At 42.9% G+C, this 72,089-nt stretch overlaps 1 protein-coding gene across 1 annotated transcript; it reads right to left on the bottom strand.

Annotated features, from left to right (window-relative positions):
- Nucleotides 1-410: 410 nt before the first annotated feature.
- SMPDL3B (sphingomyelin phosphodiesterase acid like 3B) lies at nt 411-30,050 on the bottom strand. The gene is made up of 8 exons (XM_089686212.1): nt 29,932-30,050; nt 29,627-29,840; nt 26,491-26,588; nt 22,106-22,249; nt 21,850-22,022; nt 18,507-18,687; nt 16,207-16,340; nt 411-801 (listed from the first exon to the last, which is right to left on the bottom strand). The coding sequence occupies exons 1-8, from the start codon at nt 29,990-29,992 to the stop codon at nt 436-438; spliced, it is 1,371 nt and encodes a 456-aa protein (XP_089542338.1). The 5' UTR covers nt 29,993-30,050; the 3' UTR covers nt 411-435.
- Nucleotides 30,051-72,089: the final 42,039 nt, after the last annotated feature.

The following is a 72,089-nucleotide window of genomic DNA, read 5'->3' on the forward strand; positions in this document are numbered from 1 at the left end:
ATTTCCCTGTAAAAAACACAGCTGATATGCAAACCAATTACTCCCCCAAAATTTTCAAACTGTACCCTCCAATAAATACAACTACTTAATGCAGGATCAGCGCTCCAAATGTATAACAGGAGCTGAGCTGTGTTTTTCTGGTTTGCATATGCCCAGATAAGCATACTGCAAAGGAAAAATATTCACACAGATTTGGTAGTCAAAATTTGCACCCTAAGGCTAGGTTCACATCTCTGTTTGTTTGAGGTTAGGGCAACCCATTGAAATTAATATACTGCTAAACCTGCAACATGTATGTGAACCAGGCCTTATACCTGGCAAATTGTGGTCAGGAACAAAAACCATAATTATGGGTTTAAATTAATATGAAATAACATTTGGGTTATGTTTACAAATGGTTCTGAAAGGAATTGCTCAATGGTATATTTTATGCAACTATTTATAATTCAGAACATACATAAGCAACACAGCCAACATCACAGTCAGATGATAGGCAGGCTTAAAAGCTACATTTCCATTCTTTATACATGTAGCATATTTTGTAAAGTCCACTTCACTCATAGCACATACATGATCAATTTTACAGTAGTCATCACAATTTTCTAGATCATAGCTGACTGAATTATACTCATAGTACTTTTGTAGAAAGCAAGTATCAGTTGATATTTTCTTCAGTACATCATGCATAGACTGTGGAGATCCATCTGGTACCTGAAATGATTCTGTAAGGCGGTATTCCTTCTCCCACCTAGGTGACTCTTTATTTGCATACGTAAGGTTCAAGTAATAAGTGACCATATCCTGAAAAAGAAATGTGGTAATTATATGCATGGCAATAAACACTGACATGAAGAATAGAACTGTATTTGTCTTAGAAGAAATACTGTACATGCCCCTATTTAGTGTTCTTGTTGCATTTCCTATTGCAAATTAAAGATTACACAAAATATAACAGATATCACTGGTTTCATGTTGCACGGGGCTATAACATTGCATATACCACCAACAAGGCATAACCATTACAAAATGCTACCATAATCGACTAAGTAAGCAAAACACAGTCTCAAATGTAAACCAGATGTACAGTGCCTTGAAAAAGTATTCTCACCCCTTGAAAATTTCCACATTTTGTCATGTTACAACTAAAAATAAATATAGTTTATTGGGATTTTTTGTGATAGACCAACACGTAGTGGTACTCGATTTACTAATTAGGTGACTTCTGAAGGCAATTAGTTCCACTAGATTTTAGTTAGGCGTATCAGAGTACCAGAGGCTGAATACAAATACATGCCACACTTTTCAGATACATATTTGTTAAAGATTTTGAAAACTATTTATCGTTTTCCTTCCACATCACAATTCTGTGCCACTTTGTGTTGGTCTATCACATACAATCCATTTACCTTTTTGGTTGTAACATGACAAAATGTGGAAAATGTCAAGGGGTATGGATACTTTTTCAAGGCACTGTAGAGAGATCCAGAGTTGTTCAGAGTGGATAGACAGGGTAGGGGAGGAAACCAACTTGAGAAGGGTGCAGAGGGGGTGAGCGCATTGAAGCCTTGTTGGGGTGCCATGGGGCAGGCAGTAAGGACACATGCGAAAATCACAGGTCTATTAGGCGACTGTCAAAATGAATGAGGCACAGGTCTCTGGATCAAATTTAGACAAAAATATAATAAAAAATTGCATAGCCATTGATCTAGCCAGGGGTGTATTTAGTTCTTGTGCTGCCCTAGGCAACACTAAAATTGGGCACCCCCCACCACCACACCCTCCCCGCCACAAACCAGCACCCCTGGGGCCCCGCCGCTTTCCACCATCCATCCCAACCCCTCCAGGCCCCACAACCACCACTCTCCACCAACCACATCCCCCCGGTCCCACCCGAAGAGAGAGAGAGAGAAAGAGTTAGTCAAGCACTAACCTTAATCTCTCTGGAAAGCAGCCAGCCACCCCTGGAGCCAAGCACAGTGTTTGCCTTCCTTGTGCAAGAAGTTTACACCCTCCAGCATGCAGCCTCCTCGGATTCCATGGTGGAGCCTCACTAGGTCCCCATCCCTGCCACACGTGTACCTTCCTCTGAGGGGGAAGGTGTCACAGCCCCCCTGAAAATTGCCACCCTAGGCAAATGCCTTGTTTGCCTCACAGTAAATATGCTGCTGGGTCTAGCAAATTTGCATGTACATTCATTCTGTGTAAATTAGGGAAAACAATGTTTTTTAGGCCATGATGTGAATATTTAAGGTCTTCCCACATTTTTAGGTAATGGATAGTTATTGGATTCTGCAAAAATTATCTATTTTTTTTGAAGGCATCAAAGCATATTAACTATACCTAAGAGATCATAGTCATCTATGTCAACAGATATTCTTAAGAATGTTTCAGTGATAGTGCAGTATTTAGACAAGGTAACTAACTGGGCAACTTGGTAATATTTCTGTAAGTAGGAGGCTTCCAATTCATCATTGAGCCTAGGCTGAAATAGTTTATAGGAAGTTCAGTGATGTTTCCAGATGAATTGTAGAATTTGCCATTGAAGAATACAAAGGACACATGACGGTACCTAGAAAAGATGTAATCACTTTGGAAGATAGGGAATTCTAACTGCCGCTATGTGACCTAGCCAGGAAACAGGGTAGTTATTCCAGGTTGTAAGCAAAGTTTTACATTTATGAAAAAGAGGTGGGTAGTTCACTACATACAATGTGTTCTATGAATTAGTGAGGTAGATCCCCAAGTATTGAAAATTCCCAGAAGTCGTCTTGAAAGGTGTGGAGGAAGCGGTTGGGCAGTGAGATATTAAAAACCATTAAATTTGGTGTGAAGGACCAGAAGGCCTGATCGGAAGGCCTAATTGTCACATGGCAGCCCCTAATAGATTTTTTATATAACTGTTTATGGAAAGTATTTTTTTCTATTTTTCCCAGCGGTGTATAGAAAAAGAATGACATAGAAATCTATGTAAATAACATGCAAATCAGAATACGTAGGAGAAAAATAAGCATCACATTAAAAATTAATTATTCTGGTAGCATACAGTATCATGGACAAAATCCAAGTTTTCTATTGGTACAAAAGGAGGTAAGGTATATATAAGGAATGAAAAAGAACAGAAAATAAGTATAGACAAAGTAGAGTCCTAAGAGAAAAGAGAAATAACAGTGGTAGCATGTTTATTCAGGATGGTACTGAAAAATCTGTTTGAATAAGATTCCAGAGTTCCCAAATTACAACAGATTAGTTAAGGGTGTTGTGAAGTTTGGCCAATAGGAGCTCCATTATTATTATGATACAGGATTTATATATCGCCAAACAGTTTGTGCAGCGCTTTACAAAATGAATTCCATTGCTTGAATCTCCCCAATACAGATATAAAGGTCCTTTTGTGATGGCGGAGCAGTTCTTTTGCAGTGCAATGTTATCAGGCATTTTAACGCAGACCGGGTTTGAGCTATAAATTGGTTAATTTTAGGGGATACACCTCCTCAAGGTACTCCTAAAAGGCAATAGGGGGTCTGGAGATACCATAGAGGGTCTGGAAATACCAGTTTATCAGTGAGTTTTGCAATCCAAGCCGTCTGTGAAAATAGTTCAGTTCTGTGAAAGAACTAGAAGAGGTGATACAGTATAAAGTGCCCACTGACACTCCACACCTCCACTATTAATTGGAGGTGGAGGGATAGATTGAATAGAGATGTTTTGGATTATAGTATCAACCGGAGATAATTTGAAATGTGTTCTCTTGGTATAGTGAGCACATACAGCCCTTACTAGCCCTTCTGCATATGGTTTGCCATGTTGTATATGGTAGTTCCCAGGCTAAATCTGTTTCCCACTCAACCATGTATTTATGCTTTTGATATTAACCCTTTCCTGGATGATTCATCCAAACAGACCCGTTCAAAGGGTTTAGGCAGCAAAAACTGTTGGCTGGGAGAAAGTGTTTAAGTGTAATGGTGAATTTGCAAATATAAGTAAAAGGCTGTGGTAGTAATAGAATATTTCTCCTGTATTTCTGAGAAGGAGGGCAGTCTTTTAATCAGCCCATAGATTATGCTATTTTTTTTCCTTCCTCCACAGGTGGAAGGAAAGAAATTTGTTCGATTTCCCATCAACACAGTCAGTGTTGCTGGGAGAATCCCTCCGGCAGGGCTATTGTGTTTTACTGGTGGAGAACTTTCCCTGCCGGCAGAACACAATGATCACTGGTGACGGCTTTAGGTGCTGGCAGTGATCACATGAAAACAATCCAACAGGCTGGTTGTACTGAAGTTAATCAATGGATCAACTTCAGTACAACCAGTCTGCCTATAGATGGATCAAATCTCAGCTGGTCCCTGTTGAACTGGCCAAGCTGGAATTTTAAAATATATAACATTTTAACTTGTCTAAAAAAATTGTCAGTCTTTTGATGCACTTGTTTTAAAGGAATAGAAAAAAGAAAAGGGGGAATACCACTATTTTTTTTATCAGCAAGCCAGTACAGAGAAGTAAAAAATAAGTTGAGTGAGAAAGAAACTATGTCCAGTATATTCCTCTGGGACACAAGGTGAACATACTAATTTCAAAGGGTATAAAGTACAAAAAAGAACAAACTATTTTTTTAAGTTTACATATACACTCACCGGCCACTTTATTAGGTACACCTTGCTAGTGGCAAGAAAATATCCCCCACACCATTACACCACCACCACCACCAGCCTGAACTGTTGATACAAGGCAGGATGGATCCATGCTTTCATGTTGTTTAGGCCAAATTCTGACCTTACCATCTGAATATCGCAGCAACCACCTCTGCCCATTCTCCTCTGACCTCTTACATCAACAAGGCATTTTCATCCACACAACTGCCGCTCACTGGATATCTTCTTGCCGGTGCAATACAATGGCAACCACATTGTTACAAGCTGGATAGGGTGATTTTTGGCCAGGTTGTGATTCATCTGTGCTAACTAAGACCTCATTTACACATGCGGTTGGGGATGGGGGGTAAAAACCTGTGGTTGAGCAGTAATTTTGCTGTCCCCCCCAACCTAACACTTCACCTTAAAGTGAAACTAAACTCCCAGGAATAGTCACCTCTTCATTCCAGTGATGCATTGGTTAAATCCCTTGCTGGCTGCTCTCATCTTCTTCCTGGCTACTTTTGGGTGCTGGGTTTTCAGTCTCTTGACTGTCCAGAAGGGGAATGACATCATCCCGCATATGCGCATGGGAGTCCATCATTCCTGTATAGCAGAGTGTGCCAGGAGTGCACACTGAGATGTGCATGTGCAGCTTAGTGAGCATTCAGTAGAAGACTTTGAGCCGGCAGGTAAATTATTATTATTATACAGGATTTATATAGCACCAACAGTTTGCTCAGCGCTTTACAATATAAAGGGAGACAATACAGCAACAATACAGTTCAATACAAGAGGGTTAGGAGGGCCCTGCTCCTTGGAGCTTACAATCTTGGAGGTAAATGTTTGTTATTGCAGCTTGTGTCTTCTACGATAAAGAGCTTTCAGTGTACAGATTTATTAGCTATGTTTAGTTCAGTTTTAGGCTGCAAAAGGCAGCAGATGGGTGTACACATGCTTTGTGGCAAAAATTCCCCCCCCCCCCCAATCACATGCCAAATGGGATCCATTTAACTGAATTAGGGTTGCCACCTCATCCCTTTACAACTGAACACATAAATTACACAGGTTCTGGGGCTGATTAAGGTGGTAATTAAACTCACTTAGTGCCTTATCTGCATTAAATTAGTCTCAGAACCTGTGTAATTAATAAGTATTCGGTTTTAAAGGGGTGGGGTGGCAACACTAAACTAAATGCAGCTGCCCTGCAACTGCGTGCATTGCATGTGGTTTTTTAGGGATTAAAACAATCAAATCAATGAGGATGCGATATAACGCATCCTTGCCGTTAGTCAAAGGCCCTCTGAAAAAAGATTTGTCACAGATCGCATTTCAGAGGGCACTGCTGTAAACAAGCCATAAGAGGACGAATAAAATAAAGGTGACTAATCAAGATGCAGAAAAATCAGCAGGCTTTTCAGCAACTGCCTTATAGGTTGATATCAACACAAAACACAAGAAAATGTGAACTATTTCAAAAACAGACAAAACATAAGCAGCTCCACAATGTCTGGAATATGTTTCAAGTCTGCCTTCCACTTCCCTAAACATTGCACGTAAGCTACTAGAGATAGAGCATTATGGGAATGAAGATTTAAGACCCCAGAACAAGTTAAAGTAGAATTACAGGCAAAACTTTTTTTTTTACCCATTTAGGATAGATTAAGGGAGGGTCAGATTTTTTTGTGCCATCTGTGAGCCATTGTGGAGATTTCCCTTTACTTCCAGTCCCATAGCCAAACAGGAAGTGAGAGGAAATCCCTGCAAATTAAGGGAATTCCTTGGGGACCACCAGGTCACCAGAACTAGTATCCCCAAAAGAAGATTTCCCCTCTATTACTTTTCTGAGGATAACCCAATATTTGGGAGTTTCTTTTCATTTCACTTTCAATGATAATGGTAAACAGGGCTAATAGAAAAGTTGAATCTCCTTAACGGGGACACAAACAGCAATAAAGACTGACAGGTAAACCACCTCCATTCTATCCAAAACAAAAAATACAGTTTTGCCTTTAGTTATACTTTAACCACTTCCCTTTCACCCTATAGCAGAAGTACTGCTACAGGGCGGCACGGCTGCGCAAAATCATGTATATATGTGATTTGCATTTCCGGTTAGGGGGTGTGCACGCACTCTAATGGTTGCTCACCTGGAGCGGCATTGCTGTGTCAGGTTTGCATTAGACAAATGCAAAGTGTTCAGGGGCATATAATAATGTTAAAGTGGGCATTGCACTCTATGCAGGGTTTGCTTTTATAATTATTATACAGTATTTATAAAGCGCCAATAGTTTGCTCAGCGCTGTACATTACAAAGGGGGACAGAACATGTGACAGAACAATACCAATACAATGCAAAACATGAGGGGATTGAGGGCCCTGCTCTTTCGAGCTTACAATCTAGGCTACATCTTACGGCTTGGTTCACGCTAAAGCGACCTACAAGGCGACTTTGCTAGGCAACTTGATGCGCGACTCTCATGCCATGCGACTTTGCCTTGGCAATCTTTCTGTTTTGTCGGATCCAAATTACATCCATATAGAGAAGGATCCGACTTGGAGGCGACTTCCATTAAAGTTTATGGATAAAAGTCGGATAGAAGTTTCCTTTTCTCAGAAACCTGTAAATTCGGAGTGACCTCAGTAGTGCTAATTTGGACAGTTTTCATTGACTAACATGGGATTTCACATGTCATGTGACTTGGGGTCTCACAAATTGAATTCTCGGCAAGCCTGAACTGCTGGAAAGTTAGTAATTGAGCACTGGGAACAATAACATAATATAAAGCCGCTAGCATAAAGGCAACCTTTAAAACCCAGTATAAAAATATATAAAATAAGTATGCAGCGCTAATGTGAGTATAATCAAGTGAAGAAGCAAATAAATAAATAATGCACAATAACATATGTTAAATAACTCAGTCCTTATAGTAAAGTGATTATGTGCAGGTGTTCCAAAAGTCCATAATCAAGGATAAAACGTGACTCTTGTGTTGTTGTGAATGTACAAACAATGCACTAACCAGATAGCGCATTAATTGCGCATGGAGCAATTAAGACCTGCTCCTGGTGCTCGGGACTTGTGATACCAGGCAGATGTCATCAGCAAGTCAGCCACTAGATGTCATAAGTCTAGGTGTATTTTTAAGCATTCCACCAGGGCCATCATCAGCAGGAGGAAGGGGAAGTCATATATCATCCAAATCCTCAGGAACCTTCAAAAACGGGCTCACATGGAAATAATGAGCCCCAAGAAAGCTTCTAATAGTGTAGTAGGTCTTTAATGGTCAAAATTCCAGCATAAACAGATAAATAAAAAACTTACATCCGGATCTGATATGGCAACCAAACAGGATGGCCTTGCGGTATATGCACACAGGTCAGGGTCACCTCACTGACGCGTTTCGTGTAAAAACACTTCCTCAGAGGAAATAGGCAGACCCTGCAATTTTAGTGCAAGGTCCGCTTTCATTTTTCTGATGTTCGTAAAGCTGAACTTTAGGGGGAAAAATTAATTACATGTAGCCCTCTGCCCTAGTCAGGCTAAATAAAATTTTTTGTCTCTACTGTACTCAGTGGAGCAGCAATCTATTTTCTAGGTATGGCCAAGTTTCCCTAAGCTTGGTGGTTGATTGGTCCTGTCCACCTCTGGAAGAGGCTTCCAGAAAGAGAGTACAAGGATCAGCCACTAAGTTATCAATATTTATCTGACCTCAGCCAATCACTGGAAGGGGGCACCTAGAAGGTGACCATGTAGAAAATAAACCTTTGGGAAGTTTGTTCAGAAGGTTTCTCCTGGGGCTTCTGTCCCTGGGAGGCAACCTGTGTACTAAAGAGCTGTTGCTAGGACTCAGCATCTGCTTGGCTGAGGGCCTGGAAGAATTTGGATTGAAGGACATTTGCCAGAGGATACTACCTCTGGGAGCTGGCCCGTAGAAGAACCACTTTATCATTGCAGAGTGTTGCACAGGAGCTGGTTAAGGCCAATGGCTGCTGTGCGGACTTGGACTGCTTATACAGAGTTTCAGATTAGCTCACTATCCACTCTGCTTCCAGTAAAAGCTGGTGCTAAATGATTTATCTGTCCTCTTGTACTTGCTGGCATTCTTGGAGTATCATGCACCATCATCATTCTCTCTCCTGTTCTATTACTGTAATAAATCTACAAAAAGATATCCCGTAGACCCGGGGTTGGCAACCCATTGATCACAATCTACCTGTCAATCCCGGCCATCTGACAGGTAGATCATGATCCGACATGCCGCCAGCTCCTGAGCACGCCTGCCAATGGTGCCACCTGTCAGATCAGAGAAGCCGAGCAAATATTCCACTTTTGGAGATTCATGCTAGTGCACACAGATATCTGCCACTGCCCAGCACATATGCAGAGCTGCAGCAGGGGTTGGTGAGTGTGCTCTTGCACATGGCACTAGTGTAGAAGGAATACATTCTGTCAGGCAGAGTGACCTCCACCTGACAGATGATTTCTAGTCCCAGCCCCTGACTTGCTATCATTCAGGGGCCGGGAGAGGAAGACAGAGCGGTGCCTGCACCATGAGGGAGCATGAAAGCAAGTACTTTCAAGCATAATTACTGAAAGGGTTTATAATAACATTAGTAATGTGCAGCATTAAGGGGTTAATGTGCTGCCACTGGTCACTGATGCATTTCAGAGAGACAGAGTAAAAAAGGTATTATAGCTCACCCAATGTTAATGAGGAGGTGGAGACTTCAAGCAGAGATCGAAAGGGCTGCAAGGGCTGGTACAGTGATAATAATGGGGTAGTTTAACTACCGGGAAATTGACTGGAGTAATGGCACTGCAGGAACAGTTAAATGGCAAAAATGTATAAACCTACTACAGGACAATTCTATGGTACAATGCTTAGAGGCTCCAACTAGGAATCATGCTCTGCTGGACCTGGTAATCTCAAACCATGCAGAACTTATTACTAATGTCCATATAAAAGAACACATGGGTAGCAGTGACCATAACATAATTTCAATTATTGATAGCTGTAAACAAACACATACGGGAAAAATAAAAACGCTCAACTTTAAGAGAGCTAAATTTCCAAGGCTGAGAGCTGCTCTGCAAGACTTCGACTGGGAGGGAATATTGGCATTGATGAACACAACATGAAAATGGGAGTTCTTCAAAAAGACTGTATGTGAACACACTGCAAAATATATTCCCATGGGCAACAAGTTTAAAAGGCTTAACATCAAACCTATGTGGCTTAAGTTTAAAAAGCTATAAATAATAAAAGATCTTTTAATAAATATAAAAATGAAGGAGCGATATAATCGTTTAAAACATCAAAGAATATCACAGAATATGTAAAAAGGAAATCAAGACCGCAAAAAATGACAGATTGCAAAAAATAGCAGAACAAACCCCCAAAAATTCTTCAGATATATTCATAGTAAAAAGGTCAGGGCTGAGCATGTAGGCCCTTTATAAATTAATTTAGAGTGAGTGACTGGGGGGAAATGTATTAAATACCTTCTTCAGCTCTGTGTATACAAAGGAGCATGGGGGAGCTCTTGTCCATAATGGGCATGGTATTGACACAGCTCCAGATGATCCACATTAGCTCACAACTGATATGTTCCAGAAATATTTAGAATAAGGGTGAATAAAGCACCTGGACTGCATGGTATACACCCACGGGTCCTTGGGGAATTGCTCTCTATCGTTTCAAAGCCATTGTTTCTAATTTTTAGGGACTCTTTAATGACTGGCATAGTACCACTGGATTGGTGTAAGGCCAATGTGGTGCCTATATTTAAAAAGGAATCAAAATCTTTACCAAGTAATTATAGACCTGTTAGTTTAACCACTTGCCCTCCTGAGGATTTACCACCCTTCCTGACCAGGCCATTTTTTGCGTTACGGCGCTGCGTTACTTTAACTGACAATTGCATGGTCATGCAACACTGCACCCAAATTAAATTTCTGTATTTTTTTTTACCATGAATTTAGCTTTCTTTCAGTGCTATTTGATCACGTGTCTTTTTTATTTTTTGCAATATGAAAAAAAAAAAAAAAAGACCAACCAATTTTGAAAAAAAAACAAAAACAAAAAAACACAAGATTTTTGACTTTTTGCTACTAGACATGTCCAGTAAAAAAAATTGAAAAAATAAAAATTTCGTCATAAATTTAGGCCAAAATGTATTCTGCTACAAGTCTTTGCTAAAAAATAAAAAACCCAATACATGTAAATTAATTATAATAGGTGCAGCGCTCAATAAACGACAGTAAAGTGCACATTTAAAAGTTCATAATAAAATTCATAATAACATTCAAGAGGAAATGTGCCAAAAATAAGGTGCTAAAAAAATAAAGTGCTGATGAAGAGGTAATAACCAATATTAATGTAAACGGATGACAATATATATGTCCATAAAATGTGGCAATAGGTGAAGATCCTTATATGAATGATCATAAGTGATATTCCTCGTGCCAGATGTGATAAATTCGGTGATGTGCCAGGGATATAGTAAAATTACGCACTCACCAGATGCGCATTTGCAATACGCATGTATATAGTGTGGTCAGCTGGAGGTCCCCTTAAAAGGATGAATACAGCCTGGGCAGGAATCTCCCTCCTCTGGGTTACATGAAGTACCACAGCCGTCCTGCAAAATGGGCTCTGTGGATTTTTTAGCTCATAATAGAGACAAAGGAAAGGATGCCCATAGTGTAGTAATTTAAACTTAATTTATGAAATATTGCCATCCACGTGGGTATAAAGTAGATAAAACAAGTAATCAGTAGTAGTAACACACTGACCATCCAAGAACAAAGATGGCTGCCGGATCTGTTTGAGGCTCCGGCGGCGTGACGTCACAGTGTACAGCTCCTCTTTGACGCGTTTCGTGCCACGCACTTAATCATAAGGGGTGTGTCTGTACCGCCGGACGTCAATGATAACCTTATATAGTGTAAATGGCGCATGTGCATACCGTGCACGCCAGTTTGTTGGAGATGCGAGTGTGCACGCGCATTCGCGGGTGCCATCTTTCGATAGATCTTTTGTACAGGTGAAACTCGAAAAATTAGAATATCGTGTAAAAGTTCATTTATTTCAGTAATGCAACTTAAAAGGTGAAACTAATATATGAGATAGACTCATTACATGCAAATCAAGATAGTTCAAGCTGTGATTTCTCATAATTGTGATGATTATGGCTTACAGCTCATGAAAACCCCAAATCCACAATCTCAGAAAATTAAAATATTACATGCAATCAATAAAACAAGGATTGTACATAGAACAATATCGGACCTCTGAAAAGTATAAGCATGCATATGTACTCAGTACTTGGTTTGGGCCCCTTTTGCAGCAATTACTGCCTCAATGCGGCGTGGCATGGAAGCTATCAGTCTGTGACACTGCTGAGGTGTTATGGAAGACCAGGATGCTTCAATAGCGGCCTTCAGCTCTTCTGCATTGTTCGGTCTCATGTCTCTCATCTTTCTCTTGGCAATGCCCCATAGATTCTCTATGGGGTTCAGGTCAGGCAAGTTTGCTGGCCAATCAAGCACAGTAATCCCACGGTCATTGAACCAGGTTTTGGTGCTTTTGGCAGTGTGGGCAGGTGCCAAGTCCTGCTGGAAAATGAAGTCAGCATCCCCATAAAGCTGGTCTTCGGAAGGAAGCATGAAGTGCTCCAAAATCTCCTGGTAGATGGCTGGGTTGACCCTGGACTTAATGAAGCACAGTGGACCAACACCAGCAGATGACATGGCTCCCCAAATCAACACAGACTGTGGAAACTTCACACTGGACTTCAAGCATCTTGCAGTGTGTGCCTCTCCATTTTTCCTCCATACTTTGGGTCCTTGGTTTCCAAATGAGATGAAAAAGTTGCTCTCATCAGAAAAGAGAACTTTGGACCACTGAGCAACAGACCAGGTCTGTTTTTCTTTAGCCCAGGTAAGACTCTAACATTGTTTGTTGTTCAGGAGGGCTTGACAAGAGGAATGCGACATTTGAAGCCCATGTTCAGGATCCGTCTGTGTGTGGTGGCTCTTGATGCACTGACTCCAGCCTCAGTCCACTCCTTGTGAAAGTCCCCAACTGTCAGGTCAGCAGTCTTTCCCATGATTGTGATTCCTACTTAACCAGACTGAGAGACCATTTAAAGGCTCAGGAACCCTTTGCAGGTGTTATGGCTTAATTAGCTGATTAGAGTGGAACACTTTGAGCCTAGAAAATTGCACCTTTTCACAATATTCTAATTTTCCGAGATTGTGGATTTGGGGTTTTCATGAGCTGTAAGCCATAATCATCACAATTATGACAAATCACGGCTTGAACTATCTTGCTTTGCATGTAATGAGTCTCATATATTAGTTTCACCTTTTAAGCTGCATTACTGAAATAAATGAACTAATAGGTGAATGGAACAGTGCCTTGAACCCTCTTCAAAATTCTTCCACACAAGCTACCTCTGTTTTATTTAGAGCTCTAAAGACGACTAAATTAATTTTACTTCACTTAAGAGTTACAGTCTAGGGCAGGGGTGGGCAAACTTTTTGACTTGAGGGCCGCAATGGGTTCATATATTGGACCCGGGGGCCGGACCAAGAGTAGATGAATGATGTGTATGTGTCATCCATAGTAAGTATAGTAATATTCCCCCATAGTAAGCATAGTAATTAATCCCCCATAGTAATTCATCCCCCATAGTAATTCATCCCCCCTATAGTAATTCATCCCCCCTATAGTAATTCATCCCCCCTATAGCAATTCATCCCCCATATAGCAATTCATCCCCCATATAGCAATTCATCCCCCATATAGCAATTCATCCCCCATATAGTAATTCATCCCCCATATAGTAATTCATCCCCCATATAGCAATTCATCCCCCATATAGCAATTCATCCCCCATAGTAATTCATCCCCCATATAGTAATTCATCCCCCATATAGTAATTCACCCCCCCCATAGTAATTCATCCCCCATATAGTAATTCATCCCCCATATAGTAATTCACCCCCCCTATAGTAATTCACCCCCCCATAGTAATTCATTCCCCATATTAATTCATCCCCCATATTAAGTCCCCAAGTCCCCCCTGTGTCAATTCACTTACCTTTGCTCCGCGCGTTCCTCTCACCGTGTTCCCGCGCCGTTCCGGTGTAGTATGAAAATCTGTCTCCTATGAGGATCTGTCCCCCTCGACGTATCTGCGCATGTGCCAGTTTCAGGCATTAGCAGCCGATCGGCGATCTCCGGCACATGCGCAGATACGTCGAGGGGGACAGATCCTCATAGGAGACAGATTTTCATGCTACACCGGTCTTCAGGGCGGACTGTGAGAGGAGCCTAGCGGGAGCCTAGCTCCGCGGGCCGGATTAAAAGGTCCGCCGGGCCGTAGTTTGCCCATTGCTGGTCTAGGGCCTAGTGGATGTCCAGGAGGCTCATGTACAGCTTTTCTCTGCCGTGAATAAAAAAAAAAAAAGATAGCACAACTGGTCAAAGCTGTACACTTGCTTAGCACTTTACATAGAAAGATGCACTTGTATACTGTATATCTGGTGTCTGATGAGCTATGCCAGTACATACAATGCACATAGAGAAGTTTAGTTTTGCTGAAGGGATGAGGCAGCCAAAACTGCTACCTTGTCTATGGCCATATTTTCCCTAAATATACTGCATCTTTGAGTGATCTTGATGCTTGGCCCAGTGTGGGTAAAGTAAAAAAAGTCTACTTTAACCGCTTTCCCACCGCCCTATAGCAGAAATACTGCTACAAGGCAGAAGAGTTGTGCAAAATCACGTATATATACGTGATTTTGCATTTCTGGGTAGGGGGCATGTGCGCTATTCACGGCCTCGGCTGTCAATCACCGGGTCCCGGCTGGTGATTACTCGCTGGCATCTGGTGATTGCCGAGCATTACTAACGGAGAGAGAGAACTGTATGTAAACAATACAGTTCTCTCCCCTGTCAGCTCATGTACACTGCTTTTTATGGCTCTGCATAGCACAGCCATACAAAGCAGTGTGCTTACAGTTGGAAGCACTAACACAGCACACAGTAAAACAGCACACAGTTAACCATTTGTTAACCCCTTCCTGCTCAGTGCCATTACTACAGTTTCAGTGCTTTTTATTAGCACTGATCACTGTATTTGTGTCACTGGGGATGTCAGCGACACCAAGTCAGTTCCCCCCAGTGTCAGAATGCCCACCACAGTCCCACTATAAGTCGCTGATCGCCGCCTTCCCTAGCATCCCAGTACAAATATCCCAGTAAATATCTCGCCATTTGTAAACACTATAACTAGACATAAAAAGACATGTAGCAGAATACATTTTGGCCTAAATTTATGACGAAATTAGATTTTTTAAATTTTTTTACTGGACATGTTTAATAGCAAGAAGTGAAAAATAGTTTTTTTTTTCTCAAAATTATCGTTTTGTTTATAGCACAAAAAATAAAAACCGCACAGGCGATCAAATACCACTAAAAGAAAACTATTCGTGAGAAAAAAAGGACACACATTTTATTTGGGTGCTGTGTTGCATGACCGCGCAATTGTCAGTTAAAGTAACGCAGCGCTGGAATGCAGAAAATGGCCTGATCAGGAAGGGGGAGTAATGCAGGCCAAAGATGGGTCGAAAATCAGCCGATTTTCGCACCGTTAATGGGTTAATTGGTCGGCTGTTTTTCTGGATTTTGTCAGATTTTTTTGATCGGTAAAGTTGGGGGGGGGGGGGGGGTGGGGGTGGGGGGGGGAACGGCTGATTTTGCCAATCGGCTGATTTTCGCGGCAATGATGGGCAAATCGGCTGATCTTTTTACCAATAAATAATCTGCTCATGAGCCGTGACCTGAAAGAAGAAAAAGAAGAGAAAGAAGAAGAGGAAGAGAAAGAAGAGAAAGAAGAAGAATTCCAGTCCGCTATTATATTTGACATTAAAAAGTATTGCGGTTGCAACAATGTATCTATTTGTAGCCGAAAAAACTACCGGTATTCGAAATGGATACAAATAGATACAATGTTGCAACCGCAATACTTTTTAATGTCAAATATAATAGCGGGGCTCTCTGCAGGGACAGAAGTAATTAAATGCTGGCCGTAGACGGGAAGAAAATCCGCCGATTTTTTTTTTCACTGTTGGTGGTAACGTCAGCCTATTGAACGACCGATTTTTGGTTTTTTTGTTAAAATACCGGCTGGTTTTCTCCCCGTCTATGGCCTGCATAAATCCTCTGGAGGGCAAGTGGTTACGAATGCCAAGAAAATAGTGCTGTAACTGCCTGGTGGACCAGATCGTGCTTTACTGCCTCTAAGCCATTCTTCAACTGGCCTATAATCATGGCTGATTGTGTAAAGCAACTTAGCTTGACCATAAATACTTTGCTACTAGTGATGAGTACTTAATTTGTGCTGCCTGTTAAAACCTCTTCAAATTGACTGGCACATGGGATCTTGTTAGTTTCCTGCTCATGCTACATATTTCTACACATTTTATTGCATTACCCAATGCTTATAAGCAACGGTTATGAACTCTTGGAATTCAGATTTAAACTTTGTTTTCTTTAACACATACCAGAATATTAAGGGTGTTACGGTCATATTCAAACACTCTTATTCCAGGATTGTTGGCTCCATTCTCAACACCTGGTAATGTGGTCTTCCATGGAGATACTCCAGGAGCAATAAACATGGTACTAATGGGGTCACCTGGAATGACAGTGAAAGCAATAAGTTAGAATGTGAACATATAGCAGCTAACTGCCTTTTTTTCCCTCAGCAGGTGCATATAAGTGTCCAGGCAAAGCCTGCTAATCTTCGCATCTGCATTAACCGCTGACAGTCACAGGACCCTATGTAACTTAAATCAGAGTTCCACTCAAAGTGGAAACTCTGCTTATTGCCTCCCCCCCCCCTCCACTGCCATATTTGGCACCTTTTGGGAGGGAGCGGATACCTGGTTTTGACAGGTACCCGCTCCCACTTCCGGTTCAGTTCGCCGCGTCTAAGTGAGCCGGATGTTTGGCCCCCTCCTCCATCCTGCAGTATCCTGGGAACTTTCACAGGTCCCAGAAGACTGCCGGACCAATAAGGAGGCGCAGCATGACTCGCGTAGTGGGCACCCGGCTGTGAAGCCGCAAGTCATCACAGCCTGGTGCCCACAGTAGAGAAGGGGAGAAGGGACGGCACGGGTGAGAACATCACTGGACTCCAGGACAGGTAAGTGTGTGTTTATTAAAAGTCAGCAGCTACAGTTTTTGTAGTTGCTGACTTTTAATAAACACAAAAACGGCTGGAACGCCACTTTAAAAAAAAAAAAAAAAGAGTAACTCGACTTTTGTTGAGGAAAAAAACATTCCCCTCTAAGTGATCTATGCAGATTGCAAAGATTTGTTGCAGATTCCTACCTTTTGTTATTCTGAAGGAATAGCTGTTTGTCTGTGTACATGTGGAATGCAAATCTAATGGGAGTGGTTTTATAATTATCAATACGCTGCTGCACCTGCAGGGTTCTAATGAGGAAAGTGGCAGGGTCTGCATCCCTTTAAACGTGATTTCCTATTGGAAGTATCTCACCAAAATTGACATTTTTGTGGCAGGTAATTCCTGAAATCTGACTGGTATTTTAGTGCAGATTTCTGTGAAAAATCAGTAAGCCAATCACACGAGTAGGAAATGATGTTTCTGGGGGACGTTCTGTACACATTCTGTGTACAGAACATCTCCAAGTAGCCATATTGCTTTGCAGTCTACAGAAAATTACAGAGCTTCAGACTGAATAGAAAAGGTAATTTTTAATACCACCAATTCACAAAAAGAACATTGGGGAACTGGAGAAAGTACAGAGAAGGACAACCAAACTGACATGAGGCATGGAGGAGATCAGCTATGAGGAAAGATTAGAGGAACTGAATTTATTCTCTCTTGAGAAGAGGAGATTAAGCAGGGGGGGGGGGGGGTATATGATCAACATGTATAAATACATCAGTGGTTCATATAGTGAACTCAGTGTAGAGTTATTCACCCTGAGGTCATTACAGAGGACAAGGGGGCACTCTTTACATCTGGAGGAAAAGAAAGTTAATCTCCAAATACAGAAAGGTTTCTTCACAGTAAGAGCAGTAAAGATGTGGAATAAACTCCCTCAAGAGCTGGCTCTGGCCAGCTCAGTGGATTGCTTTAAAAAAAGCCTGGATTCTTTCTTGGATACACAGAATATAACTGGTTACTAACATTTATAGGTAAAGTTGATCCAGAGAATATCCGATTACCTCTTGGGGGATCAGGAAGGAATTTTTTCCCAGCAGGATCAAATTGCATCATGCTTTGCTATGTTTTTTGCCTTCCCTTGCTCTGGATCAACTGTGGGTGTAGGAAACTTTTTTTTTTTTTTTAATGGTTGAACTGGATGGACTTTTGTATTTTTTCAGCCAGACTAACTATATAATAACATTCAATTATAATAGGTCTTGTGTGGCAATTGTATATGCTAAATATTTTTTTTTTTTGCCATTTTTCCCATGAAAGTGGAGTTACCCTTTAATGAGAATAAACTATTCTCCAAAAAATACCTAAAAAGTTTTTGTGCAGAAAAAAGAATAAAACAAACTCAGAGCTACCCTAAAGACAATTCAATCATCTTCTAGATTTTTTAAACTACAGGTACAGAATAAAGGTCTAATGTTTATTGTAGTTATAGAGAGAATTGTAGAAGTGCTCTCTTATCCTCCTTTGGGTGCGTAGAGGCGCTGCACTTGATAAACTTAGGCAGAGCAAAGGGACATTCATTGTGTAGAAACATGTATTGCTTGATTCATTTGTTTATGATTTATGCTGCATTTATTTTAATAAACCTTTTATCATCAAAAACATTACCTGAGTTGCTGTAGAACATTCTGAATGAGTCTGTGTGATGATGTCCAAAGAACTGCCCTTTTATCACATTGTGGTGTTTCTGGATGATCTCCACGTAACGCTTGTTGAAGTTCTCCCTGAACCAAGGTTTTCCACGTTTTTTTTCAAAATAACCTGGGGGCACATGTGCCACTATATAAACCTGCAATGTATCAGAGAATGTAAGTGTGTTGTGTTGTATTCTGAAATAAAACAAACAAAAACAAAATTCCTTTCCAAAATATAATTTTAGAACAAGCACAAAATACTGTAATATGCTGTTTTTCTAAAGCTTGCAACACTTGCAGTGTCTGATTTGGGGCACTGGTGTGATCCCATTTATGGATTTTCTATACAATCTGCAGTTCAGCATAATTTATTGATATAATGCAAATATAAAGAAAGGCAATCCTTTGCTATCTGATCTGTTCTGCAAAGAAAATTCTACAATGAAGGCTGCATACAAATATTTGTGTTCCCACAAAACCTTACAAAAATTAATAAAAAGAATTTTGTTTCGCCTCCTGTGTATACTCAACCTGATTCACCTGTGGTGTATAAACCAATAATAAAACAGTGTATATTCATAATAGAACTCACATAAATATTAATCTCTATAGTGCATTTGATATCAACCAACATATAAATACATCAACAGTGATATTGTGCCATTATACTATTCCTCCTTTTTCAACAATACAATTATATAAATGAAATGAATCAAATAATAATCTTTCATGTAATTATATGGTGAATCACTTCCAACTTTGGTGTCTTCGCAATGGATCACACAACATATAGTGACTCCCGAATCTATTTTAGTATGATTAGCATCATGCCTCACTGTAAACAGTTTTGATTTTTAATAAATTTTTTGCAAGTTTTTTTCCAGGCTTCTTACCTGGAGAATGTGACGAACGCGGTGCCCAACCCCTGCCCTTCTCACCAACTCGCGACAAAGGACTGGCCAATTTCACACCATGCCGTCACTTACTTAATAATGCCACTCTCAGCTGTACCCTGCAGAAAGATTTTCCAGCTTGTGGGACCAAAATCTAGGTGGCACAGCCTGAGAGCGAATGTCACTGGGTAAAGGTAATTAGCAATTAACCCTTTAAGCTATTACTAGTCCCTTTTGACTGAGAAGGAGGAACTCAATCTTAGGCCCCTTTCACACTGACGGTCTGATCAGATCCACCTGTCAGTTTTTCAGGAGGACCCAGTCAGACTATCCATAGCTCTCTATGGAGCAGTGGGTATCAGCGGACATGTGTCCGAACCTTTATGCTAAAAACAGATAGATGGGGATCTGTTTCCCATGCATCCGGTGGACTCGATGACATTCGTGTGGAAATGGACAGGCGGTCTGTTTCCACCATACCGCCCCATAGAAAACAGTGGGCTGTGTCTGTGTCTGCTCTGCAGCAGCGCAGTTGTACTGTGAGCTTTTCTTCATTTGGCCACTGGGATAACTATCAGGCCTGCAGGAGGTATGCACAGACTTGATAGGCAGTCCAATGGCCAGCTGAAGGTGCACATGCGGTAGGTCTGTTGTTAAATACTGTGGGCCAACAACAGACAGTGCTGTTACTGGCAGGATATCCAACTAAGAAACTTTACAACAGATTAAAAAAAATTATTTGCAAACTTGTATGCAGTGAGTCATGATGCCAAACCCAGAAAATAGCTTTCAGGTTTTCATACAGCCTAATTCTTCCATGTAGGACCATACATCCACCTGCAAAAAATTATCGTATTTTTCGCTCCATAAGACACACTTTTTCCCCCAAAAAATGGAACGAATATGGAGCGGTCGGGCCGGTATTTCCACCGCCGCGTCAGAATACCAGGCCGGACGCTCATCTCTTCTCTGCAGTAGAACCTTACCTGTTCCTCGTTCCAGCGCTGGTATCTTTAGTGTGGGCTCTCGGCTGTGACAGCCAGGTGCCCAGTGCGCATGCGCAAGAAGCGCTGCACTTTGTGAATGGTATGGCATCTTTTTTGACACGACAGGTCCCAGAAGACGCCGGACCAATCACAAAGCACAGCGCATCTCGCGCATGTGCAGTGGGCACCCAGCTATCAGCCAGGTGCCCACACTAAAGGGAGGACAACTGTCAAATTCAGGTACCCGCTCCCCCTCCCTACCCAAAGGTCTGCAGTCTCTTGGTCATCTCCTGTACTGTGTCCGCAGTCTCTTGGTCATCTCCTGTACTGTGTCCGCAGTCTCTTGGTCATCTCCTGTACTGTGTCCGCAGTCTCTTGGTCATCTCCTGTACTGTGTCCGCAGTCTCTTGGTCATCTCCTGTACTGTGTCCGCAGTCTCTTGGTCATCTCCTGTACTGTGTCCGCAGTCTCTTGGTCATCTCCTGTAGTAAGTCCGCAGTCTCTTGGTCATCTCCTGTAGTAAGTCCGCAGTCTCTGGTCATCTCCTGTAGTATGTCTGCAGTCTCTGGTCATTTCCTGTAGTATGTCTGCAGTCTCTGGTCATTTCCTGTACTGTGTCTGCAGTCCATTGGTTCAGAATATTTTTTTTCTTGTTTTCCGCCTCTAAAACCTAGGTGCGTCTTATGGTCAGGTGCGTCTTATGGAGCGAAAAATACGGTATATCTTGTCTTGGCCAATATCATGGTCTAACACAACTAGGGACAACACTGTGTAGGAAGCATCAACACTCTTCCTGGTGGGGCTTTCAATGCCTTACATGTGGGTAGTTGTTCATTAGTTTACATTACCTGTCAGGAATGGACTCACCATTAGTGGTGGGACTCATCTGCCGTGTGGGCTGCAGTACCAGGGCTGGTCAGCGGATGCTCTCAGCAACCAGAAGCTCACTCCTGCAGTCAGCCATCACCTGAGGCTGATTGCAGGAGGTGTATTTAAATAATGGCCAGACCTGCAGTCAGTGCCTTGGTGTATGTTTCCCATGAGCCCCTGTACCTGAATCCTGTCTGCTTCCTGCCTGATCCTGACTCTGCCTTGATCCTGACTCTGAACGAACTCCGCCTGTCCTGACCTCGGCTATTCCTGACCACTCTTCCGCTCGCTCCCGGTACCCTGTTTGCCCGTTTGCTACCGACCCGACATGCCCGAATACGTTTGATTGTATATATGGTTATCTGTTGGGTGTGGGTTGTTTGCACTGTGTTATGTTTACCTTGCACTGCGTTTGTGTTGTTTAGTCTTCAATAAATGGTCTTATTTACACTATACCTGAAGCCTGCGTTTCCCTGTGTCAGTCCACACACCTCTGGTCATACCCGGAGCCCTGACATTACCCCAATGCTATATCTGCTTACCAATTCTTTAACAGTCAGAATTTTACCTTTTCCCCTTTCTGGGCTGCATCAGTTAACTGATTTTCTAGCCAAGTAAACTGGTCCCCAGGATCCTTCATATTGGCTGTTACACTGTTGGAATCATAATACAAGTTGGTGTTCAGAATGATTATACGGCCCGAAGATCCTGGGCTTACCAACTGCTCACTGTAATATGCTCCTGGATAGGAAAAGCAAAATAGAACTCTTTTAGAGAAAAATTAATTATGCACAGCCACCAATTCTTCTTTGCTATTTTATTACCATTTTGAAAAGTAGATATTGATTCTGGTTTTAGCCATGATCTCCAAAATTCTGATATCCGATAATAAATGGAATTGTTCTGCACTGGAAGTTGACTTTTAGGATGGTAATCATGATTTCCTAAAGCAGCATAAACTTTGGTTGCTGGGTAAAAGCAGAATACAAAAATGGTCAGTTGGATAAAAGAATAAGATTCTCAACTATCATTGATGTTATGCACCTAGTAAAGAGTCATGCCATAGAACAGCCTTTCTCAACCAGGGTGCCTTGGCAAAATGTCTCAAAATTGCACAAAACTTGTATACAAGCTAGCTGTTGGAAGAAGCCTAACTGTTAGTTGCACAAAGCCACAGGTTTTCATTGTGCACCATTACGACCTTCTATGCACCGGCATCTTGACAACCAATGACATCATCAGTTGATAAGGAGGATGTCCGTTGCCTGCACAGCATCCTCCCTTGCCCCTCTCCATCAGTGCTGGGGTCACATTAGCTCAGTGATGGAGTAAAACTGAGGGAAACACTGTAATACTAGTCAGGACCAGCGTGAAAAAGTGTATTTGATTTGGAAGAATAAATCACCTCTAGCGTTGGGTGTCCATGTGTGGATGTTGTTGTGTTATATAAAAACTATTAGAATTTGATTTTTACATTTTAGCATTGGGTGCCTCAAGATTGTCCATAATTTTAAAGGGTGCCTCAGGACTGTCCACAATTTTAGAGGGTGTCTTGACTGAAAAAAGGTTGAGAAACACTGCTATAGAGCATAAAAATCAAACAAATGTCCATTTAAATGAGTGGAGTTTCTAAAGTTCTCCCTGTGCGGGTTTTCTCCAGGTTCTCCAGTTTCTTCCCACACTCCAAAAACATGCTGGTAGGCTAATGTGTAAATTGGCCCTAGTATGTGTATGTATGAATGTTAGAGACCTTAGCAGGGACTGATGTGTATGTACAGTACAATGTATATGTAAAGCGTTGTGTAAATTGTCAGCAATATACATGTACCTGTAATAAATAAACGTAAGTACTATGGTGGACTAGGCAGTCATTTGAATTGGCTGTCAAATGCAATACAACAGATGTAACGTTTTCACATGTGCTATATAGAAATTGCTACAGAGCAGTGCCATGAGAGAGGGAACAATAAAGTGCTTACAACAACCGCTATACAGAGAGCTGTTAGATAGGAGCTTTCTTTAACATGATTAAAATAATATTAATAAAAATAATAATAATCCAAAAAAAGAAAAGTATTTCTCAATATTTTTGTAAATATTTTTTTCATGTTTTTTTTATTTGTGTATTTTGTTGTATGTTTGTTATTAGAGAAAAAAAAAAAACGGAGCCAAAAACAGTAACTTTAAAGTGGTTCTAAAGGCTTGATTTTTTTCTTTAAAATAATAACCACATCATACTTAACTGCTCTGTGCAATGGTTTGGCACACAACAGCCACGATCCTCCTGTTCTCGGGTCCCCTGCCAGCGCTTCTGGCCCCTCACCCTTGTTGAGTGCCCCTAGAGCAAGCTGCTCTGGGGGCACTTTTGCATGCTTGCTCTTGAGCCACCTCTGTGTGTCTATGGGACACACACAGTGTGGCTCAGTCTTACCCCTAGCTCCCTCCTCACTGGCTTTAATTTACAGCAGCCAATGAGGAGAGCGTGAACCAGGAGAGCCTCTCGCTGGATCGAGATTGGGCTGAATCATAGATCAGTATTTCAAGTGACATGGCAAGTAAATTCTAAAGAAAAAAAGGGAAACAAATTGGGAAAAACAAGCATTGAATTTTTTTTACATTTTTTTAGTTTATTCTAACTTTTGTAACATTTAGGAATTGATTAGTTGGTGGTATACAAATCCATTTGTTAAAATGTTGAGGAAGTTCATTGGTGATTTACCAGTGTCTTCACTTGACCTGCTCACATTGATTTTAACACCTCCGTTTATCTTCATGCCTACTCATTGTGTATGAATAAGTTTAGAGGTTAGGAGGTAGGGGGTGCTATTTAAGGGAAGGGGTATGCAGGGTGTTAGGAAAGAGTTGTGGGGGATGACAATAAGAGGAACAGGGTTTGCACAGGGAAACGGAGTTGCAGATGGATAGTAGAGATGGGTTTTCTGAAAGGGCTTAATCCAGACATGAAGAGGACAGTTTGGCTGGAAATGGACACGCTCTGCAAAGGGTGAGTGGGGTACAAAGTGACAGGAGGAGAAAGGAACAAAAGGCATTGGGAGGCATATGAAACACAGGTCTGCTGTGATCAAAGCTGCTTGTTATAACAGAGCTCTGAGAGGGTGGCAAGGACATCTGTGTGCCCATAACATGCCAGCTGAGGAAGCAGGAAACAGACTGCTGCAGTGGAGAAACGATAGGTATTGAGATTTTAATTGGCATTGGGGGTGAGAAATGCACTATATTGCCAAAAGTATTGGGATGCCTGACTTTACACGCACATGAACTTTAATGACATCCCAGTCTTAGTCCGTAATGTTCGATATTGAGTTGGCCCACCCTTTGCAGCTACTGTATAACGGCTTCAACTTTTCTTGGAAGACTGTCCACAAGGTTTAGGATTGTGTCTATGGGAATGTTTGACCATTCTTCCACAAGTGCATTTGTGAGGTTTGTGTCATTGTGAGTGGTGTTGGACGAGAAGGCCTGGTTCGCAGTCTACGCTCTAATTCATCCCAAAGGTGTTCTGTCAGGTTGCAGGCCAGTCAAGTTTTCTGCACCCCAAATTCGCTCATCCATGTTTTTATGGACCTTGCTTTTTTCACTGGTGCGCAGTCATGTTGGAACAGGAAGGGGCCATCCCCAAACTGTTCCCACAAAGTTGGGAGTATGAAATTTTCCAAAAGGTCTTGGTATGTTGACACCTTAAGAGTTTCCTTCACTGGAACTAAGGGGCCAAGCTGAACCCCCCCCAAAAAAAACAAACCCCCACACCATAACCCCTCTCCACCAAACTTTACACTTCGCACAAAGCAGTCAGGCAAGTACTGTTCTGGCAACCACCAAACTCAGACACATCCTTCAGATTGCCAGACAGAGAAGTGTGATTCATCACTCCAGAGAACATGTCTCCACTGCTCTAGAGTCCAGTGACGGCGTGCTTTACACCCTTGCATCCGACACTTTGCATTGCACTTTGTGATGTAAGGTTTGGATGCAGCTGTTCGGCCATGGAAAGCCATTCCATGAAGCTCTCTATGCACTGTTGTTGTGGTAATTTGAAGGCCACTTGAAGTTTGGAGGTCTTTAGCTATTGACTCTGCAGACAGTACACTTCAGTATACGCTGACCCTGCTCTGTCATTTTATGTGGCCTACCACTTTGTGGCTGAGTTGCTGTTGTTCCCAGTTGCTTCCACTTTGTTATAATACCAATAACAGTTGACCGTGGAATATTTAGTAGCAAGGACATTTTCACAGATTGCACAGGTAGCAGCCTATCACGGAACCACGGTTGAATTCACTGAGCTCCTGAGAGCAACCCGTTCTTTCACAAAAGTTTGTAGAAGCAGTCTGCATGCCTAGGTGCTTGATTTTATACACCTGTGGCCATGGAGGTGATCCACCCGAATCCAATGATTTGGAGGGGTGGCCCAATACTTTTGGCAATATAGTGTATGCTCTGCAAATGGAGAAAAATGGTACAGGGTAATAGGAATGATGATCAACATAGGGCAATTTTAGAGAAAGATCTTAGGTGATTGGCACCACTCTGCAATGAGAGGGTTACCCTCTGCAAGAGCCGGGAGACGCTTGGGGAAGGGGGTGAAAGGAAGAGTTGGGTGCTGATCGGGAGAAGGGGGGTGAATGGAGGAGTCCGGTGTCGATTGGGGGAGGGAGTGAATAGAGGAGTCAGGTACTGATCAGGAGAAAGGGGAGAATGGAGAAGTGAGGTGTTATTCAAGGGAGCTAGGCACACCACATCCATTGTAAACCACTACAAAAAAATACAGAACCGGAGGGGGGGGGGGGGGGGGCGAGAGGAGAGGAGGTAAGAATGGTGGCCTGGAGCAGGGCAGACAAAAAAAACACAAATTAGAAAAAGGCAAACAAAATAAATATGCCTTTTAGATTTGTGGAGGTGAGAGAGGAACAATGATGCCCAGTGCATCAACGGGGTGAAGGTTTGCTCTAAAGAAGATAAATCATGTGCAAGGACTTCAAATCTCTTGGGTAGCCAGTCTGATTAAAAAAACAAAAATACAAAACACGAAGAAAAAAAAAAAAAAAAAAAATTAAAAAAAACATACAGTTTCTTACTGCAGAGACTTAGTCACCTAGCACGACGACTACAGAATAGTAGATAAAATAAATCATACTTCCAACTTAAGGCAACAGTGATAAGTTTAAATTGTAACTGAATGTTTACTACTTACTTGGAAACACTTCAATGATTAGACCTGTTATCCATTCCACAATATCCAAGACGGCCTTCTCACTCAGTTGTTCATTGGGTACATGGGGAGTGTCATCTCTAAAACCCAGCACAATAATATACTTAATAAATTCTTCTACGGTATCAGTTCTCTTGTGAATTACAAATGCAAATACTTCAATAGCGTAAAAACGATATTGTACTTACAATGATCTTTTAAAAGTAGCTCATGTAATATTCTAGGAGAAAATCTACAGCCTTCCACTGACCAAGGTGGGATGCGTTTTTTTCTCTCAGGCTAATACACATGCTACTTGTTGAGGATTATTGTGCAATATTATTACACGAATAAAAGGATTCCATCTGTAAATCAACAGGTCTTTGCAGCCTGTATTCTGCTTTTATTTTACAGTCAGTTGTGGACCAACCCTGTCTGTTCTTAAGGTGCGGTAGCACCAGTACTGTTTGGAGCTTACCTATAAAGCTTCTCTGACATTTTTTATCTTTCTTGTCTGAAAATTATCCTTTTTGCACTTTCTAAACTCATATTTACAGAGTTTCAGCACACATTTGACTGACATAAAAAAAAAAAAAACAATGCAATAATGGCAGAAGGGTTTTCCACCTAAAATAAAAAAAACCCACACACATGCCTTGTACACACAGGTGCTGGATGCTAAAGTACCTGTAGCAATTGTAGTGCTGGTTTTTGTTGGATAATGCACCAGAAGCACTTTTGGCATCTCAGTCTTAGTTCGTAGGGTTCAATATTGAGTTGGCCCACCTTTTGCAGCTATAACAGCTTCAACTCTTCATCCATCAGATTGCCAGACAGAGAAGCATGATTCGTCACTCCAGAGAACACGTCTCCTCTGCTCTAGAGCCCAGTGGCAGAGTGCTTTACACTACAGCATCCGAAGCTTTGCATTGCACTTGGTGATGTAAGGCTTGGATGCAGCTGCTCAGCCATGGAAACCCATTCCATGAAGCTCTCTACACACTGTTGTGCTAATCTGAAGGCCACATGAAGTTTGGAGGTCTTTAGCTATTGACTCTGCAGATAGCTGGTGACTACTGCGCACTTCAGCATGTGCTGACCCCGCTCTGTCATTTTACGTGGCCTACCACTTCCTGGTTGAGTAGTTGTTGTCCCCAGTTGCTTCCACTTTGTTATAATACCACTAATAGTTGGCCGTGAAATATTTAGTAGCAAACAAATTTCATGGATGGACTTATTGCACAGGTGGCAACCTATCGCGGTGCCACGCTTGAATTCACTAAGCTCCTGAGAGTGACCCGTTCTTTCACAAATGTTTGTACAAGCAGTCTGCATGCCTAGGTGCTTGTTTTTATACACCTGTGGCCATGGAGGTGATTGGAACACCTGAATCCAATGATTTGGAGGTTGTCCCAATACTTCTGGCAATATAGTGTATACAGGAATGGAAATGCAGTGTAAAAAACACACAGGTGCTGCACTTCATGGTAAATAGGGAATAGTGCGAAGTGAAACTGAAACTACACTGAGCACTTGATTGTACTAGAACAAGTTGACTCAGATTATCTTTACCAAATCAAATGCAGAGAAATGATAAATGGATAGTGGGAACATAAGCATTCAATACTTTTTTTAATGCTATAAATTGTATGCCACTTGGCACGGATTTGTCAAGTCATGCACAGTTCTGCTTCCATTGCTTTAATTTCCACCAAACCCATTTCTTATTTGATAGTTTGCATACCTTGTTAAAATTCTACATCACAATGCAAAATAATAGGAATTTATCCAAAAGTATTAAACCTGTCTATTCTACTTTATGTCTCCCTGTAGTGTACTAAAGTTATCTGTAGAAATCATTTTGTATCCCTTCATTTTCTATCTAGCTGGTATACCAATGTTTCAAGATGTCCATGTTATGTTGGTTTCCTGAACATGACCAACTTATCTTTTAAGATGAGAAATTATTATAGAACACTCTCAGTTATTTCTTCTACCGTAGCAAAAGAATAACTGTCTGTGAGGTCTCAGAGCATCCAATTAGCGTAATGCAAAAAGTTTTTCTTTTTATTTTAGACTGTTTCATAAAAGGCCTACCAATAGCAGATATAGACAGACAGCTACCTCCCCTTTTTTTCTTTAGTATTTCATATATTGTATCAATTATTTTTTTACGCTTTCTTTTGTTCTCATCTGATATTCTCTCTCTTGTGTTCTTGGATATCTTCTGTTTTCCCATAAGACATAGCATGGAATGGAGTGTATTTCATCAACTTTTGGGTGGTATTTAGAGACAAGATAAAATAAAATAAGATAAAATGCTAGCGCTCCAAAACACTTTTGCAAGCAATACTAAACCCTGCAAAAACGCAGGTAAAATATTAGTGTTTTTTATCCAGCTTTTTTCAACAGTTTGAGCGTCTAGTGTGCATGCAACCTGAATGTGTTTCTCAAATACTATTTTTCTATAATACATTACCACAAAAGAGAAATTTTTCAGCATTGTGGAAGATCTTTGTAAGCAGTTCTGAAGATACATTCTTCCTTCAAAGCCCTTTTAGCAAATTTAACTCAAGTTCCATTTGCATCTTAAAGAGGAGCTCCACCCAAAAGCGGAAGTTCTGCTTTAAGGATTGTTCCCCGTTAACGATTGGCACCTTTGGGGAGCAGGTATCCGAAATTGACAGGTACTCGTTCCACTTTCGCTGTAATCGCCTAGGCGATCAGAAGCAGAAGTTGTCCTTTTCCCCCTCCCTCCCCGTAGTCTTCTGGGACACTACACTACATTCACAAAGTGCAGCGCTACTTGCACATGCGCAATGAGCACCCGGCTGTGAAGCCACAGCTGTCACAGCCGGGTGCCCACACTGAAGATGTCAGCGCTGGGAACACAGGGTGGCCAGTGAAACTGGCTCTGGGAAGGGGAAGGGGGGGACAACGCAGGACAGAGGAACAGGTAATTGTCCGTTTTTTTTTAAAGTCAGCAGCTGCAGTTTATGTAGCTGCTGACTTTTATTTTTTTTTTATTTTCACTGGAACTACGCTTTAAAAAATAAATAAATATCTATCTATCTATCATAAGCCAGATGACAAAGAATACTGACAAAGCTAGACTGTTAAATGCACACTTTGTACTCACCCAGTCCAGAGTATGAAGTCTGGATTTGGTAGGATTGTTTTCATCGCATGAATAGACGAGTTAATGAGTACGCCAGGAGAGTCACACAGATAATGCCCCCATTTCCCGGGATTTCTCACAGGCTGATTACCTGCAGATGGACATACTTTACCAGGGTCAGAGGTCACTATATAGTTGGGTTCCAAATGCAAATCCGTAAGATGCCAAAAATATCCTAGTTGGAAGAGTCAAAGGAAAAAATATATTTAACCAGTCAGAAATTTTTAGAATCCATCACAATGATTCTTTACAATTGGTGGGTTTACCTCTCTGCGCAGAGTTGACACCAATCCAGATAGCAACAAACAAGAATATGCTTAATTTCATTGTTAGAGAAGTTTGTGCCCCAACCTGGATTGTCTGCGAGTCTCCTCCCTTTGGCACACTGTCATCTGTATTCCGGAAGTGTGCAACATTATATATAAAGCTCTAGGCAGCTCTATCATATCCAGATGATTTATAGTCTAAAGATTACGTTTACACACAAATGTCAAAGTACTTTACCCTGTGTACAGTTTTACAGTTTAATTAGCTGAAGACAGGTTAATTTGGATTTTTCAAGAAAAAAAAATCTTAGATGATATCATGATAATGGCCCAGAGTTAATTAGTTTCAAGCATGACACCCACAGTTAGCAAGGTGCAGTATTAACTACACGTCTCCTTACTCACAAGGCAAAAAAAAAAAAAAAAAATCATCCACACAGCTGGAGGCAGAATAGAAAGCCACAGAGAAGGCACAAGGAATAAAAAGATATCTGCTCCCTTATTAATTTATTTCAGGTACTTATATAGCGCCATCAATTTATGCAGCACTTTACATATATAGATTGTACATTCACATCAGTCCCTAACCCTCAAGGGGTGTACAATCTAAGGTCCCTAACTCACATTTATACATACATATACTAGGGCCAATTTAGACAGGAGCCAATTCTCCTACCAGCATGTCTTTGGAGTGTGGGAGGAAACCGGAGACCCAGAGGAAACCCACGCAGGCACAGGGAGAACATGCAAACTCCAGGCAGGAGGTGCTGTGGCTGGGATTCGAACCAACAACCCTAGTACTGCCAGGCGGAAGTGCTAACCATTTAGCCACTGTGCTGGTCCTTACCCCTGGTTCACATCTGTGTGGGTGGTGCCGCTGCGGATCCGCACAAAAATCCGTACAGCTGCACCACCCACACAGAGGAATGCAGACCGCGTGTGGGTGCCATTAATTCTAATGCCACTCCGCCTGCACTGGAAATCGCAACCGCACTGGGAACAGAGGTTCCCGTGCAGGCTGCATTTTCCAAATAGGAGAGGGACTTCTTCCCCGCGTGCCCCAGGGCACGGGAGTTCATTCAAATGAATGGGCTCTCGTGCCCACAGGAAAGTGGAGATGTGAACCTAGCCTTAACATTAGTGAGGACCCTAAGAAGGACCTTGTCTTCAGCCTGAGCTCATAAAGGTGGACATGTTATGCTGGAAAGGATTCCCAGGTTGCCATCCCCTAACTCACCCAAGCTTGCAGCTACTGAGTAGGTTCACTGTATTCATCATTTGCAGCTGCTGAGTGCAGATAAAAGTCCCTTGCAGCGCTAAGATACTAGAGTTGCCACGTCATCCCTTTAAAACCTAACATTTTATTAACAGAGGATCTGTGGCTGATTAAGGTGGTAATTAAACTCATCTAGTGCCTTATCTGTATTAAATTAGCCTCAGAAACTGTGTAATGAATATATGTTCGGTTTTAAAGGGATTAGGTGGCAACCCTAGTTCAGGGACTTTGACAAAAAAAACACCAAAAGCTCCTAAGCTCACTGATTCACACTAGTGTGGGCTGCGTTTGCTCGGTCACGGCAGCACATTCATTTGAATAAGTTTAGCTAGAGTTTGGTTTTAATGCAATGGCTACACTCACCTGTTCCATGCTCCAGCATTGAGTATTTCCCTCTGTGTGCTGCTACTGGCTTCATGCTTCCTCCAGTGCTGCAGCACAGAAGGGCTTAAAGGGCTAGCAGGTGGTTTGCTCACTGAGCAATGCGTCCACATGCTAGGAGCTGAACCTAGGGTTGCCCCCTCATCCCTTTAAAACTGAACACATATTAATTACACAGGTTCTGAGGTTGATTTAATGCACATAAGGCACTGAGTTTAATTACCACCGTAATCAGACACAGAACCTGTGTTATTAATATGTGTTTCAGTACCAAGAGCGGTAACCCCGAGCTACACTCGGGCTTACCATGCGGCGTTGCTCAGAGGGTCCCTGCAGCACTTACCTTGTCCTTCGCTCCCGCGATGTGTCCCCTGCAGCGTCTCCAGCCATCTCCTCCGGCCAATGCCGGCATCCGGCTTCCGTGTTCCGGTCCCTGTGACGTCAGGACGTACGGGCGCCGGAACCGGTGGGAAATTTTAAATTTTTTAAAAATGTCATTTTTGCTGTCATTGCTGTTTCAATGCATTTGACATATATTTTGTCCCTACTGCTTTGTCCTGTGCCCTGCCTGCATTTTGACTGTTCTTTCTGCCTGGAAACTTAGAAAAGTCCATGGTGCCCAAAAAGTGTCCCTTTACGTCAAAAGCAGTTTTAGAACCGCGATAGTAAATCAGAACCACTTGCAGAATTGAGTGATAATGATTCGTGGGGAAATTCGTCATCAGACACTGAAAACGGTTTTGCGACTTTGCTCAGCGATGTGCGAATTTGCCTCTGTATTGAAAATTTCTGTGTTTTTAGTTTGATTATATTATTGAATTAAATTTATTATTATATTATTATTTTTTATGATTATTTATTAAATTATAATTTATGATTTTGTGTTTCAAGTTTTATCATATCCGGAATGTTTACTAGACTCTTGTTCATACAGATTTCAGTGAGTTATTCCTAAAAATTACAGCCTACAATAAAAAACTACATATTTCCATGCAAAAAAATGGTACCGCTTTCAGCACAAAAAATCGGAAAGAATCATACCGCCGAGGAGGTTAAAGGGATGAGGTGGCAATCCTAGCCAAACCCCCTGTGTTCCCTAGGGATATTTCAAGTGTTCCCAATGAATATCCAGCCTTTATCCAGCTCCTGTGGGCCTCCAGTGATCCACAGTCTCATCAGTAATTCTAGCCTTTTGCTCCCAGTCACTGAACTCAACTCTGTAAAATCCTATGTCTCCATGCACACAAAGGCTTTTACCAAAGTTTAGAAGTAGCAGAGTTTAGGGGCAGTTATACATTCCTCTCCTGAACACAGAAGAATCGTGTTCAGGAGAGGAAGATTTTGCCCATGAAACACCAACCACGGCTAGCCGTGTTTAGCGCATGGGCATTTATTCATTTCAATGGCAAGAACTCTGGCCAATAAAATTATTAAACGTCCAAGCGCTAAATGCGGCTAAATGCGGTACCGCTTTTACATGTGTTTTTTTTCCACATTTAGCATTTTTCTCCTGCTAGAGTTAACGTCTAGGGGCTTTCCAGTGTATTTGTAGCATTAGTCCTTATGTTGCTATCATTAGTAAATAGATAGCAAAGTATATAATTTTTACTTGTTTTAAGCTGTTTTTCTACATTTCTTCAGTTACTTCCTGGTTTCTAGGCCGAGGCAAAATTATGTCATACATCCCAGGAATCTTCATGGGATGTATGCCCTTAATCAAGATAGTCATAGGTATAAATGATGAAGGGCTGTTCTTCAAGGTGATTTTTCAAAATATAGAATGGAGACATATATGGCTGAGCTTGCTTTGAATATTAAAGTGATAGTATTTTTTATTTTTTTTTAACAAATAAGTTCATACTTACCTGCTCTGTGTAATGGAATTGCACAGGGTGGCCCTGAACCTCCTCCTCTCAGGACCCCAAATGCGCTTCTGACTCCTCCTCTCCTGCGAGTGCCCCATAGAAAGCAGCTTTGGTGTATGGTGACTAAAGATTTGGATAAATTAAAGATTAAAAACTGGCATAATCAACAGAACATTAATACAGGTAGAATAAGGATCTTGTAATAAGCCCTGCGGACAAGGGAGGTGGGGTTGTAGTACTGGACAAATGCTTTGTATCCCTGAGGAATGCTGGGGTAGTGGTTGACTCAAGAGCAACTAATACCAACACACATTGGATGATATTAGCACGTTCTTTAAGGAAGAATATTTTGTGGACTGTTATACGTTTATGTTGTGCGTTTATGTCACTGATTTTTGTCCATATAGGACAACGCTTTATTATCACTTTATTGTGCTCTTTATTAACGCTTTTTTCACTTATCACTTTATATTGCTATTATCGTTATTTTTATCACTGCAATGATATTATAGATGTTATAATTACCTGCCCTATGAAATGCTGTTGCACAGAGCAGTCACAGTCCTCTCTGAAGTGGCTTCCTAGGGGGGCACTTGTGCAGGTTCGATCCTGAGCTGCCCTGTCTGTATCTACAGAAACAGACAGCATGGCTTGGCTCCACCCCCTGCCCCCACTGCTATCAATCTTCCCTGTGAGGAGGGAGAGAGCAGAGAGAAATGCTGCTTTTAGGCACAGTACTGGTTGAGGATCAGGCTCAAGTAAGTTACCTTAATGCAGAGAATGTATTAAGGTAAAACACCTTGTGCCTTTAGAACCACATTAAATCAAATGTGTGCTGCACCTCATCACCCTCTACTGAGCATCCCAATTAGAACCATACCACACATAATATAAGGTCTAATCTAGCAAAAATGTATAAATCTACAAAAACACTTCTCAGATGGGCAGGCATCTTTCGAATATAGCTCAGTTCAGGAGCTCAGTGAATTCAAGCGTGGTACCGTGCTGTGAAATTTTCTTGCTACTAAATATTCCACGGTCAAGTGAAATTATAACAAAGTGGAAACAACTGGGAACAACAGCAACTCAGCCACGAAGTGGTGGGCCACGTAAAATGACAGAGCGGGGTTAGAGCATGCTGAAGCGCACAGTGCGCAGAAGTCACCAACTGTCTGCAGAGTCAATAGCTAAAGTCCCCCAAAGTTCATGTGTCCTTCAGATTAGCACAACAACAGTGTGTAGAGAGCTTCATGGAATGGATTTCCATGGCCGAGCAGCTGCATCCAAGCCTTACATCACCAAGTGCAATGCAAAGCATTGGATGCAGTGGTGTAAAGCACACCGCCACTGGACTCTAGAGCAGAGGAGATGTGTTCTCTGGAGTGACAAATCACACTTCTCTGTCTGGCAATCCAATGGACGTGACTGGGTTTAGCAGTTGCCAGGAGAATGGTACTTGCCTGACTGCATTGTGCCAAGTGTAAAGTTTGGTGGAGGGAGATTTTTTCAGGGGTTTGGCTTGGCCCCTTAGTTTCAGTGAAGGGAACTCTTAAAGCATTAGCATACCAAGACATTTTGGACAATTTCATGCTCCCAACATTGTGGGAACAGTTTGGGGATGGTCCCTTCCTATTCTAACATGACTGCGCACCAGTGCACAAAGCAAGGTCCATAAAGACATGGATGAGCGAGTTTGGGGTGGAGGAACTGGACTGACCTGCACAGAGTCTTGACTTCAACCCAATAGAACACCTTTGGGATAAATTAATGAGGAGACTGCAAGCCAGGCCTTCTTGTCCGACATCAATGCCTGACCTCACAAATGCGCTTCTGGAAGAATGGTCAAACATTCCCATAGACACACTGCTAAACCTTATGGACAGCTTTCCCAGAAGAATTGAAGCTGTTATAGCTGCAAAGGGTGGACCAACTCAATATTGAACCCTACGGACTAAGACTGGGATACCATTAAAGTTCATGCACGTGTAAAGGCAGGCGTCCCAATACTTTTGGCAATATGGTTTATATTACATATTTAGTCTGGCAATTACCCAATTGTTTAATTTCAAAAGTATCTCCCATGGAGCATGACCCAATTGTATGTGGATCATGCAGAAAGGTACAACTAGAGCAACGGGGGGAGCAGCACCTGTACATACCCATTCTACTCAACCAGGATTGTTTTAGCCTAAAATAAGCTGGGGGGTTAGATATCCCTTAATGTGGGGCTCTCTTAACTACAAAGTGTGCCCCTCCAGAGAGGACCTCTCCGAAGTCAGAGTCCCTCTATAAAATGGATAAGGACCATTTGTATGATGTTTTCGATTTGTTCAAATTCAAGGCTGTAGTGGGTGCTAAAAACTATAGGTTGGTTGTCTTGATAGGTGTTCTGCTTCTTCCTAGGTTCATAGTATTTAAAAAAAACTCTCTCTTCAGGTGTCCTTAATTCTACAGTAGGCCTTTTTGAAATCAGCTCCACTATAGCCTCACTCAAGGAACCAGGTCTCCAATTCTGATGCTTCTTTCACAAAACCCTCCAAAGTGGAGCAGTTCCTCCTAATACCAACAAGTTGTCCTTTAGATATATAATCCTTCCAAAGTGGGTAGGATGGCAGTTGTCAGCACAGAGAGGAGAGTTTCTGGAGGTAGGCTTACTGTAGGCCTGTATTTTCCAATCCAGAGTGCTCCCTCTCAGAGTTATATTCAAAAAATGTATCTGCACTAGTTGTTCTTCGCAGGTGAGTTTCACATTGTATGTATTCTTGTTTAGTATTTGTATAGTAATTCGAAATGTTCACTAAAGATAATTCTTTGTGTACAATGAAAATCAATATTTAAAAAAGAAATGGCTGATTTGGTCCCTATGAGGGTTAACATTCCCAAAGACGTGGTTCTCCTCCCACCATCCCATAAATATGCTGGCATGGAGGCACCACATCTTTGGAGACAGTGAACCTCCTTGACTTCTGAGGAGTATACTGTGTAACAATCAAGGTGATACCTTAACGCTTGCAGTCCTACAGCATGAGGAATTCAAGAGTAAAGGGCTGTGACATCACAGGTAAGCCACTTTGTGTCAACACCCCATTCTTCTCTATCAAGTCTCTGGAAAACATACTTGGGGGTTAATTGACTAAATCTGGTGCAGCTCTGCATAAAAATCAATCAGCTTCCAGGTTCTATTGTGAAAGCTTAATTGAACAAGCTGAAGTTACAAGCTGACTGGCCACAATGCACTGCTGCACCAGATTTTGCATTCTCCAGTTTTAGTAAATCAAAAGATCATATTCAAAGAGTAGTGGTCAATGAATCATACTCTGAATGTTCTATGGTTGTCAGTGGTGTACCATAAGGTTCAGTGTTGGGACCTTTACTTTTTAATACATTTATAAACGATACAGGGTCTGGGATTATAAATCCCACTTCAGTCTTTGCAGATAACACCAAGCTGTGCAGTGGAATAACGTCCTTACAGGATGTCTTCAATTTACAGGCCGACCTCAATGCACTGTTTAATTGGGCAGCTATGTGGCAAATGCGATTTAATGTTGATAAATGTAAGGTTATGCACTTGGGGGCTAAGAATATGCATGCATCATACATACTGGGGGGGTACAATTAGGGGAATCAATGGTGGAGAAGGATCTGGGAGTTCTGGTAGATCACAAGCATAGCCGCTTGGGGACCTCCCCCACAGTACTTTTGCTGCTTCAGGGCGGCCCCTGTGCGCAGGATCACGTGTATATATACACATGATCCTGCATTTCCGGGTATGGGGCGCACGCGAGGCAATCACGGCCCCGGGTGTCAATCACCAGGTCCCGGCCAGTGATTACCCGCCAGCGCCCGGTGATTACCGGCAATCACCGACAGGGAGGAAGGCTGCATTGTTTACAATGCAGCCCTCCTCCCTGTCAGCTTGGGCACACTGTTTGGGATGGCTGAGCACAGCCATCCTGATCAGTATGCTTACAAAGAAGCACACACCCCCTGCCCCGTAGTAAAACACTCCCATCACACAGTTAACCCTTGATCGCCCCAAAATGTTAACCCTTTCCTTGCCAGTGCCATTAGTACAGTGTCAGTGCTTTTTTTTAGCACTGATCACTGTAATGGTGTCACTGGGGATATCAGTGACATCAAGTCATTTCCCCCCCAGTGTCAGAATGTCCGCCATAGTCCCACTATAAGTTGGTTATCACCACCATAAGTTGCTGATCACCGCCATTATTAGTATACAAAAAAATCCTGTATCTATACTGCCATTTGTAAATGCTATAACTTTCATGTAAACCAATTAATTTACACGTATTGGGATTTTTTTTAGCAAAGACATGTCGCAGAATACATTTTGTCCTAACTTTTTGATGAAATCTGATTTTTAATTTTTTTTACTGGATATGTTTTATAGCAAAAAGTCCAAAATATTGTTTTTTTTCTCAAAATTGTCAGTCTTTTTTTTTTTTATAGCGCAAAAAATAAAAAAAACACAGTTGATCAAATACCACATAAAGAAAGCTCAGTTTGTGGGAAAAAAGGACGTAAATTTCATTTGGGTGCAGCGCTGCATGACTATGCAATTGTCAGTTAAAGTAATGCAGCGCCGTAAAGCAAACCGCTTTTGTAACTGCTTCCTGACCTCCTATAGCAGAAATACTGCTACAGGGCGGCACGGGTGTGCAAAATCACACATATATATATATGTGATTCGCGCTCCCATGGTTTTCACGCCCCTCCCAGATTGTCCATCAGTACACCAGTAATCACATTTAACCCCTTGATTGCCAGGAACACGCTCATACTTCCATTTCTAGTATAGTGTCTGAACGGATCAAAATCTTTGATCAGATCAGCGCTATACCAGCTTTGACATTAGTATAGTGTCGCCATAAACACAGCATTAGCGGGTTCAGCCCCAGCACCTGCGTTTAGCCCCTACGCTTACCCCCCCTCTACCCCAGCAAGTGCAGTGTCAGTAGGTCACTGTCATTTGATACATTGCACACAAAACCGCAGTGTTCACAGAATCAGACCTGATCTCTGCTAGCACTTGCCGATAAAAATTGATGACTCTCATATGCAGCAGAGTGCCAGTACTAGTGCTGCTCTACCTTTTGGTGAACTGGTGAGCACCAGCGGCCTACTACATCCTGGTCTTTCACTTACCAGCACTGCAGTATCACTTGGTGGTGTGGTGAGTCCCATAAGTACAGTACAAGCTAGTGCAGTTGCAAGCATAAGTATTGTTCCACAACCACCAAGAATTCTCACACAGGCCCATAGAGCCCCTAGTATCCTTCCGGATGTGCTTGCAAATCCCGATTGGCAGCCCACAGAATCTGCAGCACCCGGAATTCAGGTGAAAACAGCACATTTAACTACTCCCCTTGATTTTTTGGAGCTGTTTTTCATGGAAGATCTGTATGCATTGATTGTGGGTCAAAGCAATTTATATGCGCAACAATTTATCGCCTACAACCCAAATTCAAACCTTGCCAGACCATTTGCATGGAAACCCATTACGGTTTCCGAAGTTAAATTTTTTTTTTGGGGTCTAAGCCTCAACATGGGTGTGGCGGAACCGTTCCGCCTGGGCTTCCTCATGCGGAGCGATGCGTCTCAGCCAATGGTCCCCTTTTCCAGCAAGGCTTCCAGTGCTCTGCCAAGGCAGGTATTAGAGCTCAAAACACCCACTTCCCTGCTCTCCCAAACCACGAGTCGGAACTTTGTGTAGGGTGAAAATTAATGCCTCTTTATTAAACACAGCTCAATATATAGAACTACATCCCCACCAGACAGCTTGGCACCGGGTTTTCCCGACCCACAACAAAACCCTACAACCAACAATACAGTATAAACTCTATTAGAAGTGAAAGACTTCAAGGTCACATTTCCCTAAACAAACAGTGTAGAATGTCTCTGAAACATATACAGCTTTTCCAAGGGGAAAAAACTGGAACAGAAAGGGCAAAATGTTATCACAAAGGGACAGTCCGTCACAAGGCTCCCCCATTGTGTAACACCCGCCAGACCCGGCGAGACTTTCAAATGGGTCCGCTTGGGGCTGGTCGGTTCAGAGGGTCACTTCTCCAACTCGGCTTGCCGGGACAACCCATCCGCGTTGGCGTTTTGCTTCCCTGGTCGGTACTGGATTGTAAAGTTATAGGGTTAGAGGGCCAAGCTCCACCGCAGCAGACGACCATTGTCCCCAGAGACTCGGTTTAGCCGTACCAGGGGGTTGTGATCGGTGAGTCCGATGAAGGAGTGCCCGTACAGGTAGGGCTGCAATTTCTTGAGGGCCCATACCAAGGCAAGGCACTCTTTCTCCACAGCAGCGTAGGCCACCTCCAGGGGTAACAACCTTCTACTTAGGTAGGCCACTGGATGGTCGTTCCCGTCGTCCCCGATTTGGCTCAGAACAGCGCCCAATCCAAAGGTGGAGGCATCTGTGTGAACACAAAACCGTTTGGAAGGGTCAGGAGCAGCCAAAACGGGAGCATGGATCAGATCATGTTTGAGCTTTTGGAAAGCCGTTTCACACTCTGGGGACCACACAACCTGTTGGGGCAGATTCTTCCAGGTCAGATCCGTTAGGGGTTTAGCAATGGCGCTGAAGTTGGGGATGAATTTACGGTAGTACCCCACAGTGCCTAGGAAGGCAAGGACCTGGGTCATGGTTTGGGGAGTGGGCCAATTTGCTACCGCTTCCACCTTTGCCGGTGCCGGTCATTGCTTCCCACATCCTACCCGATGTCCTAGATATTGGATTTGGATACCCCATCATGGCATTTGTCCGGTCGGATGGTCAGCCCTGCTTGCCCAATGCGATCAAGCACTCCCCGGAAGTATCGGAGGTGATCCTCCCAACTATCACTGTAGATAGCTATATCGTCTAGATAGGCGCAGGAGAAGTCCTGCAGTCCATCCAGCAGCTTATCTACCATTCTCTGAAAGGTAGCCGGGGCATTCTTTATCCCAAACGGCATGACCCTGGACTGGTACAAGCTGAACGGGGTGAGGAATGCCGACTTTGGTACTGCGTCCGCATCCAGCGGAATCTGCCAGTACCCCTTGCAGAGATCGATAGTGGTAAGAAAATTACCTCTGGCCATCCGGTCCAGCAGCTCATCTATCCGGGGCATGGGGTATGCATCAATCACGGTCCGGTTATTGAGCCTGCGGTAGTCCACACAGAACCGGATGGTTCCGTCCTTCTTGGGTACCAGGACTACTGGGGAGGCCCAGGGACTGTCAGAGGGTTCCATCACACCTAAATCTAACATTTCCTTAATCTCTCTTCTCATCCCTTCTCTGATGGACTCTGGCACTCGGTAGGCCGCCTGCTTTAGGGGGGCCTGACCCTGCATGTCTACCCGGTGGGCAGTTGTGGTGGTGTAACTGGGCAGAGACAAGAACAGCCCTTGGTGCTCTTGGAGCAGTTGGCGGGCCTGTTCCTGGGCCTTGGGAGGCAGCTGTGTGCTGATATCTACATCTGCTACACTCAGCTGGGACTGTCCGTCCCCCGGCAGAAGAAGCGTTTCTGAGTCATCGGTAGCCAGGAGCGCAAATAGCAGCTACACTGTCCCCCTGTCGTTCGATGAACGGTTTCAGCATATTCACATGGAAGGTTCGCCGGATCCTTCCATCCGAACAGCGAGCTACAATGTACGTGGTATCACAGAGTTGCTCCACCACTTGGTACGGGCCCTGCCAGGCAGCCTGTAATTTGTCATGCCTGACTGGTTTCAAGGCCAACACTTTCTGTCCTAAGTGAAACGTTCAGTCTCGGGCAGACCGGTCATACCACCGTTTCTGTTGGCTCTGGGCGGCCTCAAGATTGTTATCGTACTAGGGTCGTCAACCGTTGTAGCCTCTCCCTGAGCTCCAGCACATAGGCCACCACCGAGGTCCCCTCCTCGGCCACTGCTCCCTCCCAGTGTTCGTGTAGGAGATCCAGGGGTCCCCGAACCCTCCGGCCGTACAGCAGCTCGAAGGGAGAGATGGTGATGTTGGCGATTGTCCGGAGTGGCAGCCTGGAGAGGGTTAGCCTCATGAAAGACCCCGATGTCCTCATCCTCGGTGGTAAAATTCCTCCATGAAGAGGCGGTGTCACTTGGGTGGTCCTGTAGGGAGTAGGCAGAGGCTCAGCCATAGAGAGTGGTGGGTCGGTTGGAAGTGCCCCGAGGGGGTTGGCTGGTCTGGGGCCTTGGTGGATTCTGGGGGCAATGAATGCGGATGTGTCCTGTTTGGTTGCAGCCATAACAGCCTGGGCCAGACTGCTTTGAGTCAGAAGGTGTGGGTGTTCTGAGGCATTCTTGGGTGACCGGAGTGGGCACTAGTTGTGGACGAGGTGCAGGGGGAATGGCGGGCTCGGTTAGCCTCCTGTTGTCCAGGTACTCATCTGCCCTAGAGTCGGCTAAAGTTAGGGGGTGTTTGTGCCGCCCGGACCCAATGTCTAACATCCCCTGGAAATCCATTGTAAAACTGCTCCAGTAACAGCTGTTGTAACAGTTCCTCTAGCTTGGTGATCTGACACCCACGGACCCAGCTGCAGGCAGCGTGTTGTAACTGATGTCCCCATTCAGTGAAGGTGTCCTGGGGTTTCTTCTTGAGTGTCCAGAACTTTAAGCAGTACACCTCTGGGGTGATAGCGTAGTGGGCCAGCAAGTGTTCCTTAACATAATCATAATCCAAGCAGTAGCTGTCAGGTACAGTCCTGAATGAGTCTGCAGCCCGACCGGTTAGCTTGCTGCTCAAAATGGGGACCCAGTCTTGGGCTGCCACACCATGGATGGTGCACAAAGTCCTGAAGAAAGCTGTCAATGTCCCCATCCGCCTCCGAGATAGTTTTAAAAGCAGCATAGGGAATTTTCTTTGCTCTGGTTGCAGTCTGGTGAAGGCGGGAGGTAATCCCCTCCCAGATCGAGTCCTCGGTTGATGACCAGGAGTGACTAAGCCGCAGTTGGGTGGCATCGTCCAGGGCCTTGGAAATCTGTTCGGGGGTGGGAGCGCTGCTGAACAGAGCCAAACGCCACTCCACCTCTTGTCGTAAATCTGAATGGTATAGGGGTCTCTGTACGGTGCTAAGTGGGCCTGGTGTTTCAGGGGCCAATGAGCTGTTCTGCTCCTCCAACTCCTCCCGTGAAGCGGAGTTCGCTTCTGTTGTAACAGTGTTCGCTTCAAGCATAGCGGAGTGTGCATCAGGTGAAGTGGGGTGTGCATCCGCTTGGTCCAGGGCCATAATCTCGTCCAACAGTTACTCTCTGGTCTTGGAGCCAGCGATACCTACCCGAGCGACAAGCAGGCTTTGGAGGGCTGGCTTCCGGAGGTCCCATATATCCATCTGACTAAGCAGGGACATCTCCGTGAAAAAGATGGGGTCCCGGTTGGTGGTTTGGACTTTCTCCGCAATGAGGAAAGATCCCACCGCTGCCAACCAATTGTGGTGGAACAGTTCCGCCTGGACTTCCTCGTGCGGAGCGATGCGTCTCAGCCAATGGTCCCCTTTTCCAGCAAGGCTTCCAGTGCTCTGCCAAGGCAGGTATTAGAGCTCAAAACACCCCCTTAAACACAGCTCAGTATATACAACTTCATCTCCACCCCCACCAGACAGCCTGGCACCGGGTTTTCCCCACCCACAACAAAACCCTACAACCAACAATACAGTATGAACTCTATTAGAAGTGAAAGACTTCAAGGTCACATTTCCCTAAACAAACAGTGTAGAATGTCTGTAAAACATATACAGCTTTACCAAGGGGAGAAAACTGGAACAGAAAGGGCAAAATGTTATCACAAAGGGACGGTTCGTCACAATGGGCCTTACTAAAAAAAAAATGAATTGCGGTTGTATTGGTCCACAGAGCCGATTCATCATACACTTGTGTTCTCTGCTGCCATGGCCAGGCATAGATATGAGAGTATAATGTTTTTTATGCATTTCAACAACAACACACTCTGTTGTCCTATGGGTAACCATGAATTTGTCCAGCTCCACAAAATTTGACCCCTCGTAAATCACCTTAACAAATAATTTGCAGATATCTATACTCCCCAGCAAAACATCTGCGTTGATGAGCCCCCCATTAATTTTTCTGGCCGCCTTGCATTCAAACAATTTCTCCTCAGCAAGCAGGCCAGATATGGGGTCAAGATGTATAAGACCTGTGAGAGGGCAACAGGTTATACATATAAGTTTCAGATTTACGAAGGAAAAGATAGTCACGTGGAGCCCCCCCCCCGATGCCCAGACTACATGGAGAGCAGTGGCACGATAGTTTGGGACTTGGTGTCATCCCTTTTCCATATGGGGTACCACTTACACGTGGACAATGTTTATTCAAGCGTGCCACTATTTAGACATTTGTACAATTTTGGAAATCGTGCATGTGGCACCGTGCGACCAAATGTATGCCCACCATTAGAAGTGGGTGGATGCAGGGTGGTATATTCTAATGGTGGGCATACCACACACTTTTTCTGCCAGAGATTTCTTCTCTTTTTTTCATTCAGCCCACAGGCTGCATACTAAAAAGAAAAATAACATAGCATATATAGGACCATAATAACAAGGACCAGCGACGTACTGGTACATCACTGGACTTTGAATGGTTATACCAGGATGATGCCTACAGTTGCTGGTATCGTTTTTGTTCAGCCAGCGATTCATGTAAAAGCAATCCTAGTGGCTAATTAGCTGCAGGATTGCTTTCACAAGCAGTGGGAGACGATGCCCCCCTCCCCCGCTGCTTCCCACTGCTTTCTTGGGCAGTCCCGTGCCATCGGGGAAACCTGAGAATGCAGGCGGTGTTTCTGCCAGCTGACCATAGAGCTGATTGGAGACCGGAATGGTGCCAATTATCTCTATAGTCTAAGAAATCAGAAGCTACGAGCATTTCATCACTTCAGTTTCGCAGGATATAAACAGCTCCATTTGTAAATTGAGAAAGCATCTGATCACACCAATCTTGGTGAGATTATATAATGTAAAGGCACAGGAGATATCTAGAGTCTGATAGCTACATAGTTAGTCACAGCAGACTAATTATGACGTCTCTGCTTTTCACAGGTAAATGCACCTATCTCCACTCTTAACTAGGAAAACGCATTGACTCCTGTTAAATTCAGAACAAATAGTGTATTTGTATTTGTGTATATGTTGACCAGTTCTCACCTCTAGCTGCACCCGTTTTATGACTGTAGTCTGTTCCTGGTCTCCTTGAGAAACTTCCCCCCACTATTCATGTGATCCTTATCAGTTTCTAATTGGGGCGGAGTAGAGTGCTCATTTGAGCATCTCCCTATAAATTTAGACCAGCTTATGGGGGAGATCACTGATATGGGGGCACAGTCACTGATGGGGGTGCTGCATTGTGAATGCTGCGTGATGGACTGCGAAGGAGCAGTTTAACACAGCAGTTGAACTAAAGCAGGAGAACTCAAGCAGCAGGAAGATACAAGAAGAAGCTCTACTGCATGCTGGACAGACTGCAAGCAAACACCCTGGGAAACATCTCTTACAAGTCTGAGTCCCACTCTGTGTACCTTTTAATATGTCCCCTCTACTCCTCCTTTTCATATTACTTTCCTGCGTTCCCAAAATCTCACTTCTTTATCCCTTTGCTCCACCCCAAAACTTGTACATCTCACCCTCACTGCTACCATCTCCCTAATACTGCTCTCATCACCTCCTGCTGATACTTCACTCTCCTGCTGACCCAAACACCAGGACTGTAATGCATTTGCGCTTGTGTACATCCTGCTCCCATGTTACTTTCCTCACCCTTCTTCTTCTCCTAACCTCTGGGGATGTCTCCCCAAACCCTGGTCCTCCACTATTTCACCCTCACACCAGGCACACTCTTTCTTCCGGGAATATCCACAATCCCCTCAATTTAATATCGGTCCCTGTGCTCCCAAAAACCACCCTCCCTTTTTCATGTGCGCTCTGGAATGTCCGCTCTGTCTGTAATAAGCTCACCTCTGTCCATGACCTTTTTGTCTCCCGCTCCCTTAACCTACTAGCAATTACAGAAACCTGGCTCCAAGCAGCAGATTCTGCGTCTCCCGCAGCACTTTCCTATGGAGGCCTCATCTAGACCCACTCACCCAGACCCAGTGGTCGGAAAGGAGGTGGGGTTGGTTTGCTTCTATCCCCACTCAGCACCTTTCAAGTCCTCCCTAACCCTCCCTCTCTATCCTTCTCTTCTTTCAAGACTCACTGCATCCGGCTGTTTTCTCCAATTTCCCTGAGGATTGCAGTGATCTATCGGCCTCCTGGACCGGTGTCCCGCTTTCTTGACAATTTCTCCGCCTGGCTACCCAACTTTCTCTCCTCTGAACTACCCACTATCATTCTCGGAGATTTTAACATCCCCATTAATGTGAACAACCCGGCTACATCCCAACTCTTCAACCTAACCTCATCTTATGCATTAGCACAATGTATACAGTCCTCCACTCACTCTGATGGGAATACATTAGACCTTGTTTTCTCCCATCTTTGCACTCCCTACAACCTCAAAAACACCCCCTTTCCTCTCTCTGATCACAATCTCATCACCTTTACAGTCTCCTCGTCTTCAAACACCTATCCCTCCAAGCGGCAAACAATTACCCGCCAAAACCTTCACAACTTGAACCCTGCTCCTTTCCACTCTGCAACTGACCAACTCTATGACAGAATCCCTACCCTATCCTGCCCTGACCTGGCCACTGCTGTCTATAAAAGTTTGCTTTCATCCGCATTAGACTCGCTTGCTCCTCTAACAACCTGAAGCATCAGGCCCCGACCGTTACAACTTTGGCAGACTGACCACACCAGAAATCTTAAACGACATAATCGTGCGCTGGAGCGATTGTGGCGTAAAACCAAATCCCATCAAGCATTCACCCGATATAAATCTGCTTTCTTAACATACAATTCCTCCCTTCATGCTGCCAAACAAGCCTACTTTGTCAATCTTATTAATACCTTCTCATCCAGTCCTCATCGTCTCTTCTCTACTTTTAACTCCCTACTTTCTCCACCTCCACTTCCACCCAGTACCTCACTCACTGCTCATGAGATTGCAAATCATTTCAAAAACAAGATTGACGCAATTCGTAGGGGCATCGCCACTGCACAGACATCCATCCCACTTAGCATACCTTATACTAAACCTCCCTCAACACTTTCCTCTTTTGACCTTGCCACTACCGAAGAGGTCACTAAGGTTCTCTCAGAAGCCCGTCTCTCTACCTGCCCCCTGGATCCTGTCCCCTCTCAATTACTCCCTCTTCTTCCATCCTATGCTCCCTCACTCACATCTTCAATCTTTCCCTCTCTACTGGTGCCTTCACCTCCCCTCTAAAGCATGCGCACATCACTCCCATACTTAAAAAGCCCTCCCTGGACCCCACCAACCTGAACAACTTAAGACCCATCTCCCTGCTGCCATTTACCTCTAATCTCCTAGAACACTTAGTCTACAATCGCCTGAGCTCCCACCTCACCGACAACAACCTTCTTGACCCTTTACAGTCTGGCTTTCTCTCTCTACACTCCACTGAAACTGCCCTACTAAAACTCACAAATGATCTACTAACTGCTAAAACCAATGGCCACTACTCCGTACTCTTACTACTTGACCTCTCCGCGGCTTTTGATACGGTTGACCATCCCCTCCTCCTCAAAAACCTCCACTCTCTTGGCCTCAGAGACTCTGCTCTCTCCTGGTTCTCCTCCTACCTATCGCAGCGCTCCTTCAGTGTTACCTATAACCCTGCCTCCTCCTCTTCACTCCCTCTTTCTGTAGGGGTCTCCATCAAGATCAATAACACAATCATCAGTCCCTCCCCTCATGTCAGGGTATTAGGTGTAACCCTAGACTCCCATCTGTCCTTTCAGTCCCAAATCTTGTAGACTTCACCTCCGCAACATCTCCAAGATACGACCGTTCCTAACCTCGGAAACCACTAAGCAACTTATTCACTCCCTTGTTATATCTCGCCTTGACTATTGTAACTCCCTCCTCATTGGCCTACCTAATCGCAGGCTATCCCCTCTTCAGTCTATCATGAATGCTGCTGCCAGACTCATCCACCTTGCTAACCGTTCTGTATCTGCCACCTCACTGCCAATCCCTCCACTGGCTTCCCGTTGCCCAACGGATAAAATTCAAAACACGAACAATAACGTATAAAGCCATTTATAACTCTGCCCCAAATTACATCACCGATCTTGTCTCTAAATATCACCCAAACCGTACTCTCCACTCCTCGCAAGACCTCCTACTCTCTAGCTCCCTTGTCTCCTCCTCCCATGCTCATCTCCAGGACTTCTCCAGAGCTTCCCCCATCCTCTGGAACTCTCTACCCCAATTTATCAGACTATCGCCTACTCTGCTAATTTTTAGGCGATCTCTGAAAACCTCTCTCTTCAGGGAAGCCTATCCTGCCCTCAGCTAATACTGGAATCTTCTACTCTTCCAACCAGTCCATCCCCCACAGTTACTACCTTTTGTACCACTAGCCCCTTCCTCCTAGATTGTAAGCTCCAAGGAGCAGGGCCCTCAAATCCCTCTTGTATTGAACTGTATTGTTACTGTATTGTCTCCCGTTATATTGTAAAGCACTGAGCAAACTGTTGGCGCTATATAAATCCTGTATAATAATATTAATAGTCTGGCTGAAAAAAGACAAAAGTCCATCCAGTTCAACCATAAGACCCCATGATTTCTCTAAAAAGAATATATGACAATGTCAATTGAAGTTATATGGGATATTTGCATTCCCTGTGATATTATTAAAAGTGATAAAAAAAAAAAAAATTAAAGGAACAGTGTAAAAATATAAAAAAAATCAAAATAACTTAAAAAAATAATATGGATATTAAAAATGTATGCAGTTTGTCGCCATTGCACGGGGCATGCACAGTTTTATTGCATGTCATGTTTGGTATCTATTTACTCAGCATACATTCATCTTTTATATTTTACCATTATTTGGCCAATATATTGTGTTTTTGTGCATTAAAAGTAAACAAAAGTGTATTTTGTTTTTTAAATTGCATTTGAAAAATTGCTGCGCGAGTACTATATGACATAAAAAATTGCAGCACCCACCATTTTATTTGCTAGGGTGTCTGCTTTAAAAAAATATATAATGTTTGGGGGTTCAAAGTAATTTCCTAGCAAAAAATACTAATTTTTTTCATGTGAGCAAAAAGTGTCAGAAAAGGCTTGGTCTTCAGGTAGTTAGAAAAGTGAAGGCATAAACTTCTTATGCTGGGCATAAAACGCCCCCATCCCCCAAAATGACCTCTTTTTGGAAAGTAGACACCCCAAACTATTTGCTTAGAGGCATGTTGAGTCAATAGAAGAATTTATTTTTTTTACCACAAGTTTTTGGAAAATGACAAAAAAATAATAATTTTTTTTTTTTACACAAAATTGTCACTTAAATGATTTATTGCTTACACATGCCATGGATATATGTGGAATTACTCCTCAAAATACATTCTGCTACTTCTTTCAAGTATGGGGGTACCACATGCGAGAGACATTTTGACAGTCTAGCCAAGTACAGGACCCCAAAATCCAATAAGCACCTTCAGGCTTTTAAAGGGCTTTATTTCCTCATTACAATTCCTGACTCTCTATCACAGTTTTGGAGGCCCTGAAATGCCAGGACAGCACCAAATGACCACTTTTTGGAAAGTAGACACTCCAAGGAATTTGATAAGAAGCATTGTGAGTATTTTGCAGATCTTGTTTGCTGCCACAAGTTTTTGTAAAATGAAGAAAGAAAACCAAAACATATTTTTTCTTTTCTTTTTTATATTTCAAAACCCTGTGAGAATAAAATGAGATCTGAAAAATACTCACCATGCCTCTTTTTAAATTCCATGTGGTGTCTACTTTCCAAAAAGGGGTCATTTGGGGGGGGGGGGGGGAAATTTGGTGCTATCCTGGCATTTCAGGACCTTCGAAACTGTGATAGGTAGTTAAGAAGTGAAATGAGGAAGCTACGCGCTTTCAAAGTGGTCATTGGATTTCAGGCTCCTGTATGTGGCTAGGCTCGCAAAAAGTCTCACACGTGGTATCCCCATACTCGATAGAAGTAGCAGAATGTATTTTGGGGTGCAATTCCACATTTATCCATAGCTTGTGTGAGAAATATATAATTTAAATGACAACTTTTCAAATCAAAAATAAGAGTGCGCTAGAGAAATATATAATGTCCATACATCAAATATATTCAAATCCAAAAAAATCCATGTGACAAATGACGAACTTTGTGAATAATCCACCACCAAATCAATCAAATGCACTCACCAGAGCTAAGTGTTGATCAAATTATAGACCAGCCTTAACGTTTTTTGCTCTGGGAGCGTAGACACCACCAAACTCCAGACTTTCGATGTATTATATTGTAGTATAAGAATCCAGCTGATATACACCCTTCTAAAACTTAGGCAGGGAATGAGGAGGAATACTCTGCAGCCACTCTTCATGAGTGGACAATCACCATAGCTCCATAACTCGGGACCACATTCAAAAACAAAGAAGAATATGATGGTGCAGCATGTTTTAACCAGCATTAATTTATTAAAGAATAAAATTCACTCACAAGTGAGGTGTCCAGCTGACACCGGCATTGCACGCATAGGTAAAGAGGAAAAACACTGCTCCGTCTGCTCAGCTAACATTCGGCAATCGCAGGGAACAAAAAGAACATTGGGGAACTGGAGAAAGTACAGAGAAGGGCAACCAAATTGATAAGAGGCATGGAGGAGATCAGCTATGAGGAAAGATTAGAGGAACTGAATTTATTCTCTCTTGAGAGAAGGAGATTAAGGGGGGATATGATCAACATGTATAAATACATCGGTGGTTCATATAGTGAACTCGGTGTAGAGCTATTCACCCTGAGGTCATCACAGAGGAGAAGGGGGCACTCTTTATGTCTGGAGGAAAAGAAATTTAATCTCCAAACACGGAAAGGTTTCTTCACAGTGAAAGCTGAGAAAATGTGGAATAGACTCACTCAAGAGTTGGTTCTGGCCAGCTCAGTGGATTGCTTTAAAAAAGGCCTGGATTCTTTCTTAGATACACAGAATATAACTGGATAGTAACATTTATAGGTAAAGTTGATCCAGGGAATATCCAATTGCCTCTTGGGGGATCAGGAAGGCATTTTTTCCCTGCAGGAGCATATTGGATCATGCTTTGCTGGGTTTTTTTGCCTTCCTCTGGATCAACTGTGTCCAACTGTATAAGATTATAATTTTTTTTTTCCTTTTTTAAAGGTTGAACTGGATGGAAGTTTGTGTTTTTTCAGCCAGACTATGTAACGGTGGTTTTTTTACATTTTCATAGAGTTGGCCTTTAGTTATGCACAGGTTTTTTAGTGAAAACCTGTCTCATCTGGATAAAAATCTCTCTCATCTACAGAGCTAGTTTTATCACAGACCCGTGCAAAGCTGTCATAGTTGTTTGCTCAGGAATGCAGGTGCAGGGCTCACAAATGTACATAAAAACGATGGCATAGATCAGGGGTCCTCAAACTTTTTAAACAGGGGGCCAGTTCACTGTCCCTCAGACCGTTGGAGGGCCGGACTATAGTTTAAAAAAAAAAAACTATGAACAAATGTGGGCACAGTACAGGAGATGACCAGAGACTGCAGACATACTACAGATGACCAGAGACTGCGGACACAGTACAGGGGATAACCAGAGACTGCGGACACAGTACAGGAGATGACCAGAGACTGCGGACGTAATACAGGAGATGACCAGAGACTGCGGACACAGTACAGAAGATGACCAGAGACTGCGGACACAGTACAGGGGATGACCAGAGACTGCGGACACAGTACAGAAGATGACCAGAGACTGCGGACACAGTACAGGGGATGACCAGAGACTGCGGACACAGTACAGGAGATGACCAGAGACTGCGGACACAGTACAGGAGATGACCAGAGACTGCGGACACAGTACAGGAGATGACCAGAGACTGCGGACACAGTACAGGAGATGACCAGAGACTGCGGACATACAACGGCGGCAGGAATACTGGGCCGGCCGCTCCATAAGACGCACAGACATTTCCCCCCAAGTGTGTCTTATGGAGCGATATAGTGCCCCTTTATTGGTGTCAGTGGGAGGAATAGTGCCCCATCATTGGTGTCAGTGGGAAGAATCGTGCCCCATCATTGGTGTCAGTGCGAGGAATAGTGCCCCATCATTGGTGTCAGTGAGAGGAATAGTGCCCCATCATTAGTGTCAGTGGGGGGAGGAATAGTGCCCCATCGTTGGTGTCAGTGGGGGGAGGAATAGTGCCCCATCGTTGGTGTCAGTGAGGGAAGGGGATAGTGTCCCAACATTGGTGTCAGTGGGGGGGGAATAGTGCCCCGTCATTGGTGTCAGTGGGGGGGATAGTGTCCCAACATTGGTGTCAGTAGGAGGAATAGTACCCCATCATTGGTGTCAGTGGGGGAAGGAATAGTATTCCATCGTTGGTGTCATTGGGGGAAGGAATAGTATTCCATCGTTGGTGTCAGTGGGGGGTGGAATAGTACCCCATCATTGGTGTCAGTGGGAGGAATAATGCCCCATCATTAGTATCAGTGACACCAATGATGGGGCACTATTCCTCCCACTGACACCAATGACACTTAACTTGCTGACCCCTGTTCCAGCATGGTGCTGCTGCAGCCAGCATACCTGGTTGCAGCAGCACCATCTGCACGGCACACTTACCTGTCAGCTGTCCTTCTTCACTCCAGCCTCTCCCTCACTCGATGTTCGCGGGGCCGCTCGGCTCCACCTCCTCGCAGGTGATTGGCCGCCTCTGTGCCTTTCTTGAGCTACAGTTCTGGCGCCCAATCACTGGTGAGGAGACGGAGCCGAGCGGCAGCGCAAACATCGAGTGAGGGAGTGGCCGGAGTGAATGAAGGAGCAGCACTTCCTGGACTGGATCGTCATGGGACTGGGACCGGAGCCAGGTAAGATACAGCAGCCCCCTGCCCACCCCTGTACTTAGTGTCCCTTCCTCGCGGCAAATACACCCCTGCCGGCAGGCCGGATAAATGTCCTCGGTGGGCCGCATGTGGCCCGCTGGCCCTAGTTTGAGGACCCCTGGCATAGACTATAGTAATTTAGAGACAGCTTGATTTCTGTCTAATTTGCTTCATAATTGTTGCTCACTGTATACCGTCTGTGAGATGAATTATGAAGTGTCAGTGTTAGCTGAAAAAAAACAACAGGTGGTAGGAGATCAACAGAAGTCATGATCTATTCACAGCCTTTCAGCTCTGTGATGTGATGAAGCAACTGGGTTCATTTCAGTACATGGCAAAAGATGTAACACATCAGTACCATGATTTACTGTTCACAAAGCACAGAAACATGAACCACTTTACAGAGCAAAACGTCTGCTTGCTATAAAGCTATGTAAAGCTAATCAGATACCAAACAGGAGTAGGTAAATTAAGGTTACATAGTTAGTCTGGCTGAAAAAATACAAAAGTCCATCCAGTTCAACCATTAAAAAAAAAAAAAAGTTTTAATCCTATCCCCACAGTTGATCCAGAGGAAGGCAAAAAAAAAACAGCAAAGCATGATCCAATTTGCTCCTGCAGGAGAAAAAATCCTTCCTGATCCCCCGAGAGGCAATCGGATATTTCCTGGATCAACTGTACCTATAAATGTTAGTATCCAGTTATACTCTGTATCTAAGAAAGAATCCAGGCCTTTTTTAAAGCAATCCACTGAGCTGGCCAGAACCAGCTTTTGAGGAAGTCTATTCCACATTTTCACAGCTCTAACTGTGAAGAAACCTTTCCGTGTTTGGAGATTAAATTTATTTTCCTCCAGACGTAAAGAGTCCCCCCTTGTCCTCTGTGATGACCTCAGGGTGATAAGCTCTAAACCAAGTTTGCTATATGAACCACTGATGTATTTATACATATTGATCATATCACTCCTTAAGGTCCAGGGCTACATTTTTCTACTTCTGCAAGGCTTACAGTAGTTTCCATGTATATATTAAGAACAGTTCATGTGGCCTTGACAACTCATGGTAAAGTAGGTAAAACATCATCCAGAACTTTTGTTGATCTCATTTGGGTTAGAATGGGAAAAGAATAACTCTGTAAAGTTGTTTTGTTTGTGTATCCACTGGGGATTTTCATCTTTACTTTTTGTCATGGTGACCATTGTCACTGAGTTAGAAAATGGTGGAGAAAAAAATAGTTTTCGCATGAAATAAATATGGTGGAGGGGGTGGTTTTGGAATCCCCCTATTTATATTTAAATTATGTACTATCTTGCCAGTCCCTATAATTAGTTAGTATATTTAAGCTCTGACAATATTGATGGTAGTAATATATTACAATATTGGCAATAATAATAATAAAAAAACACAATGCTCAAAGAAGCAAGGTCTTATTTTTTTTTTTATTTTTTTTTTTATTTAAATATTTATTCATTTTTCAAGTAAGACAATACACATTTCCATAGTGTAAAATATAACATTACAAAATCTCATAAAACACTAATTTCAAATCATTTTCTCCCCATGACTCCCTTCCTTTTAACCCTCCCACCTCCCACCCCGCTTCAAAATACCCCTGACATCTATCTGATCTGCTTGTATCTCATATCCTCTGGAAACCGAGGCCTGGAAAAGGAAAAGGAAAGAAAGAAAGGCCAATTCCTATATTTTCTCTCTCTCCCTGTCACTTCCCCTTTTTCCTTCCTTTCTTTTTGTCCTCTCTTACCCTTTTCTTTATGCTTACTTACTCAGTACCTTCCTTTACCTTCCCTTTGAACTCCTCCCATTTCTCCCATTTCATATGATATGTCACCATCCTATCTTCCTGTATATAATAAAGTTTTTCCAGTCTAGCAATCTGGTCCACTCTATTTATCCAGTCCTCTTCCCTCGGTGCTTCAACTTTACCCCAGAACTTAGGAATCAGACTTTTTGCTGCATTTAAGTAGCACAATATACTCAGTTCTCTATATTTATTTCCAGGTAATTTTGAGTTATGAAAAAGACAGGTTTCAGGATCCAATCCTATCTCCATTCCAGTGATATTCGTGATTTGATTTATAATTTTTTCCCAATATACTTGTATTTTTGAGCATTCCCACCATATGTGATACATCGTGCCCAACCCTCCACACCCTCGCCAACACCAAGGTTGCTTCTCCTCACTCATCTTGTGCTCTATCACCGGTGTTAGATACCACCTTGTCAAACATTTAAAATTCATTTCTACCTCACGCATGCTAATATTTTCGTGTACCATTCTAAATATTTTCCTCTGTGTGTGCTCTTCCCACTCCACTCCTAGATCCTTTTCCCATTTTTCTATATATTTTAATTTAAACTTACTATCTAAGTCCGTGAGAGCTTTATATGCTTTAGCAGTGCTGTGTTTCCCATCACCTCTATCTTCTAAGTATTTCTCAAATTCATTCCACTCTTTCCTAGTTCTAAGGGGCTTCGTCAATTTCTCCACAAATTGTTTCAATTGATTGTATCTCCATATATCTATCCTAGTGAAAATCCTTCCCTCTTCCCTTTTCAAATCCTCCAGTGTTCTTAAGTGTACCCCCTTCATTACATCTCTCAGCTGAGTATCTTCCTTCATAATCCATCTACCTGAAATTTCCTCTTTACCTGGGGGAAAAAACTCTGAATTTCTTAGTGACATCAACAGTGAATTGAAGTCCCATTTCCTCTGTTTGTGCATTTTATCCCACTCCCTTATTACAATCCTCGTGTATATACTCGTGCTCTCCTCTAATTCTCTAAACTGTGGTGACACCCATACACTCCTACCCAGATCCTTTCTACTAAGTGTGTTTTCAATCGTGACCCAATGTTTACTCTTTGAATTATGTATCCAGTCAAAAATTCTTGCTAGAATGACTGCCCTATGGTATCTTTTAAAGTCCGGTAATCCCAACCCCCCTTTTTCTTTATTTCTGCTTAACACATCATATGATATCCTAGGTTTTTTATTTTTCCATATATATTTAGTTACCATTCGCTTAATTGTCTTAAAATACAACTCTGGAAGATTAATGGGAATCATCTGAAATTTATACAGTACTTTTGGGAGAATTACCATTTTTATCAGGTTAATACGACCCAGCCAGGAAGGATTCCCACTACCCATTTTCCTCAATTCCTCTCTGATTTCGTTTAACATTGGGATATAATTAGCTTTATAAAGATTTTTCTGTGAGGGAGTAAGTTTTACTCCCAGGTACTTTATTTCTCTATCTTTCCATATAAAGGGAAACTCTCTCTGTATATTTTCTTTTTCACTCATTGGAAGATTTATATTTAATATCTCTGTTTTGCTCGGGTTGATTTTTAGATTTGACATTTCCCCATATTCTTTCAGTGTTTTCATTAAGTTAGGAAGTGTTATTCTCGGGTTGCCAACATAGAATAATAAATCATCCGCAAAAGCGGCTATCTTATGTTCTGTCTTTCCAACATTTATTCCCCTTATATCTATATTTTTCCTAATTGTTGATAACAGGGGTTCTAATGATAGAACAAACAACAGTGGGGAAAGTGGGCATCCCTGTCTGGTTCCATTTGACATAGAAAAGGTCTCTGATCTCTCTCCGTTTACCATTACCATCGCGGACGGTCCTTCATACAACTTTCCAATCCACTTTCTCATCCTACTACCCAATCCCAAGATCTCCAATGTGTCTATCATAAAACTCCAGTTAACCCTGTCGAACGCCTTCTCCGCATCTATCGAGAGCAGCACTACTGGTTTTTTTTCCAATTTACTTTTCTGTATAAGCATCAGGGACCTCAACCCATTATCTCGACCCTCTCTTCCTCTAACAAAACCCACCTGATCTCCATGTATCCAGTCCGGCATCAGATCTCCTAACATATTCGCCAATACTTTTGCATACAACTTCGTATCTACGTTTAATAATGATATCGGTCTATAACTTGAACAGTTGGTGATGTCTTTACCTTCCTTATGTATCAAAACCACCTGTGCCAGAAGGGATTCCTGTCTTATCTCCATCTCTCCCCCCAACGCCTCCATATATCTCTTTAACTTAGGTATCAGTAAATCAGCATATTTTTTATAATACCTCACTGTATACCCGTCTGGACCTGGGCTTTTTCCCGTCTTAAAGCTTTTTAATGCTATTTGTAGTTCTTCTTGTGTGATATCAGATTCTAAGGAGTTTAATAATTCTGCATTTAATTTTGGTAATCCTGCCTTCCTTAAATAATCTCTTCTTTTTTCAATATTTATTACTTTATCTTTATTTATATCATCCTTGGGGGCAATATTGTATAATTTACTATAGTAATCTTTAAATACCTTTGCAATGTCTTTAGTTGAATGGACTAACTCTCCCTTGGAGTTTTTTATTTTATCTATGTAGTTCCTGTTCTTCTTTCTCCTCAAGGCTCTCATCAAGTATTTTCCTGATCTATCTCCCCATCTATATCTTTCTCCACTGATCTTATTAAAAGTTCTCATTTTTTCCTCCTCCATTACTTTCTCTAGTTCTTCCCTCTTTTTTATCACCCTTTGCTCTATCTCTTTCCTTATATTATGTTTATGTAGGCGTTCCATCTCAGCTATTTCCTTCAAAAGCTCACTGATCTTCTCTCGTCTTTCCCTTTTTTTCTTTGCCCCAGTCGCAATAAGGATACCTCTTATATATACTTTATGTGCCTCCCACACTGTAGCTAGTGATATATCCCCTGTTTCATTTTCCTCAAAGAACCTCTCTATTTCCTCTCTGATCTTCCGGTCAGTATCTGGATCCATGAGGAGTGTCTCATTCAATCTCCATGATAAGCCTCCTGATACCTTCCCTCCCCATCTCAATTCCGATACTACAGGAGCATGGTCCGAGAAAGTTATTGCTTCTATTTTAACTTTAACCAAATCCTCAACGAGTCGATGGTCTACCATAATATAATCCAATCTAGAGTATGTCCTATGTACACTAGAGAAAAAGGTGTAATCTCTATCTCTCATGTTAACAACTCTCCAGCTATCCACCAATTGACACTCTTTCATCACCCTTTTCAATAATCCCATGGACCTGTTTTCCCCTCTCTGTACTCTGGATGTTGTATCTATTTGTGGATCCATACAAATGTTAAAGTCTCCCGCCACTATTAGGTATCCCTTTCCAAAGTCCATCAATCTTCTCATAACTTCTTTCAAAAACTTCTCTGGCTTTCTATTAGGGCAATATATGTTTACAAGCGTACATTCTACGTCCTGTAGTTTACCTTTCAAGAACAGAAACCTCCCCTCCGGGTCCGTCTTTCTATCTTCTAGTTCAAACCTAATGTTTTTTGCAAATCCTATAGCTACCCCTTTAGCTCTCTTAACTGGGGAATCTGCATAATACCATGTCGGGTGTTGTCTAGAGCTTAGCTTAATATTTTTTTTTAACTCTAGGTGTGTTTCCTGCAAAAAGACAACTGAGGCCTCTCTATGTTGTAGTTCCCTGTATAGTCTAAATCTTTTACCTGGGCAATTTAATCCATTTACATTATGGGTTACCAAGCGTATTTCCTCCATATTTTATTTGTCTTCTTCCTTTTTTTACCCTTTCCCTTCCTCTTCCTCCTCCCAAAACCTCTCCTTTCATACAAGATGTCAGTTTTAAAAATCTCTATCCCCTGTCCCTCCCCAATTCTCTCCCTCCCCTCGAACCTCCCCCCCTCCATCCCCCCCTCCCCCCCTCGTCATCCCCACCTCCCTCCCCCCCCTCAATCCCCCCCTCCTCCCTCCCCCTACCCCCCCTCCCTCGGATACTCCTCCCTCCTCCCCCCCCCCCTATTAGGCTTTTTGTTTGCCTATGGATCATTTGTGGAAAAGGTCCCACTTTTGATTCCTACCTGGGAGTTCGGTTCTGTCCATGTGGCGCTCACCTTCCCCCCCTCCTCCCCGTTGTCCCTCTATTTATCTGCTCTCTGTTTTCTCTCCTAATTAGCTGCCATTCCTCTTTTCCCAACATATATGATTCTCCCTCCTCCTCTTCCCATTCCGGGATCTCTATTCTCTGCAGTTCAAATTTATTACAAAATTCTTTCATATCTTCAGGGGTTCTCAAAAATGCAGTGACTCCATCTCTCCAGCCGATTAAACATGCTGATCGACCCCATCTATACTGCACATTATGTCTTTTCAACAGTTCCAACAATGGTTTCAATGTCCTTTTTCTTCTCAATGTCCCAGGTGCTATATCTGCAAAAATTTGAATATTTTTCCCTCCATATTTAATATTAGATCTTCCCTTGATCTTCTTCCATATCTCATCCTTATCTCCATAGTTATGAAATTGGACAATTATATCTCTTGATTTTTCTGGGCCTTTTTCTTGTTGGAATTTTCCTATCCTATAAGCTCCATCCAATTTATACGTCTCCGCACCAGGTCTATCCATTATGGAGTTCAAAATTTTGCATGTGGTCTCCTTTAAATCTTCCCCCTGTAGCAACTCTGGGACTCCTCTTATTCTAATGTTATTTCTCCTTTCTCTATTTTCTTGGTCCTCCATCATATAAAGCAGTCTTTTTTGTTCCTTCCGGGTATCCACTATCAATTTCTCTATTTTTGGGATAATTTGGGTATGATATTTGACTGTCTCCTCGGTTTCTTCCACCCTAATTAGCAGTTGTCCCATTTCTTTCCGCATTATCCCCATCTCTTGCTTTATAGATTTTTCCAAGTTTTTAAACATCTCCGCCATTTCCTTTTTATTCGGTATTTGCAAGTCTTTTTCAGTTTCTCCCAGTTCTATACCTTCAATTATTTGTTGACTATTGTTAACTGCTCCCAGGGAGGATCTTGAGCTATTATCTAAGCTTGTTTCCAGGTCGCACCTTTCACTTATTTCCTGGGATCTTATAGGAGTCAATTTCCCCTGTGATGTATATTTTTTTATCGTTGCAGTTTGAATTTGGGAATTCTTGGGCATATTTCCTTTGCTATTTTTCCCTTTCATGTCACCTGTAAGGTTTTTAAAGGTTTCTTTAAGGCTCTTTAGTCTATAGTTAAGCTATTACTTCTTTCTCTTCTTCTTCTTCTCTAATCTTCAGACCCTCTCTGGGAACCCCCTCCTTACTTCTCAAGGTGCTTATCAAATGGGCTATAGCAGTAGCCAAATAGTAATCATGTAGGCAGATTAACAGTTCTCACTCACCCACTTCAGTGAAGCTGCTTCAGAGTTTGCTGTTCTGGGTTGTTTGATCTCCTGTGGCCATGTTCTTAATGGGGGTTCCTAGTGGGTCCCTTTTTTCCTTTTCTCCTTGTGTCGTACAGCCTCTCCTGGGGTCTGCTTGATGGCAGGACACAGGCAACGTTTTTTTTTTTCCCCCAGTCTCTTAGGACGCCAGCCGGTTTCCTCTTCTCCCAGCAGTCCCCCGCGGCAGCCCACGTGGTTACTCCGCTCTCCTCGTCGCCTGGCAACCCCACTCTCCCTCCTGGATCACCTCAGGCAGTCCTCCAGCGGACAGTCGCCTCGGCTTCCCACCCCCCAACAAGCCACCGCACCGCCGCCAGGATCCCCCGCCTCTCTCGGTGAGTCTTCGGCAGCTCAGCGGTTACGGACACATTTGGGAGTTTAGGAGGGGAAGGTTATCGGAGAGCGTCTAATCTCCGCTCTCCCGCGTCTCCATGGTCAGGCTCCACCCCCCCTTGTCAGCAATTGTCTCTCACTTTCCAATCAAGTCCCTAAGGAAGCAGTTTGACCCAGAGAAGTCTTTCTTTTTTTCAGCAAGGTCTTATTTATTTACAAAGGAAGTAAAACACTAACAGAGAAATCTAAACAAATATTAAAGAGCATATAGAAATTACAGAGCAAAGATGATATGTTATGTAAGTTCATCCTCAAAGTTGAGTATCCTTTGGCTGGGCCCTGGGTAGAAAGAGGGAAAAGGGGTGCAAGCATGGCCAGGCTTGCATTTAAAGCATTCTCAGACACCACCCACATAAACACCCTTGACTCGCCTGGTGTAGTCTATCGTCCAGTGAGCGACAATCCATAATTTATAAGGGACTGTCCTCCCTACTCATTAGGAAGTACAGTATTACCCTAGCCATCCTCCTGGAAATATGTTGCTGTCTCCACCAGGAGACACTGCTGTATTGCCAAAAATGCTATGACCCAGAGCAATATTCCAGTTCACATCCGGTTTCTTCTTTCTGGCTAGAAGCCATGTAATCTGTCCTTTTAATCTTCATGTCACCTGGGAATCTGGGCTGAGGCTCTTTTATCTCCATGCCACACCACGGGGGGGCATGTGGGAACTCCTAGGACCAGGATTTTGGTATTGCAGTCTTTTGTTACACACTCCCTGTTGAAAATTCTTGTATTATTGACACTCCAAGATGACATCCAACAGGCCAAATGGTTCTTTGATAATCAGGCAGTAAGAATCTATGAATATCTGATATAAAAACATGTTGCTTCCAACCTCACTTAAGATGGGGGTGGGGGGTAGGGTTGGGTAAGTACAGAGAAGGAAACCTGCTCCAGTGACAGCCAAATGTTCCCTAGGGTAGATTTCTAGCTATTTCCTGTGAAAAAGGACACAAACAGGATTAGGTACCCTAACCCTACCATTACTCTATGCTCTAAAAAATACCTATACTCTCAAAAACAGTTAGGCTAGAGCATTTTTGAGTGAGTCAGTCATTGAAATTGCTATGTTTTGCATTAGAAATATTTAGGTTGACAGAGATATCAGAGAAACATAATCCAACTGCCCTTAAGCATCTGAGCTGGCCACTGGGGCCTTAAACATGAATGGACACCTTGTGAACTGTTTGTGCTTGGGCTATAGGGGAGGAAGGTAAGGCAAACCGCAGACAGCTCTGGCTTATCATGGGGTATATAACAACTTGGCTTGGTCAAAGTGCGTAACACTCAGAGTGCAGGGGTCAGGAATGTGTAAAGCACACAATGCAGGGGTCAGGAGTGTGTAACTCACAGAGTGCAGTAGTCAGTAGTACGTAAACCACAGGGGCGGTTTATGTACTACAGTACTCCTGCAGGGGTCAGAAATGCGTAAAACAAGCTAGAAGCTGTTTTCCTTTTATTTCAACTACAGTGAGTTATAACTCAAACAAATAATCATTCTGACTTGCAGCTATTATGATAGAACCATAACTGCCACACAGCACTATCCCAGGCTGAGAAAGGATGAATGCCAAGCACCCTGAAGGTTTAGTACAGTGCTCAGATTTTCCGAGCATATATTCCCATCACCCAAAGCTCATTAAACACTGCCATCAACTACGCCACTGACCAGCTGTCTATGAAAGTAGGCCTACTTCAGCTATTTTCCACATACATGCAGCCCAGTGGCCACATCCTTCTGTAAGAGGATATCCACAGGAGACATATCTGCAAGCTCTACTGTGTGTCAATCATAGAAATGTACACACTGCTCTTATGTCAGGAAGCATATAACAGAACATTTATAGACACAATCCATCAAGAAATAGTCAGCCTGGTGGAGCAACACATTGACTAAGTGGATAGCACTTCCGTCTTGCAGCACTAGGGTCATTGGTTCGAATCTCAAATATGGCACTAACTGCCTGGAGTTTGCATGGTCTCCCAGTGCCTGTCTGGGTTTCCTTCGGATACTCTGGTTTCCTCCCACATTCCAAAGGCATGCTGGTATGTTCACTGGCTCCTGTCTAAACTGGCCCTAACATGTGTATGTATGAATGTGAGTCAGGGACCTTAGATTAAGGCTCATGGACTGATGTGAATGTACAATATACAGTGCTGTGAAAAAGTATTTGCCCCATTCCCCATTTTTTTCACTCTTACATAATTAAATAGTTAGTCTGGCTGAAAAAAAAGACAAAAGTCCATATAGTTCAACCATTAAAAAAAAAAAAAAAAGTTATAATCATACTATACCCACAGCTGATCCAGAGGAAGGCAGAAGAAAACCAGCAAAGCATGACTCAATTTGCTCCGACAGGGAAAAAAACTACCTGATCCCCCAAGAGGCAATCGGATATTCCCTGGATCAACTATACCTATAAATGTTAGTATCCAGATATATTCTGTGTATTTAAGAAAGAATCCAGGCCTTTTTTAAAGCAATCCACTGACCTGGCCAGAACCAGCTCTTGAGGGAGTCTATTCCACATTTTCACAGCTCTAACTGTGAAGAAACCTTTCCATGTTTGGAGATTACATTTCTTTTCCTCCAGACATAAAGAGTGCCCCTTTGTCCTCTGTGATGACCTCAGGGTGAATAATTCTACACCGAGTTCACTATATGAACCACTGATGTATTTATACATGTTGATCATATCCCCCTTAATCTCCTCTTCTCAAGAGAGAATAAATTCATTTCCTCTAATCTTTCCTCATAGCTGATCTCCTCCATGCCTCGTATCAGTTTGGTTGCCCTTCTCTGTACTTTCTCCAGTTCCCCAATGTTCTTTTTGTGAATTGGTGCCCAAAACTGAACGGCATATTCATGATGAGTCCTACTAATGATTTGTACAGGGGCAATATGATATATCTCTGTCTGGAGACCTCTTTTAATACAAGAAAGGATGTTATTCACTTTAGAAACCGCAGCTTGGCATTGCATGCCATTATTAAGCTTGTGATCTACCAGAACTCCCAGATCCTTCTCCACCATTGATTCCCCCAGTTGTACTCCTCCTAGTATGTATGATGCATGCATATTCTTAGCCCCCAAGTGCATAACCTTACATTTATCAACATTAAACCTCATTTGCCACATAGTTGCCCAATTAAACACTGCATTGAGGTCGGCTTGTAAATTGAAGACATCCTGTAAGGACGTTATTCCACTTCACAGTTTGGTGTCATCTGCAAAGACTGAAATGGGATTTTTAATCCCAGACCCTATATTGTTTATAAATATATTAAAAAGTAAGGGTCCCAACACTGAACCCTGGGGTACACCACTGACAACCCAAGACCATTCAGAGTATGAATCATTAATCACTACTCTCTGAATACGATGTTTTAGCCAGTTTTATATCTATTTACATACAGATTTTTTCCAAGCCCGTAGACTTTACCTTATACATTAGCCTTGTGTGGGGAATTGTGTCAAACGCTTTTGCAAAAACTTTAGACAAGGAAAAACAGAAGTGATAAAAAGGAGATGCTATTTAGGAGCCATTGTCCTGTAATTAGAACAGACAGAACAGACAAATTATGTTAGGACAATGACAATTTGTGCAATCGTAGTTTATTAATTTTCACAATACAAAGGAACAGGAACAAACAGTACTGTAGGTAGAAACATGGTAAGGAGCAGGTTCGTCAAACTACGGAACAATGTATAGCAAATGCAGTCTTATAATATGTAACCCAAGGTTGGTAAGCAAGTGACAGATATGTCATTAACAGGAGGCATTGTGAGAAATTAAAGGTGTCAAACAGTAATGTGATCAGTAGGTACACTAGGAACAGGTGAACTTGCATGTCGAGCATCAAAAAGGTAGATATATAGGAGAGAAAAAAAAAGACTAAAAGGAAAGCCACTAATGAGTGACCAGTGGTAGAAGAGAAAAGGAGAGGGAAGAAGGGAGACTGACTATTGATAAACAGAAAGGAGAGGCAGGAAGGGCAGGGGCTGAGGGGAAATGGAGGTAAAAACATTGTTGGCCCAAACCAGATATTCAGATGAGTAATGGAACATGCACCAAGTGGTCTAGGTGTAAGAAAATTGTTGTTCCTTTCCAGTTTTCTGCACCAACAGATGTTCCAGGTTCGTAATGGAGTTCAATTTGATTTCCCATTCCCCAAGGGAAGGTATAGAGGTCAAATTTCCAGCAATGGGGGATTGCTGTTCTGTTCACAGCAAGGAAGTGTCTGTGAATGTCTTTCTGCAGTTTTAAAGGGTCCAGGTATCATGGATAGGAGGCCTATTGAGGGGGGCACTGGGATAGAAGTTGCCATGAGTTTACAATATAGGTCAAAGATTGGCTTCCAAAACTCCCTTATGTGAAGGCAGTCCCACCAGATATGGTGTATGGTGCCTTTTTGAGGCCTGACACCACCAGCAAGTAATGGAGAGCATGTACTTATAGTAGTAGAGGGCCATGGGGCACCTATAGTACCTTTTTACAAGTTTAATGTTTTCCTATGATCTTGTGGCCAGCGATAGTTTGAGTCAAGGTGAAACACTTTTGCCAATCTGAGGGGGATATAGTCAGATGGAGTTCCTTCTCCCAAGTCCAAGCAAGAAGCTGTTTTAAATTGAAACCATACCTGGAGAAGGGAAGTAATTGTTTCTGAAAGCTTGCTTTTCAAAATATATTCAGTTAGCCACATGAAAAGTATTTGTTACATTTATACTTTCCTACTACAATCTACAACACTTTATTGCTAACAGCTTGAAAACATGACATTGAGGAAGGAGTTTGCACACTGTGATTTCTAGGTAAGAAATCTTCCAGCACAGGCAATCGAAATACATAATAATCAGCACATCAGTCTCACCTCTGTGTACTTTTTTTAAAAAAAAGAGGAAGCACGAGCATAGACTAGGACAGCCGGTTTCAGCCAGGATGCCTTCAGGTTTCTTCTTGAGTGCCTTGACAAAATGCCTAAAAATTGCCCAAAACGTGTATACAAGCCAGCGGGTTGATCAAGTCTGCCTTTTAGTTATACAGAGGCACAGGTTGTGCACTATTACAACCTTCCAGCCGCCAGTGTCCTAGCAATCAATGATGTCATCGGTTGATAAGGAGGACGTTGGGTGCCTGCACGGCGTCCTTATTTGCTCCTCCTCTGCACTTCATCAGCACTGGGCTCACAACTGCTGAATGAGGGAGAGAAACATTGCAATACTAGTCAGTAAGAGTGAGAAGATGAGCATTTGCGTTGGAGAAATTAATAACTTCTAATGTTTGGTGCCCCCATGTAGCTGCGTTACGTAAATATATTAGTTTAGATTTTTTACATTGTAGAATGGGGTGCCTTGAGATTGTGCAGAATTTTAAAATATGCAATGACTGACAAAAGGTTGAAAAACACTGGCCTAGGAAACAGTGTAATCATGACAAAATGGCTACCTTAAGAAGAGTTTCTTCGGTTAGGAAATTGGAGAACAACATATCCCATAAAAGTACAAGGCTTTTACTTATACTGAAAAAGCTTTAACCACAATGTTAGCCAAAACTTATTTTTTTTTTAATTTCAGATAGATTAGGTTAGGGTTACAACCTCTTTCAGGTCCTTAGTGCTGTCATGGTGCTCATTGAACACATATGTCAAACAACTCCTGTATGACCACAAGACAGAATGAGGGCTGAATCTATAGTCACAGCAATAAAACACCTGTTTTATTGATCTGCCCTAGTTGGGGAAATTCTCCTTGAGTTGAGCTTTAAAACACTAAATGTAATTTGGCTGCAACCCAACCAACCTGTGGTAGGGCACAAAATTGGTAGGGTTTTTTTTTTTTTAATCCAAACAACTTTTATTGTCAAAGAAAATTAAAAATGGTAACAATGCTTACAGGATATTGAAGAAAAGAAAATACAATCAGCAAAGTATACAGTGTTAAACCTGGGATGTGCAGATCCAGTGACATATGAAAACCAGAAGCATTAATTTGACAAAACATTGAAATATAAGGTGCCATAACTTCCTTGACAATACACAACATAGAAACCATGAATTAATGAATAGTTCACCTGGGACACTGTGAAAAGGTCTATGGGTGTATGCAATAACTTCCTGAGGGATATATGGCATTATCTGCCTTAGAGGGTATCACACCTACAAGAGCCTACTAGCAATTGAGAAGGTGCAAGCCCAGGTACATCTAGCCAGCCTTGCCACACATTCTGAAATTTACAGTGGGCATTATGGTGTTGGTACGTGGGTTCTCGTAGGAGTAGGGAATTGGCATAGTCTATCCATTGCTTTTTAGTTGGTGGGAGAGAAGACAGTCATTGCCTAGCAATTCATTTTCTAGCCAGATATAGTAGCCTAGAAACCATGATATACATTCTGGGTTGTAGTGTCTCCTGATCCAAAGCACCCAACAGGCAAGTTAAGGGATCCTGGGAAACAGTATATTGTGATACTAGGGAAATGCTCTGAAGAACCTCCCTCCAGTACATGTATAGTTTTGGGCAACGCCAAAGCATATGGCTAAAGTCACCCGGTGCACCCTGCATCTTGGACAATCAGGGGAGTCTCTCCTGCCTCATCGGTGCAATTGTACAGGGGTCTTAAAAGCCCAGTGGAGTATAAATAATTGTGATGATTTGTGTAAGGGAGAGAGATCACTGGTACGGACTCCAGGGTAGCATCCCAGGTGTCTCCAGCAATCTCCCCAATATCTTGGGTCCACTGTGCCCTACTATGGAGACTAGTGTGATCCTGCACAGTAGTCAATAATTGTAAATAGATAAGAGAAATCATACCTTTTTTTATGTGTCACCTGAGTAAGGTCTTTAAGCAGAGTGGATTCCCTCAATGTGAGAGGAGATTGGGCCTGCAAAGCGTGGTGTATCTGGAGGTACTGGTAAAATTGCTTATGGGTAAGTGCAAATTCAGTTTGTAGTTGTGAAAAGGAATTCAGTATATCCCCAGCTGAGCTACAAATCTCAGGCCCCTCTCCCTCCGATTTTGGAAACCCACTAACTTAGCTAATTCTGCATAGTGTTACGCCATATTGGGGTACTAGGGAGACACCCAGTGACATGGAAAGACAATTTCACCACACGCCACACTCACTTTAGGAGATCCGCGGTGGGAGCTGGAAGGACTAGCAAAACCATCTCGAGGTGAGAGAGAGCTGAGAGAGTAGGATCAGGAAGGGAAATTAGGACCATAATAGGATCATCAGTATCAAGTAAATCCCAGCCAGCTAAGTGCTGCATTTGAGCCACCAGGAAATATAGCCTGGGATCAGGAACTGCCAACCCCCCCGAATCCTTGCCATATTGTAACATGGATAACTTTATCCTAGCCATCTGTTTTTTCCAAATAAGGCTCCTGAACTGGGTTTTTATGTGATAAAACCATTTTTTATGAATCCATACAGGAGAATTGTGAAATATGTAGAGAAGATGTGGGGCCCATACAATTTTATTTAAATTTACCCTGCCCACGACCAAGAGAGGAAGTTTACACCAGCTGTTACACTTCAATTTATGCTTTGGAGCAGAGGTGGAAGACTAAGGTTTAAATATTGTTTCGGATCAGGTGAGACCACCACTCCCAGGTACCTAAATGAAGTTCCTACTTGTATCTGCTGTGCGCAAACCAGAAGGGGGAGGTCTACAGGGTCCAAGGGCATTAAGACTGATTTATGCCAGTTAATTTTAAATTCTAAGAAACCACCAAAATGATCTGTTAGAGACATAAAAGAATCTAAAGATGTAGAGGTATCACCCAAATACAATAGTGTGTTATCTGCATAAAGGGATATTTTTTCAGTGAGAGTTCCTCTATTGAATCCCACAATATGATTTCTGCACCAGGATTGCCAAAGGCTGCAACACCAAGGCGAACAGCAGGGGTGAAAGGACACCCCTGCCTTGTCCCCCTCTTAAGCCGAAATGAGTCCGAGAGATCCCCATTAATGCATATACGGGCACTAGTGGCCGCATATAAGATGCACACCCGCTTGATAAATTGAGGTCCGATTCCAAATCTGGACAGCACTTCCTATAGATATGTCCATTCCACACTGTCAAAAGCCTTGGCAGCATCTAAGGACAGGGTGGTTCTCCCCCCGGGTTATCTACTGGAATTTGTAGGTTTAAAAAAAGTCTGTGAATATTATTGGTCATCGCTCTTGAAGGAATAAACCCCAACTGACCTTTATGCACAATTATACCAATGACCTTTGCTAATCTAATCTAGAGGCCAGCGTCTGTATTCAACAGGTGTCTAAAAACCATGTAGGCTCTGAGTGGATGGAGATAGTTTTAGAAGCATAAAGGTCCTCGTAAAAATTTCGGAAAGCCCTTAATATATCTGCATGACCTGTGCAGACCTCACCAGTGACATCCTATATTCTATCTATAGTGGACACCTCTTGCTGTGATTTCACCATGAGGGCATGGAGATGCCTCATACTCTCACCTTCCTCAATATATTTTTGTTGTAAAAAAATACCTCTTCTTGTCGGCCACTTGGGTAATCACCGAGTCATAAAGGGCTTGGGCTTCCAACCAAGAATTACGGTTGGGGAGGCTTGGGTCTAGGATCATCCGGACTTCCCTCTGCTGGACATCTGAGCATACCTAGTCCTCCCATACCCTGGACCAGTGCTTAACTGCTGAGATTTCTCGTATAATTAGACCTCTTCTTAGGAAGGCTTTTAACGTATCCCAAACTAGTCTGGATGAGGCCAGACCCTCATTCCACTGCAGAAAATCTGACAACGCCCCAGACATCAGATCAGTCTCTGGGAATAATGTCAGCCAAAATGGGTTAACCTTCCACAGCGGACAAAAGTAGACATAGTGCGTTTGCAATTTAACCCAAAATGGGGCGTGATCCGACAGGAGTTTTGGGTTCGTAGGCAGCATCGAACACGTATGGCATGATAAACAGAATTACTAAAGTCCCATATCTATATGTGAAAGCCCATCATAAGTAGCAGAGTAACAAGAATAATATTTTGTAGTCGGATATTTCACCCGCCACACATCCCGGAGGCCCAATTCCAGCAACAAATTAGCAATTGGGGTAGGTAGGTAGGACAAGTGTCTACCCCTATTGCCCAGGGGCAATTTATCCAGAAAAGGGAGTAAACAGTTGTTATAATCCCCCTACGTCAGAAGAGGAGTGTCGGGGTATAATGCCATAAATTGTGTTAAGCGTTTAATGACCTCCGGAGAATAAGGCGTGGAGATGTATATCGTGGCCACAATGCAGTGAAACCCATTCAAAGTACACAGCAAGAAGACATATCTGGCCTCCACATCAATCTGCTCCTGCATATGGTTGAATTGAATCGATTTAGAAATAAGGATACTCACTCCTCTAGATAATGTAGAATAAAAAGAATGATATTGTATGGGGAACAAGCGAGAGCGGAGTGAGCATGCAGTGTCAGGTTTCAAATTCCTGCAAGCACACTACAGACAGTTTAAAATTTTTGAGCAAATGGAAAATAGCCCGCCCCCCCCCCCAATTTGGTTTTATCCCCCAGGCCTCTGACATTCCAGGAGAATAAATAACAAATCCGTAAGTGGCACAAACATTATTATTGAAGGGGTATGAGAAATATCCCGGCCAAATACATATATACAACCCCACAAAAAGAACATAAATCAAAGAGATGTTAGGGGGAATTTGAAGCAGAAAAAAAAAAGCAATATCCAGGACATGGGGAGAAAGAATCACTCCCAAAAGTTGGAGGTTAGCCAGGCTTCAATAAAAGCTACAGGATTATTACCTTCCACACTTTCTGGAATTCCGACCGCTCTCGCGTTATTTCGGCGTAATCAGTTTTCTAAATCCTCCAATCTAGAGGCGTTGGTAGAAGAGACTGATTGCACATAATGCACATCCCTGTGTAATGGTTGCCAGTCATCCTCCAGCTTGCTCACTCTCCCCTCCAAGGCAGCAGTGCGGTCCCGGAGCTTTTACATATCTTGACGCACCAGTGATATTTCCCTTTCATCCCTTTTACTTCCCCAGTAAGATCCGCAATAGATGAGGTGCAAGTAGTGACCGCTGAGAGAATCTCTCTAAGGGTAGGCTCAGGATTATCATCAACAGGTGAAGAAGCCTGTGCCATATTAGACATGGATAGGATACTGCAGGATGGGGTTTCCCAGTTTGCTAGAGCTGAGGTGGTTTGATCACTATCCATACAGTCTAAGTCCGGATCAGTGGTGGAGTCCAGGAGCTATTTTTGTAAGTTCTCTCTGGTGAGCGGCCTGGCAAAAAAAACTTCTGTGCAGCCTCCCTCTTGTTCTCTTTAGCTGCACGGAGCAGGGTACCGCCATCTTGCCCAGCCGACTCTGACAAGGTCCGGGCCTCTTTTCCCCGCTTTGCCATCACGGAACAGGGAAAGAAAAGCAGAAAATGAAAGCGGGAGAGTCAGGGGTTACCCCGGGGACCAAGGTGAATCCGGGCGTAGAACACGGTGCCTATCAGGAGGAAAATCAGGATACCCAGCGGAGCGATCTAGGCACATGTCCTACTGCATTCAACGCCAGCCACGCCCCCCGATAGGGGTTTTTACACGCCACTGATGAACATGTATGTTTTAAAGGTATTTCAATAAAGCTTTTACACTTTTATCTGATACAGACTTCTTATTTTTTTATGTTAGATAGAGGATATAGGGGGATAGGGAAAGAATAAAGTTATCAGTTTTTTTCTTATATCTGTGAGGGGAAGGAGATGAAGGGAGATTTCCTTCACTTTCTGTACTCAGGAAGTGAAGTCACATCTTTCCAGTGTATGGAAAATCCCCTGTGTCATTTGTCCAGGGAACAAGTGTCCCCTATTGGAAGATTTACCCTCTATTTATCTTTACTTTTCTGCTAGCAACCCAGATTTTTTAATGTATCCTCACTTTTATTCCCAGTGACACTGGCGATCACGAAAATTAGTGTGGAACTCCCCAATGAGGACACAGTAATAAAAACATTACAGTATTTCTAACCCCACAACACTATTTGCATAATATCTTTAGTTATACTTTAAGTAGTGGTTTTGTTATTACTGTACTATAGTGATTGTAGTTATAAGTGAGCCATTTTTTTAGCTGGACACTTATTTGTCTGGATAAGTGTATACATTTCGATATCTGTTAAGGGTTTCATATTACTGTAGCGCCCTCTAGTTTTTTGTGTCTAGTTAGAGGCTTGCTAGAAGCCTGGGTATGAGTCAGCCTGGGAGTCAGTCAGTGAGATCACTTCAGGTTAGGCTGGAAGGCTCTACAGGTCAAGGTTTCTGAAGCCCTCCTACTCTTCTAGAAACTACTGGCACATTCTAAAAGAGGAGGGGAGGAATCCTAGATTTGCATGTTTGAGGGAATCTGGCAAATCCCCAGGCAGGAGACCTGGCATGATGGTTAGGTCAACCCTTAAATATGGGAGAGCCTGATTAGCAGGGGAGTTGTAGTTGGGTGGAAGATGGAGTAAGGAAGATGCTGCTGGTGGGGAGCCTGGGAGGGGGCCCCTGAGGAGGGGGGCCTGCCTACAGACTGAAGCTGGACAGAAGGATCTCCATTGTCCCACAGTCTACTTAGGAAAGACAGCCTGTCAGCAGTGAAGGAGCCAGCTCACCAAACAGTCTGAAAGCAGCTGCAACCCATTAAGCTACAAGAACAGGTCAGTGTGACAACTTCTACACCCCCTGGGCCAAAGAAGGGAGAGAGTGGTCAGGTGCAATACCCAACTATTTCTCCCTGGAACTACTTAATTTGTATGACTCAGAATTCCTTGCTCAGGGACATTTTCAAGACAGCCAGATGGATTAGGAGATTTTCATCTTGTATCGGAGGAGGTTCCCTAAGGGGACCAAGTGCTCCTTGCAAAGACTGTATGTTGCTGATGTTTGCCTTTTTTTGCAAAGAAGTTTGTCCTCCAAAGTTGTACAGTTCCATTAGGCATCCCGTAT

Source organism: Staurois parvus, unplaced genomic scaffold (assembly GCF_062004578.1).
Source record: "Staurois parvus isolate SC_StPar_1 unplaced genomic scaffold, SC_StPar_1.0 ptg000394l, whole genome shotgun sequence".
Lineage (NCBI taxonomy): Eukaryota > Metazoa > Chordata > Amphibia > Anura > Ranidae > Staurois > Staurois parvus.

Bases quoted from the DNA above. Each gene is read 5' to 3' on its own strand.
- SMPDL3B (XM_089686212.1), bottom strand. From the start codon at position 29,992: ATGAAATTAAGCATATTCTTGTTTGTTGCTATCTGGATTGGTGTCAAC. The intron at 22,023-22,105 runs GTAATAAAATAG...TTTCCTATCCAG, and splicing joins AATATCTACTTTTCAAAATG to GAGCATATTACAGTGAGCAG. The intron at 802-16,206 runs GTATGTGTTAAA...TTTCTTTTTCAG, and splicing joins GTAACACCCTTAATATTCTG to GATATGGTCACTTATTACTT.